Below are 72,089 nucleotides of genomic sequence, written 5' to 3'. Positions count from 1 at the left end.
GACAGGCGATTGCATCTTGAGCAGAGAGCCAGTAGTAGCTGCATTTCCATTACAGTTTTTCGCAAAATAATCTGGTCCGCGTCCGCTCGCAGCCCTGCACAGAAACAAAGAACGAGGAAATTGTCATCGAGGTGAAATATCCGTGCGTCTTTGAACGGGACGGAAAACTAAATGCTATAGCCTACTGCAAAGCATGTAGCCTACAACAAGCGCTTAGGTCTCAGCTTCCCGCATCGGCGAGTGTCCGCACGGAAAAGTGAGTCAAATCAGCAGACGCGCCCCTCCACAAGACACCTGTGCAGACGGTTTTCGCCTGGCCGTGCACAGTAGCCCTACACCCCGAATGGACGCGGCTGTCCGCGCAAATATTAGTTAAACAAATCCTTTCAGTGCAAATGCATTATAAAAACAAAAAATAAAATTTGTTTAGAAAACGAAATGACACTACTACACCCGGTGCACACACTGAATAGGCATTTTAAAAGTTAACGTCGAGCCCTGCTTCCAAGGTGAATCTTCGGCATAATCTTCTAGTGTGTGGGGTTGCGTTTGAACAGACGCGATTGTGTGTGTGTCCCAAGATTGAAATGTTAAAAAATCGGCTCTCTCTGTCCTGTAGTGTGTGGGCTCTCAAGATTTTTATAATCTTCAAGGATTTGAAAATCCTGTAGTGTGGGGTAGGCATAACTGGGAGAGATGTTATATTAGAACAATAGAAGTTGAAGAAAAAGAGAGGGGTGGGGACTCATAATGTGACAAATATGAATATTTTACATTTTATGTTATTAGAGTACACACATACCCTCACAAAGTTATTGTGTATTATAATAAAAAGTTTGTTTAAATTCAAGTACCTGGTAAATACTTATTTTCTAGGGATTCAAATCCATACTGATTTTCCATCATATCCTTCATACTTTCTATTTTATTTTATTTACTTTTTATTTGCCAGTACTAGCGGAATACCTGTCCCTGTGTGACTGACTGGCCATTTAGCCAGGCCTCGATCACAGAGTTGGCATGCAGCCTCTCCTCGCCCACTTCCCTGGCTGATTCCAACTCAGCTGTGCTCCTCCACTCAGGTGTCATCCATCAGTAACTAATGAATGGAGCTCATCATGGTGCTGAATTAGTGTTGAGGCATTTTGGCTGCCTATTAGCCATTTTGTGCTCATTTAGTCTGCCCTCATTACCTAATTAAAATAATCTGACTCCGTTAGGTCACCTGCAGGGGGTGCTCTTTACACTGCTGAAAGATTCAGCCCGATTGCACATAAAATGGCACTGCTCTGGCCGAACACAATTCTGCTCACACACACACTCAAAGACAGACACTTTGCATTCTTATTATAAGATCATATAGGATGGTAGTGAAGTTGGCATTACATTTCATTTTTGGTGGCATTAACCAGGTCTTAAAAAGTTTTTAATTGAACTTGGAGAACCCTGGCAGTACCCTGTGTATACTAATCTTTTTTTAAGTTGATTTTATTTATTATTTTTAGTAAAACAAACTGAACAACAGAGTTTGTGTTTTAGAGGGAAATTAGTCTCCATGTATGTTAATGTTTCAGGTAGTGCTGATGCTGAATGATCATAACCCTGTCTCTGTCTGTCTCCTGCAGTACACCTCCAGGCCCAGCAGGAGGAGCTGCAGAGTTTCTGACAGACAGAGGGCAGGTGGGTGTTGTCAATGATACTTTACTTTACTTTCAAAAATGCAAATTTTCTTAAAAATGCCTCCTGAAATTCACCAGTCAACATCTCTCAAAGCACAGATGATTCTGTAGACATGCCTGGAGCACCAACCAATGGGCAGCATGATCCCTAACCAATGAAATGACAGCTTGTGTTGTTGACATGATCCTTGACCAATGAAATTACACCTTGTTTGTTGGCTTTTAGAAATAGAGTGCCAAAGTCACACCCTCTTCTGGGTTAGGCATACAAACCAAGGGATTTTCCGCCATTCATTTTTCTGTAGACATTTTGTGAAATGCTTATATAAATAGTTAACATACCATATGATGCATGACTCTGAGCCCTCGGTGGCAGGAGGCAGCCTGGGCCAGTGGACGCCCTGAAACAGGTAGAGATGAAATGATAACTGCTTTAATGATAAACCGTGATCAAATTCCTCAGGGTTAGTATTACACGTTCAAATTTTATTTATCATTAAAACCGGGTAGGTTTGATTACCTCAACTAACACTGCTGCACAGAGCGTTGTTTGATTGTTTATTCGAAGTTTATAAAAAGTGAACTGTCCAAATTGCACCATTAGCTATGTTATAATTTTAATGTTTATGCAAACAAAAAGTGCATAGTGCTGCTAATTTTACTTGTGGTTTTCAATATAAAACTTGGTGAAATTATTTCAGTGATTTTTGAACAATTTCTGCACATTTGAACAATATCGGGATAATACCGAAAACTGATCATTTTGGTCACTATGATCATGATATGAAAATGTCATACCGTTTCATCTGTAGAAGCAGGGCCAGCCTGGGCCACTGGAGGTGCTGAAACAGCCTGGGTCACTGGAGGCGCTGAAGCAGATGCTGTTCAGACTGCAGGCTGTGGAGGTGGAGGTGGAACGACAGAAACGGTTCTCCTCGCTGGCAACACACTCACAGAGGCTGAAGACACGTGAGCTTCCAGTGAAGCAGGTATTAAACATAACATACTCACAGAGGCTGCAGGTATTAAACATAACACACTCACAGAGGCTGCAGGTATTAAACATAACACACTCACAGAGGCTGCAGGTATTAAACATAACACACTCACAGAGGCTGCAGGTATTAAACATAACACACTCACAGAGGCTGCAGGTATTAAACATAACATACTCACAGAGGCTGCAGGTATTAAACATAACATACTCACAGAGGCTGCAGGTATTAAACATAACATACTCACAGAGGCTGCAGGTATTAAACATAACACACTCACAGAGGCTGCAGGTATTAAACATAACACACTCACAGAGGCTGCAGGTATTAAACATAACATACTCACAGAGGCTGCAGGTATTAAACATAACACTCACAGAGGCTGCAGGTATTAAACATAACATACTCACAGAGGCTGCAGGTATTAAACATAACACACTCACAGAGGCTGCAGGTATTAAACATAACACACTCACAGAGGCTGCAGGTATTAAACATAACATACTCACAGAGGCTGCAGGTATTAAACATAACATACTCACAGAGGCTGCAGGTATTAAACATAACATACTCACAGAGGCTGCAGGTATTAAACATAACACACTTACAGAGGCTGCAGGTATTAAACATAAGACTCACAGAGGCTGCAGGTATTAAACATAACACACTGTTACAGTCGTCCCCCCTCCTCTCATAGATATGATCATATTAACTTCTATTTGTTATGGCTGATTTATCTTTGATGTGGGTGGGTGTTTATTTAGAAGTGTCCTCTGGCTCTTCTGATAGCTCCGTCTGATAACTCGCTATATGAAAGAGTCCTCTTACCTTACAGTCTGAATACTGATGGGGCAACCTTAACATATCGGAATCTTAGTTGCTTCAAAAAGTGAGCGGTTATTGTACAAAGTTTGACGAGAACTGGCTAGTTGTCTGGGACCAGACACCCGACGCATACACACTGGCCTAATTTGGTGATACTGTTGGGAAAACTAATTTAGGGGTTCTGCGCTAGTGCATGTAACAGGAAACTTTAACATTGTTAAAGTTCCTGCTGATTGTACCCTTTTGGGCCTTTTTTCAAAAGGTTGTTGGCAATTTGAGCAATGTGTCACATCTGCCATCTTTCTGACTGTCTTTGCTGTCATGCTTTCAGGCGCTGTGGCTAAAATGTCCTTAGAAGAGGAAATGATGCTAGCATCTATTGGGTGTAGTTCGGTCGAAAATAGTTCCTACATGAAACTGCTCACCGCAAGGTCTGTGGATTATCTTTAGTAACCGATATATGCTTCCTGGAAAGAGACATTGGGTTGAGCTTTTGAAATGTATTTTTTGGTGCATTGAGTACCACAAGCCGAGTGCCATCCAGTTCCATTGTATTGGAGAGAAGGCAGAAATCTCTAGGGCCAATATCTCTAAATCCAGGCAACTAACACAAAACAATCTTAAATGTTCTATATCACTAGCCATTTGGCCGGTGCACAAAAAAGTTAACTTTGCACCCTACTTGTTTGTGTTGCAGGTGTCAGAGAGTGAGGATGCCGAGTGTTTTCCTGGTGGCCCTGCCCTGCACAGGTAAACACACCTGGATGACATCACCAACTCTGCAGGGCGTTACCATGGCTACGAGTTATTATCACAATGCTTTATATCCACTTCAGAAAACATCACAACAGGAAGTTCATAATTCAATACGTGTAGAACGCGTCTATCATAGAGAGCCCCAGGGATGTATTTTTGTAGTCGGAACACGGAAGTCCCAGACTTCCTGGTTCTTCACTGTTTCTGTCTATGGGATTTTTGAATGGGTTTTTGGCGTGATGCTTCAAATACAGTCTCTGGGCAACGCAAGCTTAATCAAACGCGAACCAGTGTTCAGCGGGATAATCTTCACACATGAGGACCACTTTCATGCCCAGAGACCTTATTTGAAGCATTGCGCCAAAAACCCATTGAAAAATCCCATAGGCGAAAACGGTGAAGAACCCGGAAGTGTTAGCATCGATGTTTTCCGGACTCATTCCTGGGCCTCTCTATTGCCCAATCCAGTTTCCATGAAGCCCACTTCCGCATGACGAAAGCCTCGGATTTCAAACTGGAAAAACATAGCGCTCGAGTTTGTCATTGCTGACTTTCCTACAGCAAGGCCAGCTACGCTAATGTCACATCTCCGGGTTTTCCTGAGTCAGAATGGACCTTTGGGAGGAGACTACACATGACGGTCATGCGTAGCCTACCTTTGAGTTAGTGTCAGGGTTCCTGAACACAAATATATCAGTCATTGTCAATAAATATTGAGCAATGTGTTTTTTCACATCACAGTACACCAAGCTTCAGACATAGTCATTTCAACGTACAAATGTGAGACTTTAACTTTGGAATTTTCTCTGATTTTGAGTTGATGTGTAGTCAGAGTTGTCCTGATTAGGGATGGGCATTTTAAGTAATTTAAATACTCGAGTAATGAGTAATTGGGTACTTGCGCGCTAGGTTAGGTCTTAAGATAAACATAGAAGCACAGAACCTTCCATTAAAAGCTAAGAACTTTCAAAAATAATAGCACAGAAACGTTAAAATAAAAGCCCAAAACCTTCCAGATAAATGCACAGAACCCTCAAAATAAAAGCCCAAAATCTTCACCCCAGAACCTTCAAAATAAAGGCCTGAACCTTCAAAATAAAAGCACAAAATATTCTAAATAAAAGCCTAGAATGTTCATTACATGTTCATTATTAGAATGTACATCTTCAAAATAAAACCTCAAAACACACACAGACCTTCAAATGCCTCTGGCCCGCTTGTAGTATGTGTCTTGTACCAGGCCGGAGTCCCATCAAACTAGTGACAGAAATCCACCGAGTGTAACGCTTGTTGTTCATCATAGACTGTATACAAGACCCATCATATTAGTGTAACGCTTGTTGTTCATCATAGACTGTATACAAGACCCATCATATTAGTGTAACGCTTGTTGTTCATCATAGACTGTATACAAGACCCATCATATTTTGTCGAGAGCTGGAGGCTGAGCGAAGTTTGACGCAGGCGGTGGCTCGTAATTCTCTATGCAGGAAAATCCCTGACAATGTCCTAACAGTTTAACTGTTGTCTCATCAGAGCGCTGCAGCACCTGGGCAGGCTGAAGAGTCTGGTGGAAGAGCCGAAAGACAAGCAGAGAGAAGAAGAGGAGGACAGAGATGAAGGCCTGTGCTCCTGCTAACCAACTGATCCACAGTCAGATCCTACAGCTTCATTAACAACTAATCTACAGTCAGCTCCTACAGCTTCATGAAGAACTGATCTACAGTCAGATCCTACAGCTTCATGAAGAACTGATCTACAGCCAGATCCTACAGCTTCATGAAGAACTGATCTACAGTCAGATCCTACAGCTTCATGAAGAGCTGATCTACAGTCAGATCCTACAGCTTCATGAACTGATCCACAGTCAGATCCTACAGCTTCATGAAGAACTAATCTACAGTCAGATCCTACAGCTTCATGAACTGATCCACAGTCAGATCCTACAGCTTCATGAAGAACTAATCTACAGTCAGCTCCTACAGCTTCATGAATAACTGATCTACAGTCAGATCCTACAGCTTCATGAAGAGCTGATCTACAGTCAGATCCTACAGCTTCATGAACTGATCCACAGTCAGATCCTACAGCTTCATGAAGAACTAATCTACAGTCAGCTCCTACAGCTTCATGAAGAGCTGATCTACAGTCAGATCCTACAGCTTCATGAACTGATCCACAGTCAGATCCTACAGCTTCATGAAGAACTAATCTACAGTCAGATCCTACAGCTTCATGAACTGATCCACAGTCAGATCCTACAGCTTCATAAAGAACTAGGGCCTGTTGCACAAAGCACCTTAAGTTAAGATTTTCCTTAGAGTCTGAGTTAAGGTGCACCCTTAAATCTTCTCCTTAAGGTTAAAAAATTTAAGTAAATGTAAGCACAAGATTTAGTCCACAGACCCCCATCTGATAAGATTTTAGCTTTTAAATGTTTTATTACAGAAAGTGGATGTAACCATTGAAAAAAATAGTGATACATTCTGTCATTATGTTAACTCATTGAGTGCCAATGACGACTATAGTCGTCAATTCAAATAGTAACGTTCAGTGCAAATGACGACTAAAGTCGTCATTTGCGTTTTTTGACGGTGGGACGTGGATTAAAGCCTGATCCATCTCCTGTGAAAGTATGGTGGATGTTGAATGTGTAAAAGCTATTTTACAGACCCATTAGGTGGCGACAGTGCTCTCCAGATTACAGAAAGGCGAGGAAAAAACAGAGAAGTCATGGGGAAACGGAAATCGCATCCGTATGCATCGATATGCATGAAGCATAACGTTAGCTGTGCCTGCAGCAGCCAATCTGCTGCCACAATTGAGCCCCTCCGTGTCCGCTGCGATAGCCCCATCCACATGATTAGTTGTGGAGTTGTTATTATTCTCAACTGGAAGCATGGGAGCATACACGCGGAACGCTGTAAAAAAGCTGGATGTAGCGCACTTTTCAGTACAGAGCAAACGCAGCAGAGAGCCACCAGAGACACTCCCACGGAGGTGGGGTTTGCAGTTGAGCGGGGTGGGGCACGCAGGGCAGCATACAACACTGATCCAGACAGCAGGCCAGGATTGGCAAACGCAAGCTAGAATATCTGATGCCCACCAGCAGTAAATCAAGACCAGCAAGAAGCTGCAACCAGCAGCGCACGCAGGGGCCAGCGCTGCTGGTTGCAGCTAAAAAATGTTATTTTGCCAAACAAAATTCCTTTGTTTTCACTGTTTTATTGAAGGAAATTATTTTTGAGGTGTGACTACATCAGAAAATATTAGCTTCAGACTCAGTCATGTGCTTGAAATGCTTCATTTCACAAAAGGCTAATTATCTCAGCTTCTAATTTGAAACGTCTCTTTTTGCTGAAATCAACCTATCTTCTCCGGCTCATAACTAAAGAACGGAAAATGATATCAATAAACTTTTTTTTGCTGATGATAGAAGAGAGTCTTATCGTTCTTTGGGCGTGTTTGGTGTTTACATAGTAATATCACACAATATTCTGTGGGCCTCGAGAAATCACTGAAAACGCTCTGAAACTCTGGCACTGGGAGCATCCGTTTTCCAAAAGTGGCTGGCACTCAATGAGTTAATCATGGATGGAATTATAGTAGAAATAAATGATTTCCCTTTTTACTGGGGACCCCCTGGAACCCCCTCAATGACCCCACTTTGAGAACCACTGCTCTAGGTTAATAATAACCTTTGTGTTTGTTGAGAGTAAATTGGTTAATTGATAACATTCATATTTTCTTTACCACATAAACATTTTAACAGATATCAGTGTTTCATCCAGATTCATATTGAGTATTGTGTTATCATATTAAGTATTGTATTATCATATGGAATATCGAAGTGGCAAATGAGCTTGAATGAAAGCAATAGTGACTTGAGAATGAAAAGTTCTTGCGTTATATGACTGATGTTTTAAACCTCATTTGTCCTAAAACGGAAAACAATAAACCTTACTTTTCTCACCTAATATTTAATTTTACTTTTATCTTAGTGATTTATTTAGGAGCATTGCGTTTAACACAGTGGCTTCATTAAGAGTATATTGACCTGTGGCTACGGAAACTTGCTCAGAAGCAAAAACAAAACAGAGTTGCCATGGGGCTGTTGCCATGGCAACAGGTAAACAGGAAGCACAGAGCAAGAGGAGCGACATGTCAGCGAGGAGGAGAGAAGCAGCAGAGGGAGAGGAGGAAAACGGGTATTATGGCAAGCTGTTTGAACTTTTAGAGTGCATATCTGTCATTCAACATTCACAAATTGTCACTTTTGCCATTCATATCTATGGGGTTTCTCAGCCCAGATAAGACCAAAGATTCATGACGAAATGAGTTGAAACTTGCAGACATCTACAACTGAATTATGACTAGCTGTAATTCCAGTTTGAGATATCTACAATTTAATTCTGAATTCAGTCCAAGATTTATTTTATTCCCTTCAATTCAAGACGGGGACGGGAATGTTGACTTTAGTGGTGGGGGGGGCACAATAAGTAGGGCCCAAATCCTCAAAAGGGCTTTAGATTTGTTATTTATTTATTCATGGTGGGGGGTAGACCGTAGACACAGTTGACTGATGACAGTTGCTTGACTGACATACATCACTCACTGATGACATCACAATTGCTTGAGTGACATCACTGATGACATCCCTGATTCTATGTATATAAGTGATGATATCAGTGCAGGACCGGTAGAGTTGGTGTAACCCCACAGTCCAACTGTTTGGGTTCTGGACTAATAGCTGTTAAAAATGCTTAGGTATGAGGTTTCCCCAGAGGAGCAGAAGAGCCTGGCAGAGGGGGAGGCAGAACTGGAGGAGGGCCTTGAGGAGGCGCTGCAGGCTGCCCAGGAGGCCCAGGAGTGCAGACAGAGCCAGCCCCGCCCCATCCCGGAGGTGGTGGAGGACTTCCTCCGAAATGTCCTGCTGAGGCTCGGCATGACGAGGACTCTCCAGAGCTTCCAGGCCGAGTGGCATCAGGACGCACCACGGCTCTTCATCCCGGACAGCGACACTCGGACCCGGCTGCTGCAGGAGGAGCTTGCGGCGGTGCACAGAGAGACAGAGGCGCTCAGACAGCTGCTGTGCACGGCCGGAGAGAAGCTGGTCAGGACGCAGAGGGAGCGTGACTTCCACCGGCTGCAGCAGCGCAGAGTGGCCCAGGACAAAAACACACTGATCCAGGACTTGAGACGGCTGAAGGAGCTGGCCGCGTCCCGCAGCCCCGCGCTGAGGCAGCTAGAGGAGAGACACCAAGCCGCTCTGAGCCACAAGATGCTGCTCAGTCTGCAGAGGGACCGCCTTCACCAGGCTGCCACAGACACGGGTATGGTCAACAAAACAAGACCCGGAGGCTAATAACAGGGTAGCTTCCCTGCAATCCTGTCCTATCCTATTACTATAAATTGCCTGCGTGTCTGTCTGTCCGGAGTGGCAAGGAGCACCTTGCTCCGACCTCCAAAATTTGCCGAAACACTTCAGGGATCTGGCATAATCTGACAGTTTTCCTCTCTTCCAGTCCAGACTCACTCTGACCCTCTGGGGCTTCTTCACTGGGAGATCAAGTTCTGTATCTGATGGGGAGAATGTTCTGTATTGGCCATAAGATAAATATATTTCCCATAATCCAGACAGTTTGTCTCTCTTCCTCTGGACAGATTGCCCATATTTTACCCTCCTACCTCAACATCCCAGCTGTGAGTTTCTGAGTTAAAGCCCTCAGATCATCACCATGTAGTAGCCTTATTGTGTTCAAGCCTCTGGGTTTTCAGGAAGCTGCTCTCTGTCTCACATCTTACACTGATCACATCTACAGACAGAATGAGCTATGGACAAGTAGTGTTTGGGTCCAGAATCACAGGATCTCCATCTTGTCCCACACTGAATTTCAGGTTCCCCAGGTGTTTGGCCTCATCTATCAGAGCTCCTTAGACCAGCTGTGGATCCTCCAGCAGGGGGCGCTGGACTCTTTCCACTATACCCTTGTAGTTCTGCAGGAATGAGATGTCTTCAGCTCTCAGCTCCTTCTGTCTTCGCCTGACTCTTCGTCTGCTCCTCTCCCTCCCTCAGTGCAGCGACCCTAGCCTCAGGCCTCTCCGCCCTGGCCCTTAATGTGTTCTGCTATTTGGAAACTGATGAAGTTTAATTTCATTATAGAGCTCCAGTTTCTCCTCTAAGGGCATAGAGAGCCGCAGGAATGAGTCCGGAAAACATCGATGCTAACACTTCCGGGTTCTTCACTGTTTCTGCCTATGGGATTTTTGAATGGGTTTTTGGCGCGATGCTTCAAATGAGGTCTGTGGTTAACGCAAGCTTATTCAAATGCGAACCAGTGTTCAGCGGGATAATCTTCACACATGAGGACCACTTTTATGAGTTTTGGGGTGCAGCACAGGCCTCACAGCAGGTGGGTAGGCCCCAGGATGCAGCACAGGCCTCACAGCAAGTGGGTAGGCCCCAGGATGCAGCACAGGCCTCACAGCAAGTGGGTAGGCCCCAGGGTGCAGCTCAGGCCTCACAGCAGGTGGGTAGGCCCCAGGATGCAGCACAGGCCTCACAGCAGGTGGGTAGGCCCCAGGGTGCAGCACAGGCCTCACAGCAGGTGGGTAGGTCCCAGGGTGTAGCACAGGCCTCGCAGCAGGTGGGTAGGCCCCAGGGTGCAGCACAGCTCTCAGAGCAGGTGGAACTCTGCAGGTTGCAGCACAGGCCTCAGAACAGGAGGATAGTCCGCAGGGTGCAGCACAGGCCTCAGAGCAGGTGGATAGGCCCCAGGGTTCAGCACAGGCCTCAGAGCAGGTGTATAGTTATGACATCAGTGATGACATCACAATAGGGTGACCAGACGTCCCCGATTTTCGGGGACAGTCCCCGATTTCGGTGCTCTGTCCCCGGCTGGAGCTGTCCCCGAAAATGTCCCCGATTTTGGCCACAAAGTCAAATAATAATACTGGCAAGAAACTCGATAACAGAGCATTTGCGGCACCACAAAAGCCTGTCATTGTGCACGTTGTGCAAAGTGCTGCCTGTGTGTGACAGAGTAGATCACAGAGTAGATGTCCTCCCTCTGCCCGTGCCGTGGTTTTCCCAGGACCCAGCTGCACGCAACTGAAGCCCCAGAGGTGGCGAACGAGAGGCGGAGTCTGCTTGCTGCTTTTGCTACCGTCCTTGTTTACCGGACCTCATTCAGCGGGTTATCCATCCCAGTTGTTTTGAATAGTTAAAAGTACAGTAAAACTATCTGGTGCAGTAACTAACTCAAAACGTTTTTGCAGAGAAGTCAGTTAGGTTTTTATGTACACCAAACTCCATTGAAAAAAATGACAATTTTTAACATGATTGGCGATGGATCATTGTTATCTAGTCATTAGCCTACTGTTCCCTAAATTGGCCTTCAGCCATCAAAACTTTGATAACCCCTGGTTTAAATTAAACACAATAGGTCATATTTATCTCTAGATTACAATTTGAATCATTAAAATTGCCTTTTAGTATTAACATGATTTTTTAAATTATTTTGTCAGCATTTAATATTAAATTAGCAGTTAATATGGTCATGTGGCCATTGAATACTTGAAACTGGTGAGCGACACCCTAAACTCAAGGAAAGTGTTTACTGAGGTCATAAATCACTACTGTAATGTTTTTGTTTTGTGTAAATAAATTATCCACCAGTTGGTGAGGTCAAAGAGAGAAGTTGTCCCTCTCTTCCTGCCACTCTACACAATAGCTACACCAGTAGCCTATTTCCCATGAATTACCTAGGCTGTCTAATTTGTGGTAAATTGTGCCAGATAACTAGTAACCATTGTAAACTGCTTCTTTTTCAATTGTTTCAAAATCACAAAGTTCTTCATAGATCTAGCCTCTTACTTTTGCTCTCAAAGTGCACCAGATTTATGCATTTTACTGTAAAATGTACACAATTTTCTAAAAGCCGGGGGGGCACAGCCCCCGATGGGCCCCCCTAGCGGACCAGAAAATGTCCCCGATTTTCATTTGAGAAATCTGGTCACCTTACATCACAACTGCTCAAGTGACATCACTGATGACATACACACACACACACACACACACACACACACCTGCCACTTCACTTCCGTCACAAATCGTGACTGACACCTATTAGAGAATGTCACTGATGATGTCACTTATGTCACAAATCGTGACTGACATCTGGGATCCAGGAGGACTACAGGTCGGGACCCAATTTGAATGAAGATGCTTATGTAGATTTCTGTTTTCCAGACGCAGGAGCCACTCAGGGGAAACACCACAAGATGGATGAAAGTGTCAGACAGAGAGCAGCTGGGCAGACAGCAGATAATCAGCCAAAGGACTGGGACTGACAGCATCCATAAGCCCCGCCCCTTTCAGAAGCCCCGCCTCCTTCAGCCTTTCCAGCTCCATTAAACCTTACCATCTTCCCATCAGCTGCCTGGACCACCAAGCTTGACTAATTGCCTTCATTTATAAATTTTGAATGGGGGATCATAGAGAATACATTTATTTTATTCAACATTCAGGTTTTTTGTTATTCAATCAATCCATTCAAGTCAAAAATGTAATTATTGCATAATAATAATAATAATGCATGTCTTCTTATTGCAAAATCCCCCTAATTCCCATCGAAATTCACAAACGAAGAAATTGACAATTTCCTAACTTGCCGATCTTAACGTCACATGGAAAGTCACAACCCCATAATCCCGTCAAGTCGAACAACCAGTTATGTAGTTACCGTCCCTTAAAATACGGAATCGTCCCGTATTTGTAAACAAAAAGACGTGTTCCGTATTGAACTGATACGGGACGCCCTTTGTCCCGTATTCAAGCACCACTGCAGTACAAAGCTATTTGTATGAGCGAGTAAACTGCAGCGGAGTCTCCATTCAGTTCGCTGGCACCGCTGCCCCTCCCCTGGCCTATGTAGCCGGTGTCATGTTACAGCAGCCTGAGCGAGAGGCTGTGGACAGTGCACAGGACACAGGGAGCACTCAAAGTTCCTCACTCACCAGGCATCACAATGCCATTTGTTTTTTCACATTGTCAATATATTTAGATGTGATAATAAAGGCTTTCAGAGCCTGGTTTAGATACCTTGAAAGTGCTTGAATTTTACTCTTAAACACTGTACAAACCCTGCTTACAACAGCTATTGCAGGTGTAAGACTTGTTATAGACGGTTTTCACCAGCTGCAACCCCACAGCACTTCCTTTTTCTCAGCTTCTTCTTCTGTGTTTTATGGCGGTTGGCATCCTTAAATGTTGCATTACCGCCACCTGAATTGTATCAGCTTCACAGTGCTAACTATTGACAGTGTCCACTTTCTCAGCTATTCGGGGAAAACACTGACATAGCCTACTTCTATTTCTATTTTTGCTATGTAAACGTTTAAATGTAAAGATAGGCCTATGCGTGCAATAACGTACTGATAGTCAACTTACTCTGTAACATGTAGCTTTTATTAGCCTCTCAGGCTAGCTCCGGGACGCAATCTTTTTTTTCCCATGATGGCGAAGGCATGACCCGCCCCTCTCTGCCTCTAATTTGCTGACTGCACTCGCTGCTCTCGGCTGCTTCCCAGGCGAGCCAGAAGTCATCGCTTAACTACGAAAATAGTGTCCGCTGTTTATCTCCCTTTCTGCTGCAGCATGTTGAAGAAATAAATGTTCAGTTTGAACAACACCCATTCTGGTCATTATAGAGCAAGATGATCGCTTCCACTACCAGGGCCGCCCAGAGGGATGGCAGTGCCCCTGGAGGGATCCAGCCCCTCTCCTCTCCCTCTCCCCTCCTCTCCCCCTGGTTCCCCCCCTCCTCTCCCCCTCTCTCCTCTCCCCCCTCTGGTCCCCCCACTCTCCTCTCCCCCTGGTTCCCCCCTCCTCTCCCCCTCTCTCCCCTCTGGTCCCCCCTCTCTCCTCTCCCCCTGGTTCCCCCTCTCTCCTCTGGTTCCCCCTCTCTCCTCTCCTCCTCTGCTCTCCTCTCCTCTGGTTCCCCCTCTCTCCTCTCCCCTCCTCTGGTTCCCCCTCTCTCCTCTCCCCCCCTGGTTCCCCCCCTCCTCTCCCCCTCTCTCCTCTCCCCCCTCTGGTCTCTCCTCTCCCCCTGGTTCCCCCCCTCCTCTCCCCCTCTCTCCCCTCTGGTCCCCCCTCTCTCCTCTCCCCTCCTCTCCCCCTGGTTCCCCCTCTCCTCTCCCCCCTCTGGTTCCCCCTCTCCCCCTCTCCTCTCCCCCCCTCTCCTCTGGTTCCCCCTCTCTCCTCTCCCCCCCTCTCCCCCTGGTTCCCCCTCTCCTCTCCCCCCTCTGGTTCCCCCTCTCCCCCATCTGCTCTCCTCCCCTCTGGTCCCCCCTCTCTCCTCTCCCCCTGGTTCCCCCTCTCTCCTCTCCCCTCCTCTCTCCTCTCCCCCCTTCTCCTCTGGTTCCCCCTCTCTCCTCTCCCCCCCTCTCCCCCTGGTTCCCCCTCTCCCCCATCTGCTCTCCTCTCCTCTGGTTCACCCCACCCACCCCCATCCGCGGTCGCCTTTTATACACGTCTCAAACAACGCAGGACAACGTGATTGGCTGGCTCAGATTTGAACAGATCTGAGCCAGCCAATCGCGTTATCCTGTGATGACGTAATGTCCTATGACCCATGACCGGATGGACCATATATGGACTTCCTCCCCCCCCTGGCTGCGCTATCATAGCTGCTGACTGTTACTGTTATTAGTCAGATCCGTGACATGGACGTTACTCTGCAGAAACTACAGTAACAAAATCACGAATTGCTCTGTTTTTGGAGCTCTGCATGTCTGTGTTTGTCTAGTTAATGTGTTAACGTTAGCTAACGGCTAACATTCGCTAGTTAGCCAACCAACCAGCAGCTAACATTAGCTAGCTAGCTAGCTTACCGGAAGCGATATTTCTTTTTGGATGACGGCGAAGGCATAACCCACCCCTGGCCCTCTCTGCCTCTGATTAGTGGCAGCGTTATAAACCATAGATATGACTATATTAAAAACATAAACACACTGGCGTCTTTCATGCAGGCTAGCAAGCGTAACTGCTGTATGTCTGAGTCTGACCACAGACTGTAGAAAGAGATGTAATGCAGGATAGCCAAGCGAATGTGTTTGGATGGAAGTTTGACGCTAGGCCAATCAGAGGCAGAAAGGGGCGGGTTATGCCTTCGCCATCATCCGAAAAAAGAATATCGCCTCCGGCACAACAACGCTTCCTACCCAGCGTGTGCACGTCTTTCCGACAGGGGTGGTTGTTATGGCAACTATCAACAACAACTACTACTAACTACTACAAGACATAAAGACCGAAATAGGCTACCTTGTTAATGTGTCTGTCGGAGACACGGCCTAACGTTAACATTTAATAAGAGCCGAATATCAGCCTGCGCTCAGCTATGTATACAGGAAGTAAACCGGATATTCAGGTGGGTTGTGACGGTTGTTATTGTTGTCAAGTTAAAACTGTCTATAGGCTACAGTAATCAGAGATATCCTCAGTCTAAATCCATACTTTTCAATAATTGTCCTTTTATTCAGAAGATTTCATCTGAAATCTAAAATGTTTTGCGCTAATGATGTAAACTCTTGCAGGTCTGTTCTATTCAAAATTGCTGTGTAAAATTGCTGTTTGCACTGTTGAACGAAATTTCTTTAATGAGTAGGCTACATGCCAATGTGAAGATAAATTATATCAAAATCTCATTTGCACTACTGTTTATTGTAAAACCAGGTTTGTGTGTTTGCTTGTATTATGGGTAAATGGTTGAAGCCGAAGCCATTACAGTTGCCCATCCCAGTTGAGGGATGCATTATTATAGAAAGCAGGCTAAATTGCCCCCCATAGCCTACAGTAACAGGTTTTATTTCGATAAAAGACAGGATGTTTTATTTTATTATTCTCGTGAATTCCTGCCCAGCTTGATCTGCTCTAGCTGTGCTGCTTGAGCAACTCAAAGAGAGTGAAAATACACAGGCGATTTGTTTAGTGGAGCAGAGCAGAGAGCCGCTTCGGGGACGCCTCTGGTGGACACAGACGTTCACTAGACAAAAAACTTGAATGGAGGCGCATCAAAGGAGATTTAGAAGTGAGTAGACGCAAAGCCGTCTGAAAAATAAGTAAGTGCTAGTAGACACCGGAAGGCAGTGCGCCAAAAAACGTATTTATTGCCGTTAGCTTGACGTCTCTTGCCTCGATTAAATTGTCTGATGCAAAGCTTCTGTATTGGCTTAAAAGATGTGAGATTGTGAATCCGCAATGTTTCTAAAAGAACTTCTTCAAAAACTTCGTTCGGTACGTCCATCTTTTGTTTTGTTGTTTGCCGTTCTGATACTTGTGTCAAATTGTCAAGTTAACGTGAAAGTTGACGAGCTAGAAACGCTGCCCTTCCTGTCTGGGCGGGCTCTAGGCCGGAACCAGGTAGGGTGACCAAAATCAATTGTGAGGAAGCCAGGCTCTTTCTCGCTGAGAAGAGCCTGGTGACGCGAGGTTATCACAGATAAGTCGTCACTCGTCACATGACTGTCACGAGGAAAAGAAAGCAGGAAGTGTTGTTTTCGGTTTGCTTGCTTGTTTGGTGAGTTTGTTGTTATTGTGAATATTGACTTGTTTCTAATAGACCACCATAGAAGCGGCTTGTGCTGTTTCAGCAGACTGTCGCCTGAAGCCTGTGTTTCTGCTGCTGCTTCAGCAGAGACGGCCGCGGCCGAACTCCATAAGAAACATAACGCTATATTATTCGTTTAACGTTTCTGATGATCCACAATGGTAGAGCATGACATGAAATTGGGGGTATTTTCTGGATTACCAGGTGCCACTCTTCAATTCGGCATACATATAATCCACTGAGCAGATACTGTAAGAGAATACGATGTAGATTCTAGAACTGAGTCTTTTTAGTCCTGCAGTCTTCTAGAGGTTTAAACTTGCTAAAATTGCTGCTTATTTAGTGCGTGTCGAGTCTTGCCGACATAGAGGACATCCTACAAGCCTCCGTCATGCTTTGTGGGGGTAATGTAGTACTGTCACGACTTTGGGGTAATGTTATATTTTGCCAGTAAGCAAGGCGACATGAAACTGCATGTTTCCTGAATGGAATTTGGTTAGGAGAGACAACGGAAGGTTTCTTGCCTTAAATCAGCTATGGGTGATAATTTATTATTTGATTTCGGGGACTTTCATGTCCCTGGGATCTATTTTTAAGGAGGGTGAAGAGAGTTTTCCCCCTCTTACATTTAGGCTATGCTCCTTCTATTCTAGGACGAATCAGCGTGACGTCACTGCCACCCAAAAATGCTTAACCCCGCAGCAGTTAATAGTATGAGTTGTGCCAAACAAACGTTAATATCTCAAAAAGTACACATCACATCGCTTATATTTTGACATTCTGAGTGAGAGCAGCTCAAGAGTTTGATGTATAATGTCGTGTTAAAGTTGTGTGAACTGTCGCAGTTTTTACATTGTAGCCTAAACACGGTCAGCCGGCTAGAGTCAGATGCTCAAACTCAGGCTCCATAGGGTTCCATTGCCGTTGCCACCCAGTGATGCGGGTTGTTTGCCAAAATGCTGCTTGCTGATCCCTCGTATAGCCTACTTTTTTCTCACTGCAATTTTTATGCAATCTTTTATATTGGAATTTCCCCAGTTTCACCTTGTCCCCAAGACAGAGTTTTGATGTTTGGTCTCCAGAAAAATAAAATACCGTAAATAACTTTTTTTTGCATGTTATTAGACTACTATAAATACAGTTGAATCAATGATTTCCTCACAAAATATTTAACTTAAGTACAATTTCTGAGTTTTCTTTTCCATACAAAATATGTCCCTTGATATTGCTGTCATTACATCATCGTAGGGCAGACACTTTGCGGGATAATATAGTTTTTGTTGACATGTACAAGGAGGAAGACATTTTCCCATTTAGTAAGAGAATATTTTGTATTCAATCCATGTCATTACCAAGTAAGCTGTTGTTTGATAATGCTTCTTGAATTTTACTGGGATTTCTTCATGTATGAATTGAATACATTGTTAGCTGCTCTGAAGGGGATGTTAGCAAGTTCAACCAAGCCCCCAGGAATAGCGCTGGGCTGTGAAGCCATTTGAACATGGTGGCAAAGCTCTGTATTGCAAGTCACGTGACGCCATGCAGCCCAGAAAGGAAAATTCCCATCCACTTGCATGGGGACCCCGACAGCTGTTAAACCCAGGGGAATTTTTTCCGGGTGTCACTCAAAGTATAAAACGACTCTTTTAATGATCAAATAATGTTTTATGGGGCATTTCTTCTTCAGAAGCCACTAAGAGCCGTATACGGGTGTATTTTCTTCATCTACATCTTCATCCATGGGTGGGAGGGGTGGGAGACGTCATGGAATACGTCATGACACACATGCGCACTTCGCCTTGGGCCGCATGGTCAGGAAGTAAAACCAGGAAGAAAACTCCCCCATGATGGCTTCATGCGCCAGTGAGCAGCCTCCATCCGAATGCATGGGTGGGCGTGGCTCGTCCCCTATCCAGTTCTTTTAATACATCCATGAGTTCAACCAGTAGCAGTTAGCTGAAAATGAAGGAATACAATCAGCGTCATCATACCATCATCAAATTTGGCAAACAAATTCTGTTAAAAAAATTACATAAGGTGATTTACAACCATGTTCAGATGATGATTCCTGACAAATGACAATAATGGTAGATTGAAGGTTTCATGACATTATATTTTTCAGAAATTGAAGCACCCAAAAGTGCCCGAAATCAAAGAATCACATATATATACTAAGATTTTCTACTTTCAGTGTCGATTATTTCTCGACTAATCGATTAGTTGTTTGGTCTGGAAAATGACAGAAAATGGTGAAAAATGCTTAATCATTGTTTCCCAAAGCCCAACATGACGTCCTCAAATGTCTTGTTTTGCCCACAACCCAAAGATATTCCGTTTGCTGTCATAGAGGAGTAAATAAACCAGAAAATATTCACATTTAAGAAGCTGGAATAAGAGAATTTTAAACTGTTAACTTGTGCTTTATGCTTTTCCAAGCCAGGACTGAAGCATATAATATATTCATGTTTTATTTTATTTTTATTTCTAATTATATATATTGTACTGTACTCTCATTGTATTCTTTGCGGTTTAGGGGAAACTGGTGGGAGATGTTGCACAAATCTATTTCTGTATTCATTTTGAACCTCTGATCATGTTGCAGCTTATTGATTATTGGATTATTAAAACTGACATGCAAGTCAAGCCAGACACTTTCACTGTTTCATCAGCCAACTAGATGTTTATGATATTGGAAATGTATATAAATCTAAAGTGTATTAGTAAGTTATTAGTTAAGGTACTTATTAGTTTTAGGGATGCACAATAGATCAGTAGTCATTTATCTTTCATAACACCCGAGAGACTATGAGTAATATGTTTAGTTTGTATAAAGATAAATGCTCTGTCGATATGGTACAATCCAAACTAAGAATTTATCGTCTCATAAAAGACAGTTACTGTGTAGAACCCTATGTGAAGTTTGATTTGAATCTCTGTGCTCAGTTGCACTCTGGAACTCTTCCATTAGAACTATAGACTGGTAGGTTTAATGCTCCCCCTGAAGATGATAAACTCTGTTCTGTTTACTATGTGAATTATGCAAAATTGAAAGCGAAATTAATTTCTTGTTCTACTGTCCTGCTTATGATGACACAAGGGATGTACTTTAGTAAATGTCCTCTATTTATGTTGACTTTTTTTAGATGGACGATTATGAGAAACTTGAGTTGTGTTTAAAAAAAGGAACCTTCCCCACAGCAGATTTTATTTGTCAGGAATGGGAGCAAAGACAGAACTTTTTGTGTAGTAAATGTTGTATTGTTGTATTTTATTGTGTCTCTCTTGGAAACCCATGAGGGTTGGGCACGATGAGTGCATGACACTTTAATAAATCAATCAATCAATCAATCTTAATACAGTATACACATTTCTAGTTAATATATTGGTATTGGTCTGATGAGCAAAATAGCAACAATGTTAATATTGGTTATCGTTATCGGTAGGGCTGACAGCAATCTGGGCACCCAGAGTCTATCAGTCTGATGACTGATGACTAATATGACTATAGACGGCTGTATAGTGGGTGTTTGCACCAACACTTCTGCTTCCTAGGGATGGGCAGCGATTATTGAAAGTCGAAAATCAATTATTGACAATCTTGTCTTAAATAGTACGTTTTCCATTGTTTTTACCGGAGCCTGTCTCTTTAAGAGCAGCACGTTTGTCCATGTGATATTGCATGTGACGTTGCCGTAGCAATTTCGACGAAAAGTCGACTTTGGCCCAGTGAATTTTGAATAGTGTTTTTGCTAGAAATGCCCATGCTTCCGTGCGGTGCGGTTATTGTTTACAGTCCAAGTGACGCAGGAATGGAGTAGAGCTGATCGATTGTAGGTCAAGACGACATTTAGGCTAATAAGAACAATAAATAGCTGCATATGAGACACACATTGTTAGTTGTTCTCCTGTTTTCCAGTGTCGCTACCAGGCACTAACCCTAACCCTACCAGGCACTAACCCTAACCCTACCAGGCACTAACCCTACCAGGCACGCGAACACTTGATTGTGTCTCCAGGTTTACCGTCCTTGGGTGAGGCTCACAGATCATATTGACATTGGTAAATATAAGAACAATGTTAATATCGGTTATCGGTATCGGCAATTTGTTTTTATCTGTGCATCCCAAATTCGTTTATTAGCCAAATAACCTCAATTTGCGTCACTCTTGGTGTGCAACGGCCTTAAATGATGGCCATCTTCTCAAAGTGACGGTGTTGTGATGTCACTTACCCCCACAGGCAGGGCTCAGAAGTCATGATGGGGTCGTCGGTGGAGCGGACGGACGAGCACGTGAGAGAGTACCTGATGTACCGCGGCTTCACCCAGAGCCTGAAACACCTGGAGCAGGAGGTCAAGGCCCACAAGGAGAAGGGCTTCAGGGTGAGTACCTAATGTACCTCAAACACCTGGAGCAGGAGGTCAAGGTCCACAAGAAGCAGGGCTTCAGGGTGAGCTTACTGGACCACTTCCCTCATTCAAGTGCTTCCCAAACGTTTCATCTGGGGACTTTTTAAGATGACAATAGATCACAATATAATCTATATATCATTAGAAGAGCAAATTTGTGAATACTAATTTGTGTCAATACGCCCGCTGCGTGTGCTCAAATCCTGGAGGAAGCACTGTGGTGATATGAGACTAGATGGTCTTAGATGTTGGATATGGTAATATGGTGATATGAGACTAGATATACTCTTAGATGTTGGATATGGTAATATGGTGATATGAGACTAGATATGGTCTTAGATGTTGGATATAGTGATATGGTGATATGAGACTAGATATGGTCTTAGATGTTGGATATGGTGATATGGTGATATGAGACTAGACATGGTCTTAGATGTTGGATATGGTGATATGGTGATATGAGACTAGATGGTCTTAGATGTTGGATATGGTAATATGGTGATATGAGACTAGATGGTGTTAGATGTTGGATATAGTGATATGGTGATATGAGACTAGATGGTCTTAGATGTTGGATATAGTGATATGGTGATATGAGACTAGATGGTGTTAGATGTTGGATATAGTGATATGGTGATATGAGACTAGATGGTGTTAGATGTTGGATATAGTGATATGTTGATATGAGACTAGATGGTCTTAGATGTTGGATATAGTGATATGTTGATATGAGACTAGATGGTCTTAGATGTTGGATATGGTAATATGGTGATATGAGACTAGATATGGTCTTAGATGTTGGATATGGTAAGCAGGCAGAGGCAGGGCAGGGCGTCTATTGTAACATCTGGACAGGGACTACAGAACTAGCCTTTTGGCTAATTCTGGCATATAGACCCATTTAGAGTGGACGTCAGAGGGTTAGTTGGGCACACATCGCTGTATCCAAATTTCAAAACTCAGAGGAACTGAAGCCGAAACGAGAGATTCCCGGAATACAGGAAGAAGACGTCTTGTGCCGTATGCGTATAGACGCTGGACATTCCCACTAGGAATATGACGACGTCCGGCACTGCAACTTTGCGATGTAGTTGGATCCTAGACCCATCCTGACCAGGAGTACGGGTCAAGAAACAAAGAGTGAGCTTATTTGTGTCAGGTAACCTGTCTGTTGCTGGCAAAGCTTTAAAATACATGGAGGAGGCGTCCGGATCTTCCATATTTCTATGACATCCGCTAGTTGTAACTTTCTGCAACCAGTCCGCCCTCAAAATACGTAACCGCTGTTAACAAACATAAGAAGGGTCTATTTACAGCAATGATCATTAATAGGAAGTGTCCCTGTCAAATAAACCAATAAATAAAAATACAATAAACATAACTAGATGGTCTTAGATGTTGGATGGTAATATGATGATATGGAATAAGTGTTGTCTTTTCCTGGTTTTAAAGGCTGCATTACAGTAAAGTCATGTCATTTTCTGAACTTACCAGACTGTTCTAGCTGTTTTATTATTTGCCTTTAGACACGAGTCATTATATCCACATTACTGATGATTATTTATAAAAAATCTCATTGTGTCAATATTTTGTGAAAACTATAATAGCCATGGAAGGAAACCCCGTCTTTGCATTTTATTTTGATCACATTCTTGTTTGAATCAAAGTGCCTGTGACATCTCACATGTGGCTTTGACTTACAACTGAACATTTAGCCCACTTCGTACAAAATACAGAGACACATATATTGTGTTTCGCCATTCAGCCTAAAAATACAGAGATATTATTTTTGGTCCATATTGCCCAGCCCTATTGAGCCACCTGCCTCCTGTCATGTGGATGAGATGAGTATTGTGTTGATCAGAGTATTGATCTCCTCAGGTGGATGAGATGATTGCTGATCAGAGTATTGATCTCCTCCAGTGGATAAGATGATTGCTGATCAGAGTATTGATCTCCTCAGGTTGATAAGATCATTGAGCAGCTGCTTCAGCTGGTGCAGAGCTTCGACCTGATTGGTCTGAAGGAGTACTGGCTCTACCTGGACCGCCGCCTCTTCTGCCGGCTGGAGGATGTCTACAGAGCCACCGTCCACAAGCTGAGGACCAGTCTGTACCGCTACTACCTCATCAACACCATACAGGTAACATGGTAACCATACTACCTCATCAACACCATACAGGTAACATGGTAACCATACTACCTCATCAACATCATACAGGTACAGTAACATGGTAACAGTGATGTGCAAGTTCACACTTCCCAAGAGCTAGCTCAAAATTCAGCTCACACAGATTAAAATGAACGTGTTCATGTTCATAGTTCACAATTCAGAATTTGAACTAAGTTTACAGTCCCCCAAAATTTGCACTTCAGTTCATTTTTCTTCTTTCTGTGTGTGCGTCAAGTCAGCCAGAAATGTAAAAGTAGGTCTTCCGCTTTAGGGCTTTCAAAATAAAACTCTTATTGTAATGTTAAACCTTAATATTAATTTTGAGTAATACTTTACACAGCCACAGTTTCACTCCATATGTAATCTTCACATCAGTCTTTTGAGACAACGTTTGCTGTTTCGTTAGTTGAAATAGGTTTTTTCTCCAAAGGTGAGAATTTGAATACATTTAGTCTGAAAGTAAATTGCGATATTTCCGTTGCTAGTCTGAGTAGTGAGTTGCCTTGACACAGCCCAAAACCAGGCTCACCGCTGCTTGTGTCTGCCTGTGTAGGCAGAGGAGCACAGAGCAGATTTATATCAATAACCATAAGCATGTAAACACAACAATGGGCAATTATCGAGGTAAGAGAGCGAGAAAAGAATGGGAAGAGTGTCATTAAGTCCCGCAGGAGTTAACAACGCTCACTGTATGTTCATGTATTGGCAAATAAACAAACTGCAACTCCATAAACTGCAATACGTTCAAAACTCAGCTGCCCGGTTGCTCACTCACTCCCGCTTTAGAGAACACATCACACCCATCCTCCAACCCCTTCACTGGCTTCCAATTCAGCACCGAACCCATTTCAAGATCCTTCTCATCACTTACAAAGCTCTCAATAATCTCACCCCCTCATACCTGACAGATCTCCTCCATCGCCACTCCCCCACTCGCCACCTCTGATCTGCTGATGCTAACCTACTCACCCCCATCACCAAGAGCAAGTACCGCACCTTGGGGGACAGAGCCTTTGCGATTGCTGCCCCAACCCTCTGGAATTCCCTGCCCCTTAAAGTCGAACTGAACCTGATCGTCACGTGCATATGAGTCCGTTTCAGACTGAAAACATAGTTTGCCTAAGATGACAGGTTGAGAGGCGGGTCATAGTATCATGTTGATGATTTTATTTGACAATTCTGGGGACTGGATTGGGCTTTGGCCAATCCTGGCGTGTTCCGCCTCCAAATCGAGTGGGATTTAGAGTGTTGTGGCGCTCCCCTCGGGAAGAGCCTGGTGACGGGAGGTTAGTGGCTGAGTGGAGCTCAGCGACCCGCAGGCAGCCAGCTGCCTTCGTGTTGCCAAGCAGAGAGTGCAGCACGTCGGCCTGGAATCTCCGAAGTGCGACCCCTGATAACCAGGCTCTCTGAGGCGCGCGCCATTATCGCTGCTGTAAATACGATATCCCTGGAATGCGTGTTTTAACGAGCCAGTTACATTTCTTTGCATTCTTAGAGATTATAGTTTTTGTTTTTTGTTCATGTTTCTAACAATTGGCCAAGTTAGTAGTTAGTTTATGGGATAGGAATTCTGCCAGATGACAGGCACTAGGCACCATTTTCTACTTCATTTGGAAGAGAAAATTATCCTGAAATGAAGATTTGATTGACAGCTGCATGTCGTGATATGATTGGTTGAAATGGGGTAGAAATTTGATAGTACTAGGTGACGTCAGCAAACTGTACATTACTGTTATCAATGAAATCTTGAAAAATGAACTTTTGATGTGAAAAAGTGTGAAAAACTAAAGAAATTAGATTGTTGTGATTTTGTTTGCATACATTATTAAATAGGTGCACTGCATACCCAGGTATTTGAACTAAAAGAAAAGAAAAGTGATTTTTGGGTTCAGCTCGACTTTAACATCCATAACTCTGACACACTCACTTCTTTCAAAAACCAACTCAAATCCCACCTCTTCAAGAAAGCAACAATATCTGACTTCTACCTCCACCTTCCTTTTTCATTTTGCAACCCCCATATTTGTTTTTGTTCTGTATTTGTGTAAGTTTGATGTTATACTGTTTGTAAAGCGTCTTTGAGTCATTAGAAAAGCGCTATATAAGTCATATGTATTATTATTATTATTATTAATAAAAGGATGCGCTCAGATCATGCGTTCACCAAAATATGACCTTGTTCAATGAACAGCGCTCTTTTAGCACATTCATGCACAACACTGCATTGTAATCATACTACCTCATCAACACCATACAGGTAACCATGGCAGGGCCGTACAGCCCTGCCATGGTTACCAGTATAATGCAGTTATGGTTATCAGTATGATGCAGGGCCGTACAGCCCTGCATTATACTGATAAGAAGTTGGTTGAAAAGTGGCAAAGTGTTCGTTTCCAGATGAATAATTCAGATCATATTGACATGCCCCCCCCCCCCCAGAAAGGAAACCAGGAGAAGACTCAGGAGTTTTTCCAGAAGCAGGCGCTGGAGCTGCAGGGTCAGGCCGAGTGGCGTGATTGGTTCATCCTGCCGTTTGTCCCCACCCCCGACCAGAATCCCGCCTTCTCTCCGTACTTCTCCCGCCAGTGGGCCGACACCTTCCTGGTCTCCCTGCACAACTTCCTGTCTGTGCTCTTCCAATGCATGCATATCCTTCTGTTAACTAGGGATTCTCCTAGCGACTAATTTCCCTGTTGGTTGAACGCATTTTTATGCCTCCACTGGCGATAGCCAGGCCGGAGTTCCGGCGAGTTCCGGTCCCGAACGCTAGTGAATATATAAGAATTTTTCAAAATAAAAGTGACGCAATGTATGTTTTTAAAAGGCACCGCTCCGCAGAAGTGGAACTCCCGCGTGGAAGATACACGCTGTACAGGAAGCCTAAAAAAAGGTACGTGCCGAAATAGACTCTGGGTTCCCAGATTGACATCAACACAACAACAACAATAATAATAATACTACTAGTACTACTACTACTACTACTACTACTACAACTACAACTACAACAATAACAACAACAACCTTTATTTGTATTCACCTTATTCCTGGACCTACGTTTCCCATGATTCTCAGCGGGTGCCGGTTGTCGACTTCCTGTTTACATTTTTTTCACTAGCAAGGAGGTGCGCGCCGCTGTCAAAGAGTGGGAACGTTTGGCTTATTTGATCCGAAATAGCTAAAAATAGTAATGTTGTGTGGTTGCATAGCGGCGATATTTTACAAAAACGAGGTGAATGTCAATTCACTGCTACTGTATGGGCTTATTTTAGCCGAAATGGCTAAAAATAGTATGTGGTTGCATAGTGGCCGCTTTTGATTTGAAGGCGAAACGTCCAAACCGGAACTCTTATTATTGTGCAGGGGGGCTCCATTACAAGACATAGGTAGGTACAAAGTCACAACAATTATTATGATTATTTTCAGTCTCTTTCGCTATGCACGGTCCTGGGCAGAAACAGGCAACCGGCAGCTGGAAACAGGGAGGGAGGGTGTCATGGAAGCGCCCACGGTCTCACCAGGAAACTCGTGAATAGAACCTTTCATAACATAAAATGTAGTTCAAAGTGCTTTACAGTAAAACCCAATAAGTAAAAGGGTGATATTAAACATAAATAGTATAAAAACAGTAGAAAAGGCTGCATACAAGGGATATTACAAAGGTAGTAGTAAATACAACATAATAATAAAAAAGACAAAAATTCAATTAATTAAAAGCAAGGGTATACAAATAAGTCTTCAGCTGCTTCTTAAAACTATGTATAGTTGGTGCTTCTCTCATGTGAGGGGGCCGTCTATTCCATGCTGCTTCACCATACTTTGTGTATGTTAAGCAGGCCAGCACCAGAGGACCTGAGGTATGTTAAGCAGGCCAGCACCAGAGGACCTGAGGGAGCGGGTATGTTAAGCAGGCCAGCACCAGAGGACCTGAGGTATTTTAAGCAGGCCAGCACCAGAGGACCTGAGGGAGGGTTATGTTAAGCAGGCCAGCACCAGAGGACCTGAGGGAGCGGGTATGTTAAGCAGGCCAGCACCAGAGGACCTGAGGTATTTTAAGCAGGCCAGCACCAGAGGACCTGAGGTATTTTAAGCAGGCCAGCACCAGAGGACCTGAGGTATTTTAAGCAGGCCAGCACCAGAGGACCTGAGGTATTTTAAGCAGGCCAGCACCAGAGGACCTGAGGTATTTTAAGCAGGCCAGCACCAGAGGACCTGAGGGAGGGTTATGTTAAGCAGGCCAGCACCAGAGGACCTGAGGGAGGGTTATGTTAAGCAGGCCAGCACCAGAGGACCTGAGGTATTTTAAGCAGGCCAGCACCAGAGGACCTGAGGTATGTTAAGCAGGCCAGCACCAGAGGACCTGAGGGAGCGGGTATGTTAAGCAGGCCAGCACCAGAGGACCTGAGGGAGCGGCTTGGAACATATTCAGACAAGCAATCAGATAGTTATGAGGGTGATGAACCATGTAGTGCTTTAAAAACAAGCAACATCATTTTAAAATCAATCCTCAAAGCTACAGGAAGCCAGTGCAAAGATGCTAAAACTGAATTTATGTGATCTCTCATCCTGGTTTTTGTTAAAACCCTGGCTGCCACATTCTGTACTAATTGCAAGGCCAAGGAGAGAGAGGACAGGAGAGAGAGAGGACAGGAGAGAGAGAGGACAGGAGAGAGAGAGGACAGGAGAGAGAGAGGACAGGAGAGAGATAGTACAAGTATTCCTTGAAGTATTCCTTGAAGAGATGAGTTTGGAGCTTTAGATAGACTCAGGATAATCAAACTGTCAGTCCACTGGTTTCCAGTCCTTAACTGCTTTCCACCTCAGCCTGTCCTGCTGAGTTTCGATGCTGAAGTCCAGAAGACGACCAGCCTGACAGAAGAGAATGAACAGCTACGCCAACTGGTAAGAATGACATGTTATAAGCCTTAAGCTGTGTTCACACCGTCTTTTATTTTTCTCTCTGTCGCTCGATTCAACCCTTTGGAATCGCTCTGTCGCTCTGTTTAAATCGCTCGTCAACAGGCACAATAATTGACGGACATCTGGGGGCTATAACGTTACGCAATGTCATGATATTTGTTCACTACGAGCCACCATAGTTGTTTACAAGCTAAGCCTATCAGCATGCTCCTAACGCGAGCTCTACAGTATACCGGTAGTACAGACTTCACTTCATGTCAGCTGTCAGCCTGTCAATCAGCTGTCAATTCGGTTTGTTGCCACAAAATAAACCAGCGGTTTGTTCCAAGCCAGTGTGATCCTCGACTCACTCTCACACGGCAGCCAATCAGCGTTGAACAGCGAGCGATGCCAGCGTAATTTCGCTCGAGTTGGGATATTTCATCTCGGGCGTCGAGCGAATTTTCGCCCTATCGCTCTGTCTCTGTCGCTCGGACGGCCAGCAATTTTTCTCCCGGGTGAATATACGCTCAATCGCTCGTTTGCATTGACTTTGTATGTAAACTCGATGCCAGCGAAAAACTTTAATAGGTCGGTGTGAACGCAGCTTTATAACAGAATATAATACATGTAGAAGTGATGAAGTTAGTTAGTTCACCACTTCTACATTTCTCAATACAAATAGGAAGAAAAAGAAGAAAAGATTAAACGTATCATGAAAAATGAAAGGTAAAACAGTAAGACGAAGTAAACTACATGGAAAAATGAGGTGAAAGTAACTCAAATTGGATCCAGTCCATAAACATGAGTATAACATTGTGGATCTCAAAACATCAATGAGGACTCCAAAGAACACCAAAAATAGCTTTTGTGGCTTTACTGATACTTTGCACATTACAGACAGAGAGCAGTCACATGGCAGTGGGTCTTCTTCATATACGTAGGCTTCCTGACAGATAACACACACCTGGGGCCGGTTGCACCAACTGGTCTTAACTATGCCTGGTCGTAACTCCTACGTCGGTCTTAGTTAAGACCAGTCTTTAGAGTGGACTTACGCCTGTTGCACCAACAGGGCTTACATCTGGTCTTAACCACGCCGGTCGTAGCGATGCGCGTCCATGTGAAAGCATGGGAATGCCCACTGGAATGCGGCACGCGACCTGTTTAGAAGAGTGTGCTGATGTCAAATGACGCTCCGCTGATGGGTAATCGGCTGTAATAGTGTGGCTAATGTTAGCGGCTAACTGTTACTTGTCGTTACTTTGCATGGCAGTAAAATGTCACTGAATGACCAAATTGATTTAACTTTTAACCATTTCGATTTCCACTTTCCATACGGACCCCCAGCATTGTTTATAACGTGACTATATTTATAACGTTTATAACGTACTGCAGTTTCCAGTTTATAACTCGGGTCTGAATACAGCCAGAGTGCTGAGGGGTTGTAGCTATTGCGCAACACACAGGTGAAAACCGTCTATACTGCACCCATGACTGCACCTTACGCCTGCTCTGGACTAGGCGTAATATTTACGACCGGTCTTAATGAGAAAAAGGCTTGGTGCAACCGGCGTAGCTGTTAGGTCGTAAAGTTACGAGTCGACCGACTTAGCTTAAGACCAGTCGTAAGACCAGTTGGTGCAACCGGCCCCTGGAGCCTAGAGCTCCCTCTAGGTCAGTCCTTCCAGTCTCAGGATAGTACATCCCTCCTTTCTCAGGCCTGCAGCCAACACTTACGCTTGGCTCACACCATAGGCATGTCAGAAGCAGTGCTAAAGCAGCGTATTAACAAGGCAGCTGAAATGAAACCGCCTCCACGATGCGTTGCTTCAGCTTTGCCTCAGCTTTGCTTCAGTGTAGGATTGGCGTAGGGTGTGTTCGGCCCCTTAACTGAAAGAGGGAATAAGACACCCAACATCTAAATTAGATACCTTTAGGCATGTTTTTTCTTAACTTAAAGTTTCTTTTCCCTTTAACTTTTTAACAACTGAAACTAAGCAAACATGTTTCTCTGCAAAGTCTTTTAGCCATTTTTTTACTCAAAACTTTAGGGCCTATAGAAGTCCGCAGGACGCCTCTCTCTAATTGAGCGTCTCAAGGGTGGTGTTAAGGGTGGTGTTAGTGTGTGTGTGTGTGTGTGTGTGCGTGTGCGTGTGCGTGTGCGTGTGCGTGTGTGTGTGTGCGTGTGCGTGCGTCAGCTTTTCTCTGCATTGTATCTTAACTCTTGTCCATCTCGTCTTGTCTCGTTCCATCTCAGTTGTTCGCACTGCAGGGGGAGAGCCGGGACCAGAGGGAAGGAGATGAAATGGTTCACCACAAGCTGCCAGCCTATGTCCAGAACATGGACCGCCTGGGAGACACTGAGCTGTGAGACACTAACTGCACCTACCTACCTCCCGCTTTCACACACAACTGCACTGGACAGATGACAGCTGACCACCTCTAGTACAACTAAGATGGCTGGCTTTTTTAAATCTCACCATGGAAATGATGTTCGATGTGTTGACCATAGATTTATAATGCGTAGGAAAGGACACTCGTATAAGATGGAAACATTTGGTCGATGCTTTTATCCAAAGTATTTGATCATACCAGGCTGACCCCAGCAGCTCCTTCATGATGTGTCTATCTTTGGGTACGCCCAAGATGGCCGCTATAGACTTGCTCTGAAATGTTGTCATATTGATGAGCATTGTTTTGCTGTGGACAGCACAGCTGCTGCTGGGAGGCGGAGCCAAATAGAAGTTAGTAGTAGTAACTTTACTGTGGCAACTTTAACAACCCATCGTCTATCCGTGTGATGACCAATACACTCTTGGTGCGCCGTCTAATATTTCGGGGTTTCAGGTGAAGACAGTGGACATCCGTTCCAAGACATCCTCATCCGATTAGTAACTTGAGACGACGTCTGTAGGTGTTTTAGGTCCAGACGATATCTGCATATGAGAAGTCATCTCTATCTATCTATCTGCATATGAGAAGTCATCTCTCAACTCCATTCTTGTGTCTCAAGTGAATTGGACTTTAAACAATGACCGGTGCATGGAAGAAGAAGTCTTGGCCTCGATATCTGCTGGCAACACCAGAAACCCTGAAATATTGGCCGTGGTACCCAGAGTCTATTAGTTATGAGCCCGCTAGATAATGGGTTACGAGATTGACTTTACCATGATAATCCCTGATTACCCTTTGAATCTATCCCATGGTAGCTTTGTGGACACTAGGATGTCCTAGTGGTTAGAAAGTCCGTCGTTCAACCTCAGCCCAAGGTTTAAACCCCCGCACAATAACATGGAGAGAGGACTACTGTTTAGACAAAACTTTATGAGTAGGACTTCTAGACAGTGTTATATATGGATGGAATTATAGTGAAAATAAATGAATCCCCTTTTTGCTGGAACCCCCCCCCCCCCCCCCCCCCCAAGGTCCCCGGACCCCACATTGAGAACCACTGTTCTAGATGGACAATGTGCTCTTTTAATTGTTATTATTGCACCATAACTCAAAACACAAGCCTGTTTTGCTCCAATGTTTACAAACAATACAAACGTAAACAATCCGTTCGTGGCTTTCAAGTACAGTACATCTAAAACTCATTTTAGCTCTTACAAACTGATATTCCTTGTGAGAGCTAAAAGATACTTTAAAATGTAAAATAAATAAATAAAATGTTTTAATTTGAAGGGCCCTAAAAAGTTGCATAGTATACCTTTTAAAAGAAGAAGATACCTCAATTTCTTTTGCAAAATATTGTCATCATGGTTAAAGCAATGATTAGTAGTTTCGATGAGCAACAAAATAATTATGCTCCATTTACATCTGAGGCAGGCGTTCTAAATTAAATGTTTGTGTTGCTGTTATATAAACTAAAAACCGGCATGTTAGAATATACAGCATTTTCTATTGCTGTACGTGGTTCATTTCAGTTTAAGCGTGTGTTTAAACAAAAAAAAACTAGATTGTGTGTTGTTTGTTACACATGGCAGCATCATTAATGTTTCCGCCAAATGGTTTTGAATAATATTGACCTGAACACCCTTCCCATCCACCCTAGTTCTGTTTTTAGGTCTGATTATTTTGGTATTTAACCACTGTGCATGTTAGCCATAGAGACACACAGACCCATAGAGAAAGTGTTTTGATGTTAGCTCTTCGGCTGGGGACTGCCTGTCGTTCCGATGGCCCATTGTTCCGAGACCCCAATAGTAAGAAAGATGTCCACCATATTGGACCGAAAACCCATCCCGGAGGTGGTTGGGTTGAGGCATGGGTTAAGGGAGGTTAGAGGTGGTTGGGTTGAGGCATGGGGTCAGGGAGGTTAGGGTTAGACTAGAGGCAATCTGGGAACCCAACGGTAAAAACAAAAACAAAACACAGCTCTAACCATTTATGGATTTCCTTTCCCCTCCCTGCGTGTCGAATTTGTCAATCTCAAATGCCTCTGCCGCTGTGAAACAACAACAATCCTAGCTCGTTGCTGCAAATGGTTTTGAAAAGTTTTAGGACACACCGGTTGACTCGGTTGACTCTCGGTCACGTCTACTCCATTTTGATTGGGCAGAGTCGAGTCGAGCCTAGTCGTAAGTCTGTCTCGAGAAGAAGGCTAGACTAGAGCTAAACTAAAGCTAACTAAAGTTTACGGTCAGAAGCCACAGTTGTGGATGGAGTCAGGCAGGGAGTTTTCGGACTATTCGGAATTATGTGCTGTCGGAACAGTGCCACGGCACCCTTCAGCTGCCATGGCACTCCAGCTTGTTAAATTTTAACTCTTGTCATTTTATATATATAAAAATATATATATATATACAGATCCTTTCCAAAAATGGAAAAGTTAATTTTTTTCCATAATTCCTTTCAAAAAGTGAAACTTTCATAGATTATAGATTCATTACACACAAAGTGAAATATTTCTAGCCTTTATTTGTTTCATTTTTCATAATTTTGGCCTACAGCTCCAGAAAACCCCCAATACAGTATTTCAAGAACTTAGAATAGTGTGAAGAAAATCAGCAGTTACTTCTCAGTTATGACTGACTCCAGCCTCAGTCCACTCCCTCTGAATCTCTGCCAAATTTTTTAATCGTCTTTGCTTGACAATCCGCTGAAGCCCACGGTCATCCATGTTATTTCCATGATATTCTAATTTTTTGGAAAGGATCTGAATATATATATATATATATATATATATATATATATATATATATATATATATATATATATAGGGATGTGTCGGTTTCACGGTATACCACGGTTTGAAAAAGTCACAGTTCCAAAATCAATAATATTTTCTGTCATACCGTTCCGACAGTATCAGCTGTTGCGGGCTGGAGCTGCATTAACAGCGCTGCTCACACTAGATGCTAGCCGTTAGCTACAGGTCGCTAGTTGACAGGAGCAGTCTCGAGATACAGAAACACACACACACACACACACACACACACACACACACACACACACACACACACACACACACACACAACACACATACTTTTCACCAAAAGAAACATTACACCATTTAGTGAAGCGTTGCAATTAGGATGCGTTGTGACAGCAAAACAACATGTGGAGATGAGTGGTTCACTGCTGCTGGCTGTGTGAGCAGCAGGCTCTGCCTTTGTGCCTTTCCAAAGCGCTGGTGGCAGCGTCAAGCTACTTATATAAGACGAGACAGGAAGTTTGGCCCTAGAGTTAGGACAGGAAATTGGGCGGTTCTCAATTCAGAGTAAAAGCTTAGATTGTTGTTTTTGAGAAGAATCCGAGAATAATGTTGTTTTTGGCTGTGCAGAGAAACATAAATGGTTAGAGAAGTATAATGCTATAAAATATAATATTTTAAACACATCACACACAGTCTTCAGAAAATAATTAAATTATAAATGTATGTTCTATATTATAACCTCTAACATATAGGCCAACCTTTTGAGAGATTCACCTATTTGCCATTTTGCCCATACATAAATAAGATAAACAATGCCTTTACCATCACTCTCCGTGCAGTACACTGTGAGGTACAGCAATCCAGTTAGTTAGATTCGCAAATTAATGCAAGTTACTGGTACAGGCCCATACCCCCCCGTTCAAGTCACCAAAAACGCACATTCCACCAGTGCCCAAAAAGCTCTATGTACTGTACATGTTGTGACTCGTGTACTCACCACATGATGAAATAATAATCCAAAATGCGGAGAAAAAGTTATTTTTGAAGGTAAATAGGTAGCCGGAACTACTTTTCAAACATGACCGTCAGGCACAGTGATTTCACACAGCGCCTCAAACAGACAGAGTAACTGAACTAACGGAGTAACCAAAGTTACTTCCTCATTTGCCATGAGGCACTGTACACGGACGCATGTGCTGTGTACAGCACCTCATGGCAAACGAGGAAGTAACTTGAGTTACTCTTGCTTAGTTACTTTGTTTAATTCTCGGTGTGTGGATTTACTACGTAAATGATCGTTTCACGTGGTGAGTACACGAGTCACAACATGTACGCGTGAGTGTTTGTGGCGCTGTATATTTTGGGCGACTGAGCAGCTGTACCGGTCACTACCATTGTAGAGCTAGCTAAGTAGCTGCGATGGCTGTACCGCTCTTTCTAGGGCACGCAGATTGAAAATAAAACCATTTACATTCTAGTTTTGATATCGACAATATGCCAAATGGCCTAAACTCACACAATTTGGCGTATCCCTTTAACTTAACATACATGGTTTACTAATGTTCCAAATTATATTTTTAAATAAAAAATTAAATACTTTTTTTTACACCCAGAGATTTTACAATAACACATTTTAGGGCTGCGCGTGAAACTGTGGTATTTTTGTCTAAGCTCATCATACCGTCAAAATCTCATTCTGGCACATTCCTAATTATCTACTGTTAATTATATTTGTCAGTTGAATGTATTGATTCTGAATAATATTAGTTGAACTGTGACGTGACATGGCTGCCTTCCTGCTGAATGCAGCATGCCAATGTTGTATGCTAACTTGTTTTAGAGGGGGAACATCAGTAATAGGAACTAGGAAAGGAGGAGTTGTATTTTCAGAAGGTTTAACAGCGTATCAGTAACCTCTTCTGCCTTCTTCACTGCATCATTTACACACATTGTGTAACGTGTAAATATCATTTACACACCTTATTTAACTTATAATTTACACACATTTCAGACACCAGACTGAACTGCCAAGGCATTTTGTGTTTAGCCACACAAATTATTTGATAAAGCATCTAGATAAAATTAACTTATTGTCAGTGATAAATTATTGATACTGTTTTAATTGTGTGTCCTGTGGGTTGACGAGGTTGATGTTGCCAAATAAACAATTCACACTGATGAATTGTCGTTTCAAATTTATTTATTAGGATAAACCCCTTGAGATGTACCATCTCGTTTTCAAGGTCTCCCTATATCACAATCATTACATAACAACAGAGGAGTGTCAGAATAAATAAAAAGATAGAAATACAATAATCACTAAGACAATGTACAGACAACAAACACACTAGAGCCCGACCGATACTGGATTTTTGGGGCCGATACCGATATTTTAGGGAGTAAAAAAATTCCGATGTCGATATATCAGCTGATATTCTTATATTATTATACACATTATATTACACAATGTTTTTGCAATGATCCCTCAAATATCAAACACTTGACAAAGATGTGACTTGACATGACTTGAGATATGTAATGTAGGCAGGCTATTTTACAGCTTATCAATAAACTTTATTGTCCAAAATGACATCAATGCAATGAAACGGTAAACTTCATTGGGAATTTAATCATTATAAATAACTAGAAATACAAAAACACAAATAGAACAAATATAAAATATAACTTGACATTGCTGTCTATAACTTAAAAAATACAGAATAAAAAAATATCGGCCAACATATCGGCCAATACCGATATAACGGTTATCGGCCCATAATATCGTGGACCAATATATCGGTCGGGCTCTAAAACACACACAGACACACAGACACACACACACAGACACACACACACACACACACACACACACACACACACACACACACACACACACACACACACACACACACACACACACACACACACACACACACACACACAGACACACAGAAAACATTAATTAATGAAAACATTACAACCACAAGGTGGCCAAAAGGTAACCTGACACTGCCAGATGATTTGTTTTCACATAACCACCTGGGAGAGTCGCTCGGGAGATCTCATGATCTCGCACGATCTCTCACGAATCCAGCTGCCTCGCAAGGTTAGGCAAAGGGGCCAACATAGCAGAGTGTGAGTGGATCACCAAATACAATTGTAGTGAAATTAGATAATACTAGTCTGCTATTACTCCTCCTGGGGTTAGGGGGCACTGTGCACTGCAGGCACAGTGTCTTGTATGACCTTCTGTTTCTGTTTCTGTTCAGAGTTTATGAAAGCCATCAACGCCGCTAGAAGGTCGTCATTGCTAGAAGGCAGGGGTACTAAGTAGGGCTGTGGCGATTCACTTATCTCCCGATTCGATACTATCACGATTCTTGGGTGCCGATTCGATTTATATTGCGATTCTTAAGTATTGCGATTCTACGATTATTGCGATTCGATATTACGATTTATTGCGATTTTTGTTTATTTTTTTCTTTTCTTTTTTCAGTTTGTTTGCTTTTTTACACTAGATTAGAACATGGGAAAAGTTGAATCATACACTAGAGACTGTATATTATATCATGAGTAGGGCTGGGCGATATAGTTAAAAACAGGGGCGGACTGGGATCATAATTCAGGCCGGGCATTAGATACCAAGCAGGCCAGGCCGATATGGGCCGACGCGCGTGAAATTTGGGCCGTTTGAAGCCCAATTTGGGCCGTTTGAAGCCAGATTTGGGCCGTTTGAAGTCCAATTTTACAATGAGATGCACCCACTTTAACCCTGAAGTGTAATTATTACTTCAGACTAACTAATAAAGTAATAAAACCACTAGTAAACCAGTAGGCAGCGTCTGGCCTGCTGTTCAGTGAGTGGCCTGACTGCAAGCACCAAATCTTTTTTTTTTTTGCGATTATCGATTCTGGAATAAAAAATCGATTAAAAAAATCGTGACATTAAAAATCGCGATACTTAGGTGAATCGATTTTTCCCCCACCCCTAGTACTAAGCTGTAATGGCCTGGATCCGGTTATACTTTTGTTTCTGTAAATAAATCATTGTTACAACTTTAATACTAGTATATTTGACTTATTTAAGGGTAAACTAAAATTATCACCACACAATCAGGTGTAAACATAAGATACAAACAGTGACAGCTTCAATGATAAGAGCAGTCTGTCTCAAAGTAAGAAGACAGGGCTTAAACACACCACATGATGAAACAGATCCAATATCAATTATATTCCAGTCTGCTGCCTCCAGTTCTAGTTAGTTTTTCTACCGGGTTGGTCTTCTATTTCAAAGTTCTAAAAACTGCTCTATAGTCGCAAGTCAGATCTTACATTGAGAAGAACCGAAGGCTAATGGGTTGTTCCACTGCAACATCATCATCATCATCATCATCATCATCATCTGCAGCGCTGTTGTCAAGAAAGCACAAGAGCTTTGTCTCTTCTTGCCTTCAATACAAGACACCCGGCATGACCTTAGCATGACCTTAGCATGACCTTAGCATGACCTTAGCTTAGCTGCAAGCCGCATCATTGCTTACAGCTCAACAACCGTAGCCTGATAAACGAGCCGGTCACGTTAACTCACATTTCCTTTCATTCTACCAGACCATCTGGCCTCAAGTTTTCACCCAGTGTTTAGCAGTGGGCGGAAGTTGGGCGGGTGTACTTGCCTTGACAGACACCTCCTTCAGCCAATCAGCGTTGGATCCAGTCAAATGGCGAAAACATATTTTCCGCCGATAAACTGCTGTTGCGGCGATACTCCTGTACTTGTTTAATTGTTGTTATTGAGTCTATTTCTGCAATAACTGCACTTTATGGCAGTTTAAACTCGACGGACGTTGACATTACTCCTTGAGGCGGACAGGCACGGAGGCAGCCATTATTGTTTTCCAAGCAGCGTTCCTGATTGGCCGGCTACATTGTATATAGATGTGGGTTTCAATAGATAATCGAATGATCTTATTAAACATCTAACATTTGGATACTTAAATGCTTCTTAAATGTGTTTTTTGGTTGTGTGACAGCAGTTTGCATGAATTCGGTAGAATGGCCCACATTATACTTTCTCCATCTTGGCTCCTCAGACCACTTTCCTGGATGACAGCAGACATCAGCCCATACATGGCTGCCTCACCTCATGTCTTCAGACATCAGCCCATGCATGGCTGCCTCAGCTCGTGTCTTGCACTCTCATTGGCTGCCTCACCTCATGTCTTGCACTCTCATTGGCTGCCTCACCTCGTGTCTTGCACTCTCATTGGCTGAAGCACGTTGATGACTCTCCCGTCACGACCAGATATTTAGCATGCTAGATATCTGTCGGGCCTCTGCAACTCATCGGCGAGCTCTCTGCCCAGTCTAATCGAGCGCTGATTTGTGAGTGCCGAGCTAACACTGATTTGCCTCTGATCTGGGGGGATTTGTTGGCGAGCTGAAAAAACGGTTGCAGAGTGCTATCGGTATCTAATCTGAAATCAGGCTAACTTGATCATTGATCAAGTTCTAGCGGCGTTGATGGCTTTCATAAACTCTGAACAGAAGGTCATACCAAGACACTGTGCCTGCAGTGCACAGTAGGGCCGGGGACCGGAGTGAGTGAGTCTCTGTTTATATAGAGGCTTGCCAAGCACTTAGAACAGCTGTTGTGTGCGCCTTGCCAGTGCACATAGTGAGCGAACGCACAGACAGGGCACAGACAACGTAACCTCTCTCCCCTCTCATCAGCATGAGGAGGGCATTCTGGACTAGTAAGAACAGTTTGAATGTTCCTCGGTATGAAGGACGGATTTGGCATGAGCGAAGCGCTGCTCTCATCACCACGACTCAGCAACAACTCGGGTGGACAACAGAGCACACAATCACTTATATTATATATATGATATATGATATATTATATTTGATCACTCACCCTCTTAGCCGAAGTCAGAGCAAGCAGCAATGCTGTCTTAACTGACAGAGAGATTAAAGCAATGTGCTCAACGGCACTTTGCTCAGGGTTAGGGTTAGGGTTAGGGTTAGGGCATAACCGGGCGGCGTCTCCAAATTCCAGCCCCTCTGCTCACACCCTCACCTTCTAGAGCAGTGGTTCCCAAAGTGGGGGTCGGGACGCGCCGGGGGGTCGCGGGACACCGATGGGTGGGTCGCCAGAGGATTTCCAGAATGTGTGAAATTGACCTAAATAAGTTTTGTTTGTTTTGTTTACTCTATTTAGTGCACCTCCGGGGGTAGTGGGGGTCGCGAGCATCTGGCACCATTATTTTGGGGGTCGCGGGCTGAAAAGTTTGGGAACCCTTGTTCTAGAGAAGGGGGACGAGCCAGAGAGAAGGGACGATGCACAGCGATGCCTCCCCGAAGAAGGACCTCTGTGGCTACAGCCACAGGTGCCCCCACATAGTGGCAGATCACCGCCCACCCTATCTGCTGAAGTGGGAAGGAGTGCTGTGGACCTGAGCCTCTGCCCACCTGCAGACAGCAAGAGGGACCTCTCGGCCAAAATGGTTGGAGCCAATGGCAGAGCTTGCAGGGAGCAGAAAGGGGTTTACCTTCCACTCCCACTGAAATGGTCGGCACCAATGGCCAGTGAGTCAGACTAGGCCAGTGAGTCAGACTAGTTGTTTAGTTGCTTACTTTTCCTTTCTCTCTCCCCCTCCAGGGACTTGGTATCGAGCCAGCGAGCAGCCAGCTCCTCCACCACGCCTTCCAGAAACTTCTTCTCCACGTTCCTGCCGCAGGGCCGCCGCACGCCGGGGAGACCACCTGCGGGTGCTGCATCCTCGCCCAGCCAGGGGGCGCTGGGCAGGAAGGAGCCTCTGACCAATCAGGTGAGAGCAAGGGGCTGGACTTCAGTCTCAAAGGTTCAGCAGCGGAAAACGAGTCTGGTTAAAACCATCCGGATCCATGAAGTCACATTCTGTTTAGTTTGGTGGATCCGTCTGGACTCAACTCTGTGCACAGTCATTTCAGTGGGTGGAAGTATCCAGTCCTTCAGCCAATCAGTGTCAGATCCACTCAAATCCAAATCCACTGGGAAGAATGGCAAAATAAGCAGAGAAACTCCGCTGTTTGAAAGACGTGAAAACTCAGGTTATGACCCAATAATAAGATTGATCATTGACCTCTGGTGCCATGTACACTTATGAGCATCCTTATGATCATACATGGTGTTTGTTATGGCCAATCCGTGGCACGTGTGCATTATACTGATAAAAACACACTTCAATGAGTATTAAACCCTAAAAACAAATTGATTTGAATAGAAACAGATTGGCGAAAGTTTAAGGGAAAAAAGAAAATCAGGCAAATATTTATATAGTTTGAAAATTGTAATCGCTAGCCATGAAATCTTGCATTGCCAATTTCACTTGTCCGCAGTGTCCTATTTGGACATCATCTTGTTTATGTATTGTGCACAAGGAGGATAATGACACACAGTGTTACAGCTCACACAGTGTTACAGCTCACAGTGTTACAGCTCACACAGTGTTACAGCTCAGAGAGTGTTACAGCTCACAATGTTACAGCTCACAGTGTTACAGCTCACACAGTGTTACAGCTCACAGTGTTATAGCTCACACAGTGTTACAGCTCACAGTGTTATAGCTCACACAGTGTTACAGCTCACACAGTGTTACAGCTCACAGTGTTATAGCTCACACAGTGTTACAGCTCACAGTGTTATAGCTCAGAGAGTGTTACAGCTCAGAGAGTGTTACAGCTCAGAGAGTGTTACAGCTCAGAGAGTGTTACAGCTCAGAGAGTGTTACAGCTCACAGTGTTATAGCTCACACAGTGTTACAGCTCACAGTGTTATAGCTCACACAGTGTTACAGCTCACAGTGTTATAGCTCACAGTGTTATAGCTCACACAGTGTTACAGCTCACACAGTGTTACAGCTCACAGTGTTATAGCTCACACAGTGTTACAGCTCACACAGTGTTACAGCTCACACAGTGTTACAGCTCAGAGAGTGTTACAGCTCAGAGAGTGTTACAGCTCAGAGAGTGTACAGTATGTAACTCTATGGGACAAATGGAGTTGCCGATTAATGCTTCAGGGCTAGTGATGATATTATGATTTGTCTGGTTTTCCTTTTGCCAATCTGCTTCTCTGATTTTTCTGCTTCTACTCAAATCAACTTATTTTACTCTGGTTTACTCTCCTTTAGTCGAGAAGCCAGATTTCTGGGTTTTATGGGGTAATAACCATTATCATAAAATCCAATATGTGTGGCATACAGTACATGGTTATGTAAAATAATATGCTATATCTTCATCTGATTCATTTTGTTCAGCTACTGTAACCACTTGGATCAGGTTACTATCTCATCTAGGAGCCAGGATAAGGAGATAAGTGTAAACTTCAGTTGTGCACATTTATTTTGCCACTGGAATCATGATCCTAGATAATCTAGGAGTCAAGATATAGAAAAACCAATATTTAAAGGTCGCCATATAAAAAACTACAAGATGGCCACCATATTGGCTTCTGTATGATTTGTTCTACTATGAAGTTTTCAAAAATGTATAGTTTTCTAATCCTCCAAAAAACTCAATGAACTCATATGTCTGGACATACGGTACTCAACTGCACTATATACGTAGTGTGAAAGGAACAGAGACTGACGTATGACGAGGATCTTATAATCTGTACGTGCCATTACGTGCGCACAAATTGTCCAAACTTTTTTCTCTACCGCATTGGCCGGGAGTGGCCATTGGCTCCGTAGTTTAGAATAGAATAGCGGGGTTTCAGGTGATGCAATACCCCTTTAGCGGCTATATTGCCGGTCCTTAGCTCTGTCAACAGCTGATTGTATTTTTGAACTGAAATAATCTTCTGTCTCCAATTCATTTGTCTTTTCCAGGCTGCTAAATCCAAGGAGGCAGCCCCAGCTAAGGAGGTGAAGCCAGTTGTTTCCAGCCAGGCTTCAACCAGTGAACCCATGATCTCCCAGTCCCAACCAGTACACCAAGCAGGACACCAACCAGGACATACCAGACACAAGCGACTTCAGGACCATGAGAAAGACAGGAAGGAGCTTTTTTCCAAACCCCCATCTCAGGTACAGGTTGGGATGGTTTAGTGTTTGCATTAGCCTTGGGTGTGGTGGACAGTGTTGGGGGTAACTCATTACAAAAGTAACATATTACATGTAATATATTACTTTTAGCAGTAACTCAGTAATATAACTTATTACTTATAGGAGTGTGCATTGTCCCATCCAAATAAACAAATAAAGTAAAGTAAATGCATGTAAATTCACTGCTTATGTAACGCCTATTTAACTAAATTTCATGTAAATTCAATGTAAACTCATATTTAACTCGGACTGTAAATTAATGTAAATGCACTGCCTATTTAAAGCCTATTTAACTCGGACTGTAAATTTAATGTAAATTCAATGCAGATTCATAAAATCCTGGCTCCCCCTGGCCAGTGACACTTAGGAATAGACTAGGTGACAACCAAGTATAGTTTGGTGACAAGCTGGAGAGACAGTTGACGGTCGGAGAGACGGTATCCTGTACGGGATGGGTTTTAGCACCCCAGCCTGGCTCTCGTGAGGGAGAAATCCACAAACGCTACGGAACAGCCTCCTGAAAATCTGCATAAACATCGGCGCGGCCTGGGGTCCTTCAGGCTAGAGCGAGGTGCTCGGCGCAGGTGAATGACGTGCAGCGCACAGGCCTTCTTGAGGCATCCTCCCTGCCCATGGTAGGATTGCCTTCTTCCACAGGAGGTTCTGGTGAGACGAAGGAGGTGCCCGGCCTGGAATCACCCCACAGGGCCTTAGACCTCCATGCACCGAAGGGTCTTTCAATACTGCGGTGTAGCACTAAACTCTATTGCAGCGGATTGGGCGTGATCAACCCTTCCGCTGGCAACGTTGCAGACAGAGTAGGAAGGCTGATCCGTGAGCGGCTGCTTCTGGGACGTGGGTCGGGGTCGTAATCGGCCTCGGCTGGGTCTACTGGGCGAGGGTGTATGATGTTGACAGACCCGAAACACCCCACGACCCTAGTTAACATCACTGATGACGGGTCCCAGCGCATGCTGTAAGTATGTATATTTGAAACATATTTATTATCCCCGGAACACTCCTCCACTCATGTACATATTGTATATATATTTGATTTGATTGCACTTGCAACGTTCTTAATGTCTTTTAGTTATCTTTCCTACTTCTTATCTCTGTATATTGACCTGACCGCTATGCTGCATACAGACACTAAGACAAATTCCTCGTATGTAACTTGCATACTGTGGCAATAAAAGTGATTCTGATTCTGTTAAAATCAAGAGTGGAATGCTTCACTGTTTTCTTATTGATTTTACTCATTGCCATTAGAGCTACATAGAAATCTATTGCAAAAGTTCCGTAATAAATTTGCAGACATCTACTGATTATTTCCCCTTGATTTTATTCATGACAGACTAGATGATGCATTGACATTGACAATGCTTATGCAGCTTCCAAATACATTTTCTCATACTATTCTTTGCTTCTTTCATGCTGCCCCCTCTCCACTGCTCTGCTTTCAGGGGAACGTGAGGAGGAATACCGTTCCCTCTCAACGTTTACTCCCCCCCATCTCCACCACTGGTTAGCGTTAGCATTAGTGTTGGGTGTGGTGTACATGTGATATGTTGGGTTAGGGTTAGCATTAGCATTAGCGTTGGATGTGGTGGACATGTGATATGTTGAGTTAGGGTTAGCATTGGTGTGTTGGGTGTGGTGGACATGTGATATAGTGTTAGTGTTGGGTGTGGTGGGCCTGTTTGAGTTTCTTCTGAAGTTCTACTAAGTTCCTCCTTGTTATTTCTATATTCAAAGTCTGTCTTTGTGAATCTGGTCCCTGGTCTTGCACTAGCAGCCTCTGGCTCCAAATAACCAAGATGGCGACGGTCAAAATGCCAGTCCACAAACTAAAGGGTTACATCACGGTGGCTACGTCTATATTCAGGGGCGGACTGGGATTCTACTTCAGTTCAGGCATTAGATACCAAGAAGGCCAGGCCGATACGGGCTGACGCGCGTGCCCGCATCCGAAGGGCGGCGGCGAAAAATGTGGGCCGTTTGAAGCCCAATTTGGGCCGTTTGAAGCCAGATTTGGGCCGTTTGAAGCCAGATTCGGGCCGTTTGAAGCCCAATTTGGGCCGAGTCCAATTTTACAATGAGATGCACCCACTTTAACCCTGAATAAAGTAATAAAACCACAAGTAAACCAGTAGGCGGCCACCGGGCATTTGCGCGATGTGCCCGATTATGCAGTCCGCGCCTGTCTATATTTGTATACAGTGACTGTATACCTCTACCACTGCTGTTGTCCAGTCAGAGTCCGAACTCCACTCGGACTTGAGCACTGACTTAGTGCCCGTTCACACAGGACGCCGAAGCAACGCTCAACCTAAGCTCAACCTACGCTCAACCCACAAGTTTCATTTAGGCGTTAACTTGTTAACAGGTGAAGCCGTTCACACCAGCCCGCTCAAGGCGTGCTCAATCGATCGTTCAGGATTCAGTCCTGTTTTCCAAGCATGAAGCGTGAAGCTGCCAGGCATGAATTCAATGGAAGTTGTGAGGGGGGGAGGGGCCGGTGGAGCAGCTCCGAGCAAGGCGCTGAAGAAAAGAGAGGGCTTCTGGTGGGACTGGTTAAGCGTGAGCTCAGGTTCAGCGTGCCTCAAGCTTCAGCTCTGCTTAAGCGCCTGGTGTGAACAAAGGCTTAGACTTTTAAGGTGTTTCCAGCAAACCAAATGTGGGACAAAGAGTATGTTTTTGTGGCAGAATGTGGGACACGTTACCAATGCTGAGTAGGGCTGCAACTAATGATTATTTTAATTATCAATTCATCTGTCGATTATTTTAGACTAATCGATTAATCGTTAGGGTCAAGCTCAAGATGACATCGGACATCCTCAAATGTCTTCTTTTATCCTGACCAACAGTCCACAACCTAGTCATAGAAGACATCAGAAAGCCGGAACAAGAGAAAACATTATTTTTCGTTAAAGTGTGAGTGTGTGTGTGTGTGTGTGTGTGTGTGTGTGTGTGTGTGTGTGTGTGTGTGTGTGTGTGTGTGTGTGTGTGTCACACACAGTGGTTTGGCTTTTGAAAACTAGAGCCAATCAAAAATGTGGCACATCATCTCAATATGTGGGACATGGGAAAAGGCGTGCTGTGCAGTCACACACAAAGTTGGACATCTGGTCTCGAGTATTCATGCATTCGGACTCGGAAGTTGGAGACGAGGACTTAAAAAAAATAGGCCCTAATAATTTGGCACAAGTTATTGATAGTTATATCAGTGACATTATTCAATTTGATGCAAGGGCAGGCATGTGTGTTCCACTTCCATGTGGATTCACGCTCAGTAACTCCGGAGTTGGACTCAGGTCATGGAGTTGGACTCAGGTCATGGAGACTCGACTCAGACTCTTCTTTGGTGACTCGGACTCGAACACTGGGGACTTGTGACTCGACTCGGACTTGAGATATAGTCACTTGACTGCAACACTGCCCTCTACAGTATGTGTTATGTTATTGACATTTGCTGCTGTTGTCATCCGCAGGCAGCAGAGAGGAGAGGGGAGAGCGGGGAGGTGGAGCCTCCTGCTGACCTGGAGCCTCCTCCCTCCCCGGCTCCCAGCAGGAGCACTGCAGGGGAGGGAGGAGGCCTGTCAGTGGAACAGCCGTTCATCAAGCTGAGCCAGGAGGAGTACGGAGAACACCACTCCTCCATCATGCACTGCAGGTCAGGTTGCACCCAGAGGGTTCCCACACGTCCTGGAAAACAGTTGACCAATATTTCCAATATTTCCAGTGATGGAAAGCACGTGGAAAATGAAAGAAATAGTCAAATGTCCTGGAAAATCTTGTGTTGTCCTGGGAAATTATTTCAACATTCTTTTATCCTCCTTTAGCTGAGAACTAGGCTATCTATCGGAGCTCCCCAAAACAGATTGCCATCTGAAATGTGTATTTGACTTGTGCATTTTCAAGTGTAAAAATACATGTTATATTAACGTTCAAATGGTAGTTTATGGACGAGAGTATTTTGAATAGGCTCCTCTCTGTTATGTTGTGGAAAAGCTGTGAACGCACCCCAAAGACATGTCTCATGGTAGCACATGCAGATTGGATGACATTACAACTTAAGTGGCTGAAACGCAGAGTAATGTAAAGCCACTTTCAGACATGAACTCCGGGTCAGCTCAGGGTTGCTTGCCCTGAGCTGACCCAGGCGATACGTGAAGTGAACCCTTTCAGACATGAGGCATGTTGCTTTCAGACTTGTGGAGCACCTCCGGGTGTAGAGTAGAGAGGGGGCGGGGGCAATTTGCGCATGGCGACACAATGGGGCGTTGTGAAAACTGACCACACAGCTGCACTTCATGCATGGAAGACAACTGTCTGTAGGCTATAGCCTTAATGGCACAAGGTGAATCACATTGACATTCAACAAACTATCACGACATGGAGAGTCTGATAACAAGTTGCTAAAAATACATAATGGGCGATAACTGCCCGCTAACGTTTGTGCATATAATCGTTTGCGCATAACGTTAATTAATTAAACAACCCTACTACAACTCATGCCCAGATGCATCGATTTCCTCAAGTCTCAAGTGCTGCAAACAAAACAGGTCTGCTAGAAATATACAGAATACAGGAAGCTAGACGTTTTTACCTTCAAAATAAAAGCAATAATTATTACTTGGTAAACAAAAAACAGATCAGATGGGGCGGCTGTGGCTCAGGAGGTAGAGCGGCCGGTCGTCCACTAATCAGAAGGTCGGTGGTTCGATCCCCGGCTCCTCCAGTCTGCATGTCGAGGTGTCCTTGGGCAAGAGACACTGAACCCCAAATTGCTCCTGATGGCTGTGCTAGCACCCTGCGTGGCAGCTGGTCGCCTTCGGTGCGTGAATGGGTGAATGTAGGCACATTGTAAAGCGCTTTGGATAAAAGCACTATATAAATGCACTCCATTTACCAGATCAGTCGACTCACTACGGCAGGGATGGGCTACTTTGATGATAGAGGGGCCACACAAAAAATTCCTCGCTACCAGAGGGCCAGATTGTGACCGTGCACTTCCATCAATAGCCTACTGTAACAACCTGGACAACCTGATAGTTGTCCTGGTGTTGGTTGTCAAATGTACGTCGATGATACGGTCATACAGTATATACAGTACATCTGCTAGAACATCTTGCAAGGCCGCTGTCCAGCTCACTGAATCCTTAAACTCTGTATCACAATGGTGGCTTGAAACGTCTCACTTAACATTGAATGTTAAAAAAAACAGTTTCAATCTGCTTTTCCAAACGTAAACAAAACTCAAATTAAATCTTTCTTGTAAAAATAAAAAAATAAGATATCCATGAGGTTGATAATGTCAAATACCTGGGAATAATTTTAGACTCCCACGTAAGGTTTGACAAACAACCAATATTAGAAAAAAGTAAAATCAAACTTCAAACTAATTAGAAAGTGTCTGACACTCCGTACAGCCCAGCTTTACATGCATGCTATGATATTTTCACACCTATCATACTGCATCACCACCTGGTCACAAGCCTCACAAACAACTATAAAAGCCATCCTATCTCTATATAATCAGACAATAAAAATCATGCACAAAAAACCAATGAGGTGGCACCATTGTCACATCTTGGGTAAACACAAAATGCTCAGCTTTGAAAGTTTCATAAGCTATTCAAACCTAAAGCTTATTTTTAAATGTCTGCATGACCACGCTCCTTCCTCTTTTAATGATTACGTTGTAAGACACCAGCAGACCAGTAGAATTAACACACAGGCTTCTACAAACGGAGACTGTCGTGTCCCGATGTGTAAAACCTCGTTTGGACAATCAGTTTTCTCAGTTAAAGGAGCAAAACTATGGAACAGTCTACCTACTGAGCTGAAAACACAACACAATTGTAATGTTTTTAACGGGTATTAAGTCATGGTTAAAAGAGAAACAACTGTGTTCTCACACTTAATACCGGTGTACACCTCTGGTGGTACTCTGTGTATTATGTCTGTATTGTGTGTACAACGTGTGTACATTGTGCGTACTGTATTGTATGTACATCCTTGAATACCTGCGGTGAAAATGTTGTGACAACTATTAATTAATGCATGAATTGACAGATAGACTAAAACATGGAGGAGCAGCCCTAAAATAAGCTCTCTTCCATGGTTTGGTCAAGATATCTGCCGACTTTGCCCTTAAAAAGTCTCCAGCATCTAGTGACTTCCTTGTCAATACATTTGTATGTGTAGCTTTACTCGTGTGGCTTTATATTTGATTATGTTTCTCTTTGGGTATATATGTCCTCTGGGTTGTATTTTAATGTAAAAGCCGCCTGTGGACAGGTGTTGAAAATTAGCGTTCCGCTACAAACACTTAACACTGTGTATCTGGTTGTTGTGCATACATGTATGTTACATCTCCAATGTCCATATGAAATAAACTTAACCTAACCGTCATGCACACATCCCTGACCCGACCCACCAGACTGCTTTCATTTTAAACATGAAAATGACAAATGAGAGCGCTGAAGCCCCTCCTCCTCTCTTGTATTTTGCAGGGTTGACTGAAGCCCCTCCTCCTCTCTTGTATTTTGCAGGGTTGACTGAAGCCCCTCCTCCTCTCTTGTATTTTGCAGGGTTGACTGAAGCCCCTCCTCCTCTCTTGTATTTTTGCAGGGTTGACTAAAGCCCCTCCTCCTCTCTTGTATTTTGCAGGGTTGACTGAAGCCCCTCCTCCTCTCTTGTATTTTGCAGGGTTGACTAAATCCCCTCCTCCTCTCTTGTATTTTGCAGGGTTGACTGAAGCCCCACCTCCTCTCTTGTATTTTGCAGGGTTGACTGAAGCCCCTCCTCCTCTCTTGTATTTTGCAGGGTTGACTGAAGCCCCTCCTCCTCTCTTGTATTTTGCAGGGTTGACTAAAGCCCCTCCTCCTCTCTTGTATTTTGCAGGGTTGACTGAAGCCCCTCCTCCTCTCTTGTATTTTGCAGGGTTGACTAAAGCCCCTCCTCCTCTCTTGTATTTTGCAGGGTTGACTGAAGCCCCTCCTCCTCTCTTGTATTTTGCAGGGTTGACTGAAGCCCCTCCTCCTCTCTTGTATTTTGCAGGGTTGACTGTAGCCCCTCCTCCTCTCTTGTATTTTGCAGGGTTGACTCAAGCCCCTCCTCCTCTCTTGTATTTTGCAGGGTTGACTCAAGCCCCTCCTCCTCTCTTGTATTTTGCAGGGTTGACTGAAGCCCCTCCTCCTCTCTTGTATTTTGCAGGGTTGACTGTTCGGGTCGCAGAGTTGCCAGTTTGGATATAGACGGAGTCATCAAGGTAAAACGGCCTCATTTTACATTTACAGGATCTGTTAAAAATTATGACTTTTACTGATTATTATTATTACAAGTTGATGTTGCCCTGCTCAAGGGCTGTTGATGGACACACACTAAGGATGGAATCCCTCCTCCTTCTCTTCCTCAGGTGTGGTCGTTCAACCCCATCATGCAGACCAAAGCTACCATCATGTCCAAGTCGCCTCTGCTGTCTCTGGAGTGGGCGACCAAGCCTGACAGACTGGTAACACTGTCTCATAAAGCCTGACAGACTGGTAACACTCTTTCATAAAGCCTGACAGACTGGTAACACTGTCTCATAAAGCCTGACAGACTGGTAACACTCTCTCTTAAAGCCTGACAGACTGGTAACACTGTCTCATAAAGCCTGACAGACTGGTAACACTGTCTCATAAAGCCTGACAGACTGGTAACACTGTCTCATAAAGCCTGACAGACTGGTAACACTCTCTCATAAAGCCTGACAGACTGGTAACACTCTTTCATAAAGCCTGACAGACTGGTAACACTCTTTCATAAAGCCTGACAGACTGGTAACACTCTCTCATAAAGCCTGACAGACTGGTAACACTCTCTCTTAAAGCCTGACAGACTGGTAACACTCTCTCTTAAAGCCTGACAGACTGGTAACACTCTCTCATAAAGCCTGACAGACTGGTAACACTCTTTCATAAAGCCCGACAGACTGGTAACACTCTCTCTTAAAGCCTGACAGACTGGTAACACTCTCTCATACTGGCTGGGCTTTTCAAAACAATAATAATGCTCAAATGTATGTGTACCTAGTTTCAATGCACAAGCTCCCCAGAGAACTACATAGCTTCAAGGGCTTTTTATGCCAGGCCGGAGGCATTATTGTTTCTGGTTGTCCGTACGTACGTCCGTCCGTCCGTATGTCCAATGTTCGCTAATGTGATATCTCAGGAACGCCTTCACGGAATTTCTTCAAAGTTTGCTCAAACCTCCACTTTGACTCAACGATGAACTGATTAGATTTTGGTGGTCAAAGGTCACTGTGAGCTCACGAATGCCATTTTCATGCTTGTTAACGCAATATCTCAGGAACGCTTTGACGGAATTTCTTCAAATTTGGCTCAAACCTCCACTTGGATGCAAGGATGAACTCATTAGATTTTGGTGGTCAAAGTTCAAGGTCACTGTGGCCACATGTCCGTCTGTTCCATCAAGGAAGGGCTAGTTAAAAAGGGGATAGGAAGGTCATAGCGAGTCGGGATTCAAGTGGCGGGTAGGGGGGAGTGGCTAGGGGGTGTGGGTGGTGGGAAGGGCCGTGGTGAGTGAAAGGGGCGGGGCTAGGGAAAAGGGGCCATAGCTAGGGATAGGAAGGTCGTAGAGGGCCGGGGTTTGAGGGTTGGCTAGAGCAGTGGTTCTCAAATGGGGGTCCGCGGACCCCCAGGGGTCCGTGGCACTTTGCCAGGGGGTCCGCGAAAAGTTTTCAGGTAATTTTTTTTTTTTTTTTTTTTTTTTTATAAAAAAAAAAATGCTACATGTTACTTATTCCTTCTCAAACTACTTCCTACATGGTGCTAGTCTATCCAAATATCTTGGCTGTCATTGATTGTGTTGCATAGTGGTTTTCTGTACTGTTGACAAATTGTGATATTGTAAGTCACTTTGGACAAAACAAAAGCGTCTGCTAAATGACGTAATGTAAATGTAATGTAAAAAAAAAATGTACCGGTATATATATTTTTTTGCAAAATCTTCATAGTTCAACGAAAATAGTTTATGCTTTAAATCTAAAATGGTTCATGGATTACATTCTAATAACAAACCTATCAAATTAAAAGTCGAGCACGTTACCGTGGAAACAATTAAGCTTAGCCCAAAATCACAAATCAGAATGAGGGGGTCCCCGGTATATTTTCTATCTTGTAAGGGGTCCTTGGCTGAAAAACATTTGAGAACCTCTGGGCTAGAGAGAGTGGCTAGGGGGGTTGTGGGTGGTGGGGGTCAAGGAAGGGGGGTGGGGCTGGGGAAAAGGGGCTGTAGCTAAGTATATGAAGTTCCTAGAGAGTGGGGATTAGAGGGGTGTTTTGGGGGGTTCACTTGGACTCGAGGATGAAGTGATTAGATTTTGGTGGTCAAAGTTCAAGGTCACTTGTCCGTCTGTTCCATCAAGGAAGGGGGGCGGGGCTAGGTAAAAAGGGCCATAGCTAGGGATAGGAAGGTCGTAGAGGGCCAGGGTTCGAGGGGTGGCTAGAGAGAGTGGCTAGGGGGACGTGGGTGTTGGGAAGGACCGTGGTGAGGGGTAGGGCTGGGGAAAACGAGCCGTAGCTAGGGAGAGGAAGGTCGTATAGAGTCGGGGTTCGAGGAGTGGGTAGGGGGAGTGGTTGGGGCTGGTGTGGGTTTGGCGTTTTCCATTTTGAAAACGATAAGCCGTGTTGTATGGATGGATGTAGACTGCTCACTTGTTGGCGGAGGCATACAAGCACGATGCAGTATTTCTAGTTTATGTTTGCATTCGCATAATGACAACAACAAAAACACTTCCGGCTGCCACTGCAGCAAACGTATGAAATAAAGCTGAAAATATTTAGTTAATATCTCAAAAACTATACATCACATCGCTTATATTTTGACATTGTGAGTGTTAGCAGAAGTAGCTCAAGCTGAGTATAATATATGTATGTAGTGTTAAAGCCATTTGAACTGTCGCAGTTTTACAATGTGTGAATTTAGTCAAAAGTACAGCCTGCTAGAGTGAGACACACTCAAGGCTGGCTCCATAGGGTCCCATTATAAAGTCTGAAAGAAGCATAAAACATAAACTGTGATTTCTCAAACAGTACAAAAGATAAATTAAAGCCAAATTAAGGTGATAAGAGTCCTAAAAGTGGTCACTCGTTTGCTGTTTCATAAACTTTTGTTAACCACAGTCCTTATTTCAAGCACCAAAATCCCCATACAAAAATCCCATTGACTTTTACACTTGGGAACCGGAAGTGCTAACATCCAGGTTTTCCAGACTCATTCCTGCGCTACTCTATTAACTCATTGAATGCCATGGACGGACATGTTCGTCATTTCAATTAGTAACGTAGAGTGCCAAGGACGGACATGTTCGTCAATTGCGTTTTTTGACGGTGGGGCGTCGATCAAAGCCTTCTGCCTCTCCTGTACAAATATTATAGCTATTGGAGGTCTATAACCTATTTTACAGAACCCTTAGGTGGCGACAGTGCTCTCCAGGTTAACAGAAAGGCAGAGAAAAACAGAGAATAAGTCATTGAGGAAACGGAAATCACATCGCATCCGTATGCATCGATATGCATGAAGCGTTTTAACGTTAGATGTGCCTGCAACAGGCAGCAGCCAATCTGCTCCCACAATTGAGGTCCTCCACTGCTGCGACAGCCCATTCGCATGATCATCGTTATTATTCTCAACTGGAAGCATACAGTAGTAGCCGGTGACAAACACACGCGGAAAAAGCTGGATGTCGCCGCGCACCCTTCACAGTGCAGTCAGAGCAAACTCAGCAGAGAGCCACCTCCCATACAGGGAGGAGTGTGCAGTTGAGGCGAGGCGAGGCGAGGCGGGGCGGGGGGGGGGGGGGGGGAGAGCAGCACACAGCCACACAACACCCAGACAGACCCAGGCAGCAGGACAGGGTTGGCAAACGCAAGCCAGAATATCCGATGCCCACCAGCAGCAAGAAGCTGCAACCAGCAACGCACGCAGGGGCCAGCTAAAATAACCATATATATATGGTTGCAGCTAAAAATATTATTCTGCCAAACAAAATTCCCTGGCCTAAACTGTTTTATTGAAGGAAATTATTTTTGAGGTGTGACTACATTAGAAAAGATTAGCTTCAGAGTCAGTGATGTGCTTGAAATGTTTAATTTCACAAAAGGCCAATTATCTCAGCTTCTAGGAAAAAATTACTGTTTTTGGATGAATCAAGCTATCTTCTCCGGCTCATAACTAAAGAACGGAAAATGGGATCAATAAACTTTTTTTTGCAGATGATAGAATAGAGTCTCATCGTTCTTTGTGTGTGTTCAGTGTTTACAGAGTAATATCACACAATATTCTGTGGGCCTCGAGAAATCACTGAAAACGCTCTGAAACTCTGGCACTGGGAGCGTCCGTTCTCCAAAAGTGGCTGGCACTCAATGAGTTAAGGTTAGTGATGATATCCACCTCGGGGCATATCTAGAAGTTCCACCAATCAACGTACACTTACGTCTGGACCACCCAAAGTTGCTCTTGTGCTGGGAGAGTAGCTACACTGGAGTAGAGCTAGAAAGAAAAGTCCCTCAAATCGGCATTAAGAACTACGATGGTTCGCAGGTCCTGCTGTGTGAACACAACAAAAAGAGGAGAGAGTTCTTCAAACTGTTCTATGACACAGACACAAAACGTGTGTGTGTGTGTGTTTGTGTGTGTGTGTGTGTGTGTGTGTGTGTGTGTGTGTGTTTGTGTGTGTGTGTGTGTGTGTGTGTGTGTGTGTGTGTGTGTGTGTTTGTGTGTGTGTGTGTGTGTGTGTGTGTGTGTGTGTGTGTGTGTCTCAGTTGTTACTAGGTAGTGGTGTTGGTACAGTGCGGCTGTACGATACCGACGCCAAGAAGAATCTATATGAGATGAACATCGATGAGACTCATCCACGGTAAACCTCTCTGTCTGTCTGTCTCAGCTCAGTCTATATATCAGTCTATATATTCTGTCTCAGAGGAAATTAGAAAAATATTTTGGGTGCACTTAAAAACTAATTAAGTGCATGAAGTTGCTAAAGCGTAGTGCAGGGCTAGCCATTACGTTGATCGCGGGCTACCGCGTTATTAGGGAACCCACCGCGGTTTGGGGCAGACCACGCCCTGTGCCCGCCTACGCAGCAGTCAAATGCCGGGATTGGCCAGGAGCGAGACTTTGTTCCCTTTTGACAGCTCGAATCTCCCACACCAAACACTCTGCGCTCAGCCCAGTGATTTCATTAACCAACTGAATAATATAATAATAATATAATATAATAATAATAATAATAATAATAATAGTTTATGTGTATATATATATAGATAATATAAGGTGATAGGGAAATGGCAGTAAAAATGCTCAGGAATGTTCATTGATTCACAAATTTGCTCTTCTCATGATTTATAGATACGGCCTATTGTAAATTGGGGAGTTTGTATTTGTTTAAAGTGGCTACTCAGAAAAAAGTTTGGGAAGCACTGGTTTAGATGATGTCAGCTTGTTAGCTAGCTAGCTAACCATAGTATCTAGTCAGCTAACCATCACTGTCTTCTTGTTAACACATCGGATTAGCACAGTAGCTAACATATCTAGTAGCAGCTAGCATTAGCATGTTCACATTAACGTCAGGCTAACTGAGCGGACTTCTCCCCCTCTTCAGTATATTGTCTCTAGCTTGCAGTCCCAGCGGCTCGTCGTTCGTCTGTTCGGCTGCAGCTGTCAATCGCTCAGGAAGCCTGGAGTCTGGTCCACGCCTCCCCATACCTGTGTCTGGACAGCTGCTGCTCTGGGACACCAAGACAGTCAAACAACAGGTAGCACTATCAACCCTAACCCTAACCACTATCAACAAATTCATCAATTCATTAATTAGTTTACAAGTGTTTTCAGTCTGTGATGCAGTCAGTATAACATCCATTCAGTTAGTCAATTACAGGGTGGAACTACTGTAGCATTTCTATTAGCATTAGCATTTTAGGAAGAATATACAAATGATAGGAAACAGAATAGATGAAAATAGGAAGAAAGGGTGAAGAGATGGAAGAAGAACAAGATAATACCTGTGGGTATTTGGGTTGAAATTAGCATCAGTTAGTTTCTAGACAGAGCACCGTTCTGTTAACCACATATGTGTCCATTTTGGATCTCTCTCTCTCTCTCTCTCTCTCTCTCTCTCTCCCTCTCTGGATGTAGCCTATAGAGCTCACTCGTTAGCGTGTAAGCACACACCCACTTGCTCGCCCTGGACAAGAGCCTGTATTATTCAAACATGGGCTGCTCTGCTCGCGACATGGACATTGACTATGGGCTTGGGTGCAATTTGCACTATGCTAGGCCAGGCTTAGTCGGTTTCCGGGGGTTTGGAAAGCGGAAGTAAACAATAACACGGTTAATTGCTAACACCACTGTCTAGCATCTCCACTGTGTAGCATCTCTACTGTGTAGCATCTCCACTGTGTAGCATCACCACTGTGTAGCATCTCCACTGTGTAGCATCACCACTGTGTAGCATCACCACTGTGTAGCATCTCCACTGTGTAGCATCACCACTGTGTAGCATCTTCACTGTGTAGCATCTCCACTGTGTAGCATCACCACTGTCTAGCATCTCCACTGTGTAGCATCACCACTGTGTAGCATCTCCACTGTGTAGCATCACCACTGTGTAGCATCTCCACTGTGTAGCATCACCACTGTGTAGCATCACCACTGTGTAGCATCTCCACTGTGTAGCATCTTCACTGTGTAGCATCTCCACTGTGTAGCATCTCTACTGTGTAGCATCTCCACTGTGTAGCATCTCTACTGTGTAGCATCCCCACTGTGTAGCATCTCTACTGTGTAGCATCTCCACTGTGTAGCATCTCTACTGTGTAGCATCCCCACTGTGTAGCATCTCTACTGTGTAGCATCTCCACTGTGTAGCATCTCCACTGTGTAGCATCTCCACTGTGTAGCATCTCTACTGTGTAGCATCACCACTGTGTAGCATCTCCACTGTGTAGCATCTCTACTGTGTAGCATCACCACTGTGTAGCATCATCACTGTGTAGCATCTCCACTGTGTAGCATCTCTACTGTGTAGCATCATCACTGTGTAGCATCTCCACTGTGTAGCATCACCACTGTGTAGCATCTCCACTGTGTAGCATCACCACTGTGTAGCATCTCCACTGTGTAGCATCACCACTGTGTAGCATCACCACTGTGTAGCATCTCCACTGTGTAGCATCTTCACTGTGTAGCATCTCCACTGTGTAGCATCTCTACTGTGTAGCATCTCCACTGTGTAGCATCTCTACTGTGTAGCATCCCCACTGTGTAGCATCTCTACTGTGTAGCATCTCCACTGTGTAGCATCTCTACTGTGTAGCATCCCCACTGTGTAGCATCTCTACTGTGTAGCATCTCCACTGTGTAGCATCTCCACTGTGTAGCATCTCCACTGTGTAGCATCTCTACTGTGTAGCATCACCACTGTGTAGCATCTCCACTGTGTAGCATCTCTACTGTGTAGCATCACCACTGTGTAGCATCATCACTGTGTAGCATCTCTACTGTGTAGCATCATCACTGTGTAGCATCTCCACTGTGTAGCATCTCCACTGTGTAGCATCTCCACTGTGTAGCATCTCTACTGTGTAGCATCATCACTGTGTAGCATCTCCACTGTGTAGCATCTCCACTGTGTAGCATCTCCACTGTGTAGCATCTCCACTGTGTAGCATCACCACTGTGTAGCAATGACATCAGGAAAAAGTCACGTCATTGCCCCGGAAGATCCCCATTCACTTTCTCCATAGACATTTTGAAAAATCCTTCTATAACGAGTTTTAAGGCTGGAACCAAGCCAACCCGTGACCTACTGAATCATGAGTGACCATAAAACATTGGGTTTGAACAAGAACCCCTCCCCTCCTCACACACAGAAAGGCTCTGCTCAGAGAGAGAGAGAAAGCGAGTGAGACAGATCTCTTTTCTGGATTGGAAATAGCAAAAGACATATCATAGAGGCTTATGCAGTTGGTGAGACACTGTACACTGCACTCCCCTGCACTCTCTACTCGGCCAAACCACACGGAGGATTTTACCATGTGTGAAAACAAATGCGACTAAACAATGCCTCTTGTCTGAAAGGGTAACTCCGGGAATGTCCGGACCTGATTCCATGAACATAGTCCAGAGTTCATGTCTGAAAGTGGATTAACTTGTATCTCTTCCTCACTGTCTCTTTCAGCTCCAGTTCTCTCTAGAACCAGAACCAGTAGCCATTAACTGTACAGCCTTCAACCACAACGGAAACCTGCTGGTTACTGGAGCTGCTGACGGAGTCATCAGGCTGTTTGGTCAGTATATTACATTACATTTACATTACATTACATTACATTACATTACGTGTAATTACATTACAGTATATAGAAGCAAGCACAAATTCGCAATAGCTGCGACCACAGTGATTTTCCTAAATGCAGGATGGTCAGCGGCAGTCACCCTACTCTGCCACCCTGCATTTCCTTCACCCACCCAAATTGGCATGAACACAAACACACACCACACACACACACACCACACACACACACACACACAACATCTCACAGGACACTAAAACGTCTCACAGGACACTAGCAGGAGTTTGCAGTCATCTGAGTGCTAATCTCTTGAGACAGACTTTCGTCTTGCATCGAAAATCGGCAGGCTCCGTCAAAAGGGGTGTAACAGCACTCGCACGCATGCTGCGCTTCACCTGATCAAAATGAAGTGAACCTGACCGGTTTGTAGTCAACACTTACGCTTAAGGGGACCTGACGGAGTGCAGTGTGTGTGTGTGTGTGGGATGGGGGGGGGGTTCAAGGTTCACTTTGAATGAAAAATTTGAGTTAATCAGAAAAGGAAAGCTTTTGGAAGAACGGTTTTACTGCTGGGAGAGTGGCTCTGTCTGCACCAAAGTAGGAAGTTTCACATCCAGAAGTCAAGTCAGCCCATTGCGATTTGCAATACTAGCACTGCCCATTGTCAAGGGATATGATTGGCTGTTTATGAGCTGGGGCGGGTGCACACTCGGGGTTTGTCTGACCTGTCTGTTAAATGATTGGCTGTTTCCATGTCACTTGTAGCACGCTCCGTTAACAAGGGGCACTTTTTCATGCAGCCGTGCTATCGAACGTCCTATCGAACAAAATTGTTTTATTGTATTGATGACGTCTCTATCGCGATATATATTGCTATCGTTTTATCGCCCAGCCCTACTTGCAATGCTGTGATTTTGTCTTTTAGATATTTTTCCAATTGTCCTTTTATCTCTGAATATTGATATGACCGCTACGCTTCATACCTACACTCATATGTCGTCTTTATTGTGGTAATAAAAGTGATTCTGATTCTGATTGTCTACTTGTTATATTATTAAACCCAATGTGATTCTGATACATTTCTCTAACTCTCTCTCTCCCTCTCTCCTGTAGATATGCAGCGTTATGAGAGTGCTATGAGTTGGAAAGCTCATGACGGAGAGGTTTACAGTGTGGAGTTCAGCTATGACGAAAACACAGTCTTCAGCATAGGAGAGGACGGCAAGGTGTGTGTGTGTGTGTGTGGGTCTGTGTGTGTGTGTGTGTGTGTGTCTGTGTGTGTGTGTGTGTGTGTGTGTGTACACGTCGTTACCGCTGATCTGCTGTAGCCTGCTCACAAAGTGTCGCTTGGCAACAGCTACTCGCTTTATGGGCCAAGTATGTGCACATACAAGGAAATTGGCTCCCGTTCGCTTAACTCTCAATGCACTCGCACACAAAAGGAAAATGTATGCTCAGGCTAAAACTAACAAGAATAACAAACAAAGGATAATTAAACATTTACATTAATAACTACTTTATAAAACGGCTCTCTCAAATCAAGCAATCTGATTGGTTCACAGCCATTGTATAAATCCCGTAATCCTTTCTGGGCTGCATGGCGTCACGTGACTTGCAATACAGAGCTTCGCCAGCATGTTCAAATGGCTTCAAAGCCCAGCGCTATTCCTGGGGGCTTGGTGATAACGGGCAAAAGTTGGCTAATTAGAGAGCCAAAGTGAACGTCACTTCCTGCCTTTCTCCCTGTTCCAGCATCTGAAAAAATATGAACGCTGGTGAACGGAGAGAGACGTTACCGAGATTTTTCTAAGATAGTCACAGTTTGTCTTGAAACTGAAAGGTAAGGTTTAGTTTTGTCAATCAACTACATCTCGTGTCGCACATTATAAAATGGCTCTCTCAAATCAAGCAATCTGATTGGTTCACAGCCATTGTATAATTCCAGTAACCGAGTTCAATAACCCATGGCCATGGGTTATGAGTTGCCATGGCAACTCTCTTACTAAAAGGCTTTGGTTACCTCAAATGACAATGTAGAAAAAACAAATGGCGGAGACAGCTGTCAGATCCTTGTGAATCGATCTTCGCTTATAACTTTACTAATACTTCGCAGAAAATTATGTTTTGTACAAGAATAGACGCGGGCTAATGTCTTCTTTGCAAAAAAAAGGCTGTTAACCCCGCATTTAACCCCGTAACGTTAGTTGGTGTCGGGCTTTCCAGAAGCTCTCAGCTGCTCAGCAAGCGCCAGGATTGGCCAATGTCAACTTCAGTCTCCAGAACGATCCAATCAAATCACCCGCACGTTCTTGCGGTCCCGCCTTACAGTAGTGTTTCAACTGACTCTACCAGAATACCATGCCAGTCGGACTTATAGTATTATTATTATTATTATTATATTATCATACTTGGAAACCGTTTTATAAAAGCAATATAGCACTCGAGCTGCGTGTGTTGTGGCATATATCCCGCTGCTCAGCGGGATATATTTGCCACAACACACTGGCTCTCATGCTATATTGCTTAAATATACAATTCAATAATAATAAGTGTATGAAAAAAGTGTCTATTTTGAATATGTGTATGAAAGGATAGTATATTGGTATAGTATATTGTAAATAAGCTAGTTTACAGTTGATGTGTCCCTCCTTTTTTTCTGAAATCAAAAATCATTTCCACTCATCCACACATCTCCATAGATGTGTGGTAGCATTATGAGAGTGCTATGTGAAGGAGAGGTTTACAGTGTGGAGTTCAGGCGCTAATGCAACAATGGATGCCAACTGCCACACAACTCAAAAGAAGAAGAAGTTTGTCAGCGGTGCGTTGTTATAGATCCCACTGGAGATCACTATTGACACGTGGGCGGCTGAGCGCAGTGTGCATGTGTGGGAGATTTGAGCTGTCAAAAGGGAACAAAGGGCTCGCTCCTGGCCAATCCCGGCTCTTGACTGCTGCGAAGGCGGGCGCAGGGTGTGTTCTGCCCAAATCTCCAGTGGGATCAGAGTGAGATCCATAATAACCTACTCCGCCTAACCTCTGTTGCAGACAATCACTGCTGGGTGATGGGAAACACGTCAAGAACTGTGCGCCGCTTGTGATATCTTTGTTTTTTTAGTTTGGGGCGGGGAAAGTGTCACCACAGACACAAGTTCATAATTGTTGCAATACAGAGAGATGCAGGGCTTTTATCAATGAGCCATAGGCCATAATCACCATTGTGTTAACTCAGTTGAGGATATATAGTGACTTTACAGACATTTATTTACATGAAAATCTTCCGGATTATAACTTTAACATGCCCAATAGTACCAGAATCAATTGAAAAACCTTTTGTATCAATTTGTTCAGGCTTAGGTGCTCATTTTGATATGACTGGTCTAATCAGCCAAGTCACACTGAACTGTATTTTGGTAGTGTACTTAAAAACACGATTAAAAAACACGATTTCAGACGGAAGCCCGTCTTTATTGTCACACAACACACATCAACACATGCATGCGGCCACAACACACACTCATGTCGACGGTGGCCGGTGAAATATGTCCTCTGCATTTGATCCATCCAGGCTTGTCCTTTCCTCTGGGGGGCAGGCCAGGAGCAGTGGTCGCTATTTCTTTCCAGCCCTCGGGTACCTTCATTGGACCAACTTCAGATGTTGTCGTCACTGGTCGGATGACGATCTTCTGCATGTTTTTAGTGGGGGGTTATGTACGGAGGAACCCCCTGGGGTTGACTTCATTTTCACTGTGTGTGTGTGTGTGTGTGTGTGTGTGTGTGTGTGTGTGTGTGTGTGTGTGTGTGTGTGTGTGTGTGTGTGTGTGTGTGTGTGTGTGTGTGTGTGTGTGTGTGTGTGTGTGTGTGTGTGTGTGTGTGTGTGTGTGTGTAGTTTATCCAGTGGAACATCCATCGTTGTGGGGAGAAGCAGTCAGAGCAGGCTCTGCCTCAGGATGCCACCGGGCCGTTCATCCTGTCTGGATACAGTGGCTACAAACAGGTAACCACGTTTCCATGGAAACTACACCGGGACACAATGTTCTAACTCCAAGCTTTAGTTTATTTACACAAACAAGTGGTTCAAACTGACATTAGTAAGGTTTTATATATATATTTTATATAAGGTAAGCAGGGCTTAAAATTCACTTTGCAAACTAGGGGGGAATTCCCCCCTTATGTTCTTCAGATGGGGGGGATCTATAGACTTTGGGGGGGATTTTCTCAGGCGATACTATAACAACAAATACCTGCTTCTCCTGTCCAATAAGCGATAATACTGTAATTTCACATTTTTGTATTTAAAAAAGGAAGTAGTTTATGCACACCTGAGTCTAAATTACTATGGCTTTTGTCATGTTTCTTCTGCAGACTAAGCTATAGGCTTTTGCTTCTATGAAAGCCTTCATTTTTTTGTGTTGAGTGATACACTCTACTAAAACACTAATATCATATTATATCAGAAGTGTTCTTTGTTTTGTGTTCACAATAGCGATGTCAGTTTGATTTGGTTAGGTCAGAGCTATGGAATATTAAATCATCCATCTTTGCTCACTACATCTGCCTTTCTTACTGTCATGTTACTGGCAACTAAACCTGTTTGAATTTTGCATTAGGGAGAGTTCTATAAACCATCTGTGTGTCGTTTCACTTTTTATTGAAAATGCTTCCACCAGATTTTCACGGCTGCTTTATGAGAAATGCCATTTGAGTGGTGAGTGCGACAACATCGTTGACATCACTGGCACTCGGCCTAAGGAGGATTAACGTTAATAATGAATGTCATTATATCGTCAATAACGTAACGCTAAACATCACTGACACTGACGTTACTCTGTGTTGACGTTTCAGCTAGAAGTGCCTTGTTGTTCGACTTGTCCTGTTTGTTTTTTCTGAGCCGGTTCCCCTTCTGAGGACTAGTTTTCCTTTTTAGCCAGCGATCTATCATGTTTGCAAGCAGCTGTCTACCCACCAAGAAATCAGCAGAGGAACGTTGATGTCAAGAGAGGACTGAGGGACGCGATATTTTTAGTTTTATATTTTTATTTCTTTAAATTTAGTTAGAGAGGAACGGGTTGACGCCTGATGCTACTCAGCTACAGGAACTATCCTAACTAGCCTCTCATAGCCAATCAGGACTCTACTATAGTTAACCCTTTACTGGCTGGTTTTCAGACCTTTTTGACAAGAATTGATCATTTTTATTGGGTGTAATAGAATATGATATATATTCCCCGATATTACTAATTCAGTACGTAGTTGTGAATGCCCTATGGATGAGAGGGAGATGGTGGCAGGTTAAGATGTTTGGTATGGTCACATGTTCACAGTGGATCAGCTGATCAGTGAGTCTTCTCTCCCTGGCAGGTCCAGGTGCCTCGCGGCCGGCTGCTGGCCTTCGACTCAGAGGGACAGCATGTGCTCACCTGCTCCAGCAACGGAGGACTCATATACAGGGTAGATTTAGATGTCTTTATTTACATGATAAAAAACAGTAGAAACACAACAACAAAAGATGGGCAGATTGTGCAGGTGAGATTGAGAAAAGCCCTAGTAGGGCTTAAAGTAGGAATCCCACTTCAATAGCATAAACAAATACAAAAGTCATGCAATTAAAAACAAAAACAAACAAGCACAAAAGCTTTTTGTAAGCAGCAAAAGAATCAAATAAATCAAATAATGACATGAGCGTGTGTGCATGCGTGCGTGTGTGGGTGTGTGTATACATCAGTGTGTAGATGTGCATGTGTGGGTGTGTGTATACATCAGTGTGTAGATGTGCATGTGTGGGTGTGTGTATACATCAGTGTGTAGATGTGCATGTGTGGGTGTGTGTATACATCAGTGTGTAGATGTGCATGTGGGTGTGTGTATACATCAGTGTGTAGATGTGCGTGTGTGGGTGTGTGTATACATCAGTGTGTAGATGTGCATATGTGGGTGTGTGTATACATCAGTGTGTAGATGTGCATGTGTGGGTGTGTGTATACATCAGTGTGTAGATGTGCATGTGTGGGTGTGTGTATACATCAGTGTGTAGATGTGCATGTGGGTGTGTGTATACATCAGTGTGTAGATGTGCGTGTGTGGGTGTGTGTATACATCAGTGTGTAGATGTGCATGTGTGGGTGTGTGTATACATCAGTGTGTAGATGTGCATGTGTGGGTGTGTGTATACATCAGTGTGTAGATGTGCATGCGAGTGAGAGTGTGGGTGTGTGTATACATCAGTGTGTAGATGTGCATGTGGGTGTGTGTATACATCAGTGTGTAGATGTGCATGTGGGTGTGTATACATCAGTGTGTAGATGTGCATGTGGGTGTGTGTATACATCAGTGTGTACATGTGCATGTGGGTGTGTATACATCAGTGTGTAGATGTGCATGTGGGTGTGTATACATCAGTGTGTAGATGTGCATGTGGGTGTGTGTATACATCAGTGTGTACATGTGCATGTGGGTGTGTATACATCAGTGTGTACATGTGCATGTGGGTGTGTGTATACATCAGTGTGTACATGTGCATGTGTGGGTGTGTGTATACATCAGTGTGTAGATGTGAATGTGTGGGTGTGTGTATACATCAGTGTGTAGATGTGCATGTGTGGGTGTGTGTATACATCAGTGTGTACATGTGCATGTGGGTGTGTGTATACATCAGTGTGTACATGTGCATGTGTGGGTGTGTGTATACATCAGTGTGTAGATGTGCATGTGGGTGTGTATACATCAGTGTGTAGATGTGCATGTGGGTGTGTGTATACATCAGTGTGTACATGTGCATGTGGGTGTGTGTATACATCAGTGTGTACATGTGCATGTGTGGGTGTGTGTATACATCAGTGTGTAGATGTGCATGTGTGGGTGTGTGTATACATCAGTGTGTACATGTGCATGTGGGTGTGTGTATACATCAGTGTGTACATGTGCATGTGTGGGTGTGTGTATACATCAGTGTGTACATGTGCATGTGTGGGTGTGTGTATACATCAGTGTGTAGATGTGCATGCTAGTGTGCGAGCACAGCACATACTGAAGCACACTAGTGTTCACAGACGACTCCTTATGGAACAGACATAAAGCAAGAAACAGATATGATCAGTTTGTATAGTTAAGTTGGCACGTCCTAAGCCTGTACTATATTTGAAAGTGTTAAGTAGACTGAAGTGCAATTTGACTATAACTGTTCCATAACTGAGCGCCCCTATATCTAATAGAGGTTTGGCAGAGCCCAGTACGGAATGGGAGGTGTAAACATTTGGCATGCCTCGTGTTATAGTTGTGTAAAGCCCTTTTTAGATTGGCCAAAAATGCCACTAATATCCACAAACTACTGGCTTTTTCTTCAGTCTAAAAGTTGCCAAGCCGTCCCGTGTAGCTGATAGAGCGACCCTCGAAGTGAGGCGGGTTATTAACGCCTCGCATGTGAACGACTGGCGATATAAATGTTGGCAGTGTTCCAAATCGTTATTTTCCACCCCTGCTTCTTCTATTCCTCTTGCCTCCCCTTTTCTGGCACGAGTCAGTGATTCAGTGATTCCCACAGGCTGAATTTTGACTTTCTTAACTTAATTACTTTAAAATGTCTTTACATTGACCGAATATGCAGAAAGAAAAAAGCGTCTCTTGTGCATGAGCATCAGGCGCATAGACTGCGTCAAGTCAGCCAGAATAAGTGGTCATCCGCTTTAGCTCTTTCAAAATAAAACCCTTGTTGTAATGTTAACATAAATTTTAATTTTTTGAGTAATGCTTTACAGCCACAGATTCACTCCATATGTAATCTTAACATCACGAGTATTTTTGATACAAAGTTTGCTGCTTCGTTTGTTGAAACACCCTTTTCCCCTCCAACGTGCATCAGTAAGGCTATTTATTACATTATTTTGAAAGTTTTAACTGGAAGTTTCCATTTTGTTTTGGCTGGGCTGGCGCTGGGCAGCCGTGTGGTGTGAGCAAACTACGGGGTAGTTTCCTGGGTAACAAAAACACATTTATAAGTGGTACTTTTGATGTAAAACAGGTATAACTATCATCAGCCGCACCATCAGGGTTTCCGCTATGTACATTCAGTGGCAGTGGCCCGCAGCCACTGAAACCTTGCCACCGCTGCTTAAAAAATAAGAGTATGTCATGAAAAATGTAATTAAGTTACACTTACACGACTCTGCATAAGCTTTTACTTTGAAAATAAGGATACACCCGGTCAGCCGAAGCCAACGCCTATTATGCCGCACTCTGTCTCTGATTGGCTTAGCCTGATAGTCTTATCCAGAGCTACTGTGGTCTTATCCAATCAGAACCAGCCCAGCTACAAAGGATATTCTGACTTTTAACTAACTTTTTTCTCAAAATTCTGACAGTAACTCTGAATTCTGACTTTATTCTCAGAATCCTGATTTAAAGTTATAATCTCAAAGATTTTCATCTAAAAAAATAAAAAATAAGAGTCACTCACAATGTTGATTGAGGCTATGGTCCTTTGATGGAAGCCTTTGCAGTATATAGTGACATTATGTGACATTAGTAATGTCACATAATGCAACACTGTTTGGATGTCACCTGCATTACCACTCATTGCAAACTGGTGGGAATCCTCCCACGTGCTATGTCCTGCTGGTGAAGCTGGTGACAAGGAGTTGTCAGGTGAACAGAAGCAGCTGGCAACTGCGCATGTGTCGGAGGAAGCATGGTGCTAGTCTATGGCTTTCCCTAGATCGGCAGAGGGTGGACCAGCAACCGGGGCAGCAGGGGGCTAATTGGCCAAGTACAAATGGGGAGAAAATGGGGGGGAAATCAGAAAAAAATTATAAAATAAAAAATAAACACTTAAAATTAATCTAATTTGATATCAAAACTTGTTTAAAAAAATAATTAAATTTGTGCGTCCTGGTGGCTCACCTGGTAGCATGCATATCACGGAGGCTCGGTCTTTCGCCCGGTCGATGCAGGTTCGAATCCGACCTGAGGTCCTTTGCCGCATGTCATCCCCTCTCTCTCTCCCCACCTTTCCTGTCTGCCTACTGTCCTGTCTAATAAAGGCAAAAATGCCCCAAAAATAATAAAATAATAAAAGTAATTTAATTTGATTTCAAAACTTGTGAAATGATATTAAATATATGAATTTGCTGACATCTGTCTCCCTCTGTCAATCATCCTGCCCTCTCCAGCTGACCAATGGGGAGCCGGCTCTGGACAGCGTGCTGTCGCTGGGCGGGCACAAGGCGCCGGTGGTGACGGTTGATTGGTGCTCGGCCGTGGACTGCGGTACCTGCCTCACCGCCTCCATGGATGGGAAGATCAAACTGAGCACGCTCCTGGCCCAGAAGTCCTAACTGACTGACCCCACCCCCACCCCCCAGTTTAACACCTCTTCTACTCCTCACGCCTTGACATTACTGTCTTTCTGAGGCTGTAGTGGCTTCATTTCTAAAGCTAGAGTAAAGATACCAGTGTTCTATTAAACTAATTCAACTAGAGGACCTAAAGGCTCCATTGGTACCAACGATGTCATGCTAGCTTGTCAGGAAGGGGACTAAATAACACTCCAAATTTTGTTGAGGGAAAGACTGGCATTGTCATTTTCAGACCACTCACCTCAAGATATCGGAATGAGAATGTATTCTATGGGTATCCATGAGTCTCCCCTTTACAGACATGCCCAACGAATGCTAGTCCCATGCAGTCCCTCATAGTAACCATTTCATTGTCGTGAGACTTTTTTTTAACTTGACCTCACTGTATAAAATGAACTATTGTGGGATAATCACAGCCTCATGAAACTTTACAACCACAAACCAGAGACCTAGGGCATTCATGGGATGTATGGCTTTCCTACATATATTGAGAATAAGGGGGGTTCTGTTTTACTACATAAAAATATTTGCCCCCTCAGAATTTTTTTACTGCCAGTTCAGACTTTAGGTCAGATCCATGCAAATTACCACAACCACAATCTGTTATTCTTATTCTCTAAAGATGGGTAAATAGCACTACAGGCAAGAGGAAAAATAAAAATAAAATATTTGGTGAACTGTCCCTTTAAATGTTGCTTCAGAGGCTTTTGGAGGAACATTTGATGTCCTGGCAGTTTACTGTGTACAGCAGTGATTCTCAAACCCCCTTTCCCTGATTTCTGAATCCAAGTCCTTTACCCGACTACAACATTTTGCTTAGAAAACTAATGAATTATACAACCTTTTGAAAAAATATAATATTACAAAATAAGAAATGGAGTGAAATAGTTGCAATTAGCGCTTCCTGAGCAGATTTATTTTAACGTTTCGTTTATTTCCATGATTTATTCTTACTTTCTCAATTTTCCCCTTTCTCTCAAGTACCCCCTGTAGTACCTCCACATACCCCTAGGGGTACGCGTAGCCCAGTTTGGGAACCACTGCCAACATTATGTGGACGTGAGTAACAAGCAGACAGCTGGTGGGACCTTTTCTCTTCTGCCCAGTCTCTTTAAAAAATCCAGTTTGTTAAAATAATGACAGTGGCAGTAAAACAAGGTTTTCTGGATGGAACTCAGACACAGAAGGGTGAAACTCACTAACTTAAAAAGGAGGAAAAGATGCATCTAAAACACAATTATGTAATTTCCTATTTTGTCTTTGTACATTTAGTGTATGGCATTCAGTAAATAAACTATAATAAAGAATCAAATACTATATGAGGGATCAGGATGTTTGTAAATACATGTAGTGCGCAATGCACATGGCATGGCACATTCCTTTTCTGCCTCGAGGCAAATTCCCGTGAGTTGGTACATCGCAGAAACATGACATTTGGCACAATGACAGATATTGCTTGTTACTAGATGCTCCAGATATATATAGATAATATTTTTCGATTCGGCTTCATGGGTTAAAATTTCAAAATTGGAAAGTCCATAACATCCACGCCGTTTGTTTTTCAAGCAAGTTTTTCCACATGTTCAGGTGAACCCAATCTGGGAACCCAGAGTCTATTTTTATTTGAAAAATAGACTCTGGGACAGCCCTACCATTTTTCCCAGCTTCCTGTACAGCGGGTCTCTCTTGCCACCGTCACTTCCTTTTCTGCGTCCGTGCTCCACTGTTTACAGTCTAAATAGTAACTTGCACCGTGACTTTAGAGTAATTTTCCACTGTTGTTGTAAGACGAGTTGATGTCTTCTATGCAGCGTGTTTATGCGTTAATGTTATTCACAAATAACAATAATGGACGTGGAAAAGGAAGTGACGTGGCTTTTCCGTCACTTCCGCTTTACTTTTCCGCATCCATATATATATACATATATAATACACATATATACACACACACACATTTATATATATATATATGTATATATATATATGATGGTTATTTGGTGGTCCAAAAAATTAAAGCAGCTACGAGCAAGATTTTCAATTGTTATTAAACAGTCTAAATTTAATATCAATGCCTCACATCTTACCTCTAATATTAGACGAGACCAACGCAGAGTAGTCTCGCTTGAAAGCAGAGTGAATCGGAGAGTGTTGTCTTGATGATTAGTCTGTCTACTTTCAAACAAACTGTTAGAATATAACGAGAGATGTTCGCGAGAGCAGAAAGTAGCGAGGGCAGCACAAGCCCCCAGGAATAGACCCTTCTCACGGGGGCCATTTTGTGTCGAAAAGGCAGAATAAACACAGGTGCAAGCAACACACTAATGAGGGTTTCCAAATTCCAATCATGGAAGTTGGAAACTCTCAGTGTTTTGCTTGCACCTGTGTTTCCCCTGCCTTTTCGACACAAAACGCCCTGTGCCCGCCTACGCAGCAGTCAAGTGCCCATGCTCACGTGAGACTGACAAGGTGAAGGCCACAACAGACTTGTCCGCCTCGTATAAAGCTTAATAACAACTGATTCACTTGGACTTGTCTATTCATAGTATTCCCATGATTCACATGCATTTCCGACCAATATGGCACTTTACACTACACACAGCTCATTGGCTGTGTGTGTAATTAGATTGTTAATCACCTGTTAATTGATTACAATCAGACCAAGATGTCTGTGTGGTGATGTCACAGAATACTATCAATAAACCACTGGTCTACTTGTTGCTGTGAGTTTTGTATTGTTGTGCTAACATTCTGGTATCATCATCAACCTTTATTTAAACAGGCAAGTTAATTAAGAACAAATTCTTATTTTCAATAATGGCCTGGTGATAAACATGGACCTGGAACCATTCTGCCTATGTTTGAATCTGGTTTTCTATTTTGACACTTATGAGCACTCAGTGCAGACTCAAGAGTAGTTAACTGTTTCTTTAATGATTAATACATGTCAGTTCGTGAATATATTAGTTAATCATTAGATAGTTGCTGATTAGTCGGTCAATTCCTCAATATAGTGGTTAATGATTAGTAAATGTGAAAATAATATTAATAATTGAAAACAAAATATTAAAAAAAAATATATATAACCCCCCCCCCCCACCACCATATCAATTGGGTTAGGGTATGGTCGTGGTTAAGAAAACCCTAATCTTAACCACATCTATTTGACTTGCTGCATGTGCTGTGTGTTTGAGCTGGGCTGTAGTCCAGCTCAAACCCCATCCCCTCCCTCCCCCCATCCCCTCCCTCCACTGCCATCTCCTGGCTTCCTTCCTTCACCCTGTTCTCCCCTCTGCCGCCTCCTCCCCTCATCCCTCCCCTGGCCCCCCTCCCCCACCCCTCTCTCCTCCCCCACCCCCACCCCTCTCTCCTCCTCCCCCCTCACCCCTCCCATCCCCCCCACCCCTCCCTCCTCTGCCATCTCCTGGCCCCCCTCCCCCACCCCTCTCTCCTCCTCCCCCCTCCCACCCCTCCCTCCTCTGCCATCTCCTGGCCCCCCTCCCCCCCCCCCTCCTCCGCCATCTCCTGGCCCCCCTCCCCCACCCCTCTCTCCTCCTCACCCCTCCCATCCCCCCCACCCCTCCCTCCTCTGCCATCTCCTGGCCCCCCTCCCCTCCTCTGCCATCTCCCGGCCTCCCTCCTTCACCGTGTTCTCACTCAACCACTCTCACCATCTCTGCAGGGACTGTGCCTGCTCCCCTCTCTCCTCTGCGGGTCAGTCCCTGTAGAGTGGTTGAGTGCGAACAGGGTGAGAGGAAGGAGGCCGGGAGATAGATAGATGGCAGAGGAGGGAATTTTGTTAGAGGATGGGAAGGGAGACATGAGGGAGTTAGGACAGGGGGCTGGAGAGGCCAGACAGTGGGGGTGGAGGGGAGGTCAGACAGTGGCATGGTGGTGGACTGGTTGTTCTCCCTCCTGCCTTGTCCTATCTCTTCTCTCTCCTGCCTTGTCCTCTCTCTCATGCCTTGTCCTCTCTCTTCTCTCTCCTGCCTTGTCCTCTCTCTCATGCCTTGTCCTCTCTCTTCTCTCTCCTGCCTTGTCCTCTCTCTCATGCCTTGTCCTCTCTCTTCTCTCTCCTGCCTTGTCCTCTCTCTCATGCCTTGTCCTCTCTCTTCTCTCTCCTGCCTTGTCCTCTCTCTCATGCCTTGTCCTCTCTCTTCTCTCTTCTGCCTTGTCCTCTCTCTCATGCCTTGTCCTCTCTCTTCTCTCTCCTGCCTTGTCCTCTCTCTCATGCCTTGTCCTCTCTCTTCTCTCTCCTGCCTTGTCCTCTCTCTCATGCCTTGTCCTCTCTCTTCTCTCTCGTGCCTTGTCCTCTCTCTCATGCCTTGTCCTCTCTCTCACCCCCCACAATGGATCTCTAGGCAGTTTTGTTATGGCTTTCCCCAACAAACGACTCGACTTGTCCTCTCTCTTCTCTCTGCCTGGTCCTCTCGCTCATGCCTTGTCCTCTCTCTTCTCTCTCTCACCCCCCACAATGGATCTCTAGGCAGTTTTGTTATGGCTTTCCCCAACAAACGACCCGAAAAGGTTTTATTGTCCTTAATAAACAGATCACTATTCAAAACTTGACAAGACAAAACTGAACTAAACCAGACAAAACTGAACTAAACCAAACACATACAGTAGGCTAAGCTGCTGGTCCAGGATGCCACTCTGCGTCTCAGTGCTGCTCAGGTCCTCCAGCAGGGGATGGGGGTAGGTGTCTTCTAAACTTGTATTGACACACTGGTACTCTAATTCATCCAGTGGCATTTATTAGTAATACAATTAGGAGTTTATTTCACAGTCTTTAT

The 72,089-nt window shown here is 43.9% G+C and overlaps 2 protein-coding genes across 3 annotated transcripts in view; both read left to right on the top strand.

The window, feature by feature from the left end:
• Nucleotides 1-5,894, top strand: part of cUnh18orf54 (chromosome Un C18orf54 homolog) — a gene marked incomplete at both ends in the record, with an annotated part of 43,871 nt that extends 37,977 nt beyond the window's left edge. The window contains 4 exons of the mRNA XM_083649320.1: nt 1,626-1,680; nt 2,492-2,668; nt 4,197-4,249; nt 5,792-5,894. Coding sequence (XP_083505446.1) covers nt 1,626-1,680; nt 2,492-2,668; nt 4,197-4,249; nt 5,792-5,894 — 388 coding nt within the window. The remainder of the gene's footprint in view (nt 1-1,625; nt 1,681-2,491; nt 2,669-4,196; nt 4,250-5,791) is intronic.
• A 10,896-nt stretch (nt 5,895-16,790) lies between these two features.
• Nucleotides 16,791-68,574, top strand: wdr91 (WD repeat domain 91). 2 transcript variants are annotated; one of them, XM_083649705.1, is made up of 18 exons: nt 16,791-16,833; nt 21,103-21,244; nt 23,235-23,414; nt 25,884-26,091; nt 28,261-28,343; nt 30,601-30,710; nt 40,160-40,328; nt 42,372-42,569; nt 46,088-46,260; nt 49,809-49,863; nt 50,011-50,106; nt 54,422-54,516; nt 55,261-55,414; nt 57,838-57,946; nt 59,063-59,175; nt 61,839-61,946; nt 63,311-63,400; nt 67,114-68,574. In XM_083649705.1, exons 2-18 carry the CDS (start codon nt 21,119-21,121, stop codon nt 67,276-67,278), a joined length of 2,232 nt encoding a protein of 743 aa, XP_083505831.1. In that variant the 5' UTR covers nt 16,791-16,833; nt 21,103-21,118; the 3' UTR covers nt 67,279-68,574. The 2 variants fall into 2 exon arrangements, with proteins under 2 accessions (XP_083505831.1, XP_083505830.1); XM_083649704.1 differs by having other exon boundaries at nt 46,079-46,260.
• Nucleotides 68,575-72,089: the final 3,515 nt, after the last annotated feature.

Source organism: Poromitra crassiceps (assembly GCF_964638095.1).
Source record: "Poromitra crassiceps genome assembly, chromosome: 13".
NCBI classification, from domain to species: domain Eukaryota; kingdom Metazoa; phylum Chordata; class Actinopteri; order Beryciformes; family Melamphaidae; genus Poromitra; species Poromitra crassiceps.
Note: the sequence above shows the minus strand (reverse complement) of the source record. Positions and strands in the feature narration are given on the sequence as shown.

Excerpts from the sequence above, each read along its gene's own strand:
- wdr91 (XM_083649704.1), top strand. The coding sequence starts at position 21,119 with ATGATGGGGTCGTCGGTGGAGCGGACGGACGAGCACGTGAGAGAGTAC. Across the intron at positions 21,245-23,234 it reads ACAAGGAGAAGGGCTTCAGG|GTTGATAAGATCATTGAGCA; the intron begins GTGAGTACCTAA and ends TGATCTCCTCAG. Across the intron at positions 54,517-55,260 it reads ATCGATGAGACTCATCCACG|TATATTGTCTCTAGCTTGCA; the intron begins GTAAACCTCTCT and ends CCCCCTCTTCAG.